The sequence below is a fragment of the Malania oleifera genome, chromosome 5 (assembly GCF_029873635.1).
Source record: "Malania oleifera isolate guangnan ecotype guangnan chromosome 5, ASM2987363v1, whole genome shotgun sequence".
NCBI lineage: Eukaryota > Viridiplantae > Streptophyta > Magnoliopsida > Santalales > Ximeniaceae > Malania > Malania oleifera.
This window is the reverse complement of record NC_080421.1, coordinates 89,559,502-89,631,590: the sequence shown is the minus strand read 5'-3', so window position 1 is coordinate 89,631,590 and position 72,089 is coordinate 89,559,502. Positions and strand designations below refer to the sequence as shown.

At 37.9% G+C, this 72,089-nt stretch overlaps 1 protein-coding gene across 16 annotated transcripts; it reads left to right on the top strand.

The window, feature by feature from the left end:
* The first annotated feature begins 13,468 nt into the window (after positions 1–13,468).
* Positions 13,469–54,276, top strand: LOC131156741 (protein HUA2-LIKE 3-like). Of its 16 annotated transcripts, none has more exons than XM_058110655.1 (13): positions 13,469–14,000; positions 14,783–14,859; positions 32,527–34,695; positions 34,875–35,020; positions 35,195–35,388; positions 37,870–37,978; positions 42,404–42,513; positions 42,623–42,810; positions 42,903–43,377; positions 43,496–43,961; positions 44,097–44,264; positions 52,648–52,700; positions 52,792–53,350. In XM_058110655.1, the coding sequence occupies exons 1-12, from the start codon at positions 13,872–13,874 to the stop codon at positions 52,671–52,673; spliced, it is 4,257 nt and encodes a 1,418-aa protein (XP_057966638.1). In that variant the 5' UTR covers positions 13,469–13,871; the 3' UTR covers positions 52,674–52,700; positions 52,792–53,350. The 16 variants fall into 16 exon arrangements, with proteins under 16 accessions (XP_057966638.1, XP_057966630.1, XP_057966632.1 ...); XM_058110654.1 differs by having other exon boundaries at positions 13,506–14,000; positions 44,091–44,264; XM_058110651.1 differs by having other exon boundaries at positions 13,506–14,000; positions 34,875–35,101.
* The last annotated feature ends 17,813 nt before the right edge of the window (positions 54,277–72,089 follow it).

Genomic DNA, 72,089 nt, shown 5'->3' with positions numbered 1-72,089 from the left:
TCACTAGTGTGTGCCTACTGAGATGTGGATCTATAAAAATTAATTCGAATTAAGAGTAGTACAAATAACTAAAACTGAAACTGCTGAAACTACATAACATATTATAAAACCTTTAGCTACATAATTCAACATGTCAAATTGTATGAAATTACTTTTCATAATAATAATACTATTTCGAAAAAAACTGATAATACCATAATATCTGAGAATATTTCCCTGGATGGCTGTATGTCATGATTTAACCCCTCATGATAGGGTTGTGCAGCCCGAAGGTTGGATCTATCCTGGCTGGCCAACTAGGGTAAACCACTCTACTCTTCGGTCAGATCGGCCCTCCTCAACCCATATCTGATGGGGAGCTTGTCCACAATTAGGCACGATCGACCTCATACCACTTACTATCTGAGTTAAGTGGTTGCACTCTGAACTGAATATTTGTATATCTGTAGCTACGGTACCGTACCCTGCTGTCTATTCCATCAGGGTCTAATACCATATAATACGTTTCTATATACACTATTTGTTTTACCATGATTATGTAACAACTGTATAAACCATGATGCTGTAATATTATGTAACTATATCAATTGTATTTCTCTGAGATAAACTGTAAATCTACCTATTATGGTGCTGTAAAACTGTAAAATCATGGTATTCTGAAAGATACTGTAAACGCATTTCACTGTCTGTATATTCTGTAAAATATATTCCTGAAAATACTAAAAAAACATGTTTCTATACTGTTTTCATACTCTCATGCCACAACATAATTTAAAATATTTTAAAGTCAATAATAAATTGCAAAAATTTCTGTTCTAAATAATAATCTGGTAAAACATAAACTTCATACTGAAATCATACTAGGTTTTCCTAACATAGCATGTTTCCCTTACCAAACTGTCGAAAAGCCCCTATCGTATACTGGACCTATACCCACTGGGCTTCCTATTCCACACCCTAAAAACCACATTTTCCATAACCAATTATTAATATTTCCTAACCTACATCATTTCCTACAACTTCCAGAAGGTCAAAAACAGAATAAAAGACCTTACCCTGATTCTGGGGAGAAATTTGACTCAATTCCCCCGACGATATGGCCCCGCAGATTTGAAGAGAACTCCTTCAGGAGCATCATGGTGGCTTCAGATCGTCGATCCGGCGACTGATGGGGCCAAAATCGAAGAGAGATAGAGGGGAGGCCATAGGAGAGAGAGAGAGGAGAAGGTTTTCCGTCGTTTATTCTGCGATTAACTAAGTTTAGGGCTATTTATACTGTGGGATTCGTTGACGAGCCACGTCACCTCGTCGACGAGTCCTATAGAAAGTTCGTCGATGAACCTACTCCCTCGTTAACAAATTTCAGACTTCCCAATAATCCTCTCTCGGTATATTCTCGTCGACGAAGCTCGCTCTCGTCAACGAGGTCCTATTATACCCTCGTCAACGAAGTCTGCTGCCTCCTTCTGTTCCTGTTTCCATTCCCCCTCCCCCTCTTTATTATTCGAATAACATTATTCTTTGGGTTATTACGTTCTCCCCTCCTTATAAAATTTCTTCCTCGAAATTCACTTATTCATATGATCCTTCCTTTTTAAAGATAAATGGTCTACTTATTTTATTACTTGCCCTCACTTATGGCGGAGGAATACTGTGGTTACATAGGTAGTCCTGGGAGATTACAACCATAATAGAAAATTTCTCCCAAAACCAAAATACTACCTAACCTATGCTCTACATAACAAATACACTAAACTCAACAAAATAAAATTACCATCCTAGCATATACATCAATACTATAATTCATCAAAAAAATGAGGGTATTTCCGTCTGATTTCATCTTCAAGCTCCCATGAGGCTTCCTCAATCGCGTGGTTTCTCCATAGAACTTTTTCTGACGGTATCTTCTTATTGCGCAGTTCTTGTTCTTTTCTATCTAAAATTTGTACTGGATCTTCTTCATATACTAAAGCCTCACTGACTTCCAGTTCTGCATGGCTGATGATATGGGAAGGATCTAAGACGTATTTCCTTAGCATAGAAACATGAAATACATCATGAACTCGAAATAAAGATGGCGGTAAAGCTAGCCGATAAGTTACTAACCCAATCTTCTCAAGTATCTCAAATGGCCCAATAAACCTAGGGCTCAACTTATCCTTATTCCCAAATCTCAAGATCCCCTTCAGTGGAGTTATTCTCAGAAATACATGATCACCTACTTCAAATTCTAGTTTTTGGCGGCGAGTATTCGCATAACTTTTCTGTCGACTCTGCGCTGCATTAATCCCGTCTTGAACAAGTCGGACTTTATCACACACTTGCTAAATTATCTTTGGACCCAAAATTCACCTTTCACGTACTTCATCCCAGAAAAGAGGAGATCGACATCTCCTACCATATAATGCCTCGTAGGGTGCCATGCCGATGCTATCCTGATAACTGTTATTATAAACAAATTCAACTAGTGGTAAAAACTGAATCTAGCTACCTCCAAAGTCTAGCACACAGGCACGAAGCATATCTTCTAATATCTGGATTGTCCTCTCAGTCTGACTATCGGTCTGAGGGTGAAAAGCAGTGTTGAATGCTAACTGAGTCCCCAAAGCCTCCTACAAACTATTCCAAAACCGTGATGTAAAACAAGGGTCACAGTCTGAGACTATGGATACCAGCACTCCATGGGGTCGAACAATCTCCTTTATATAAATCTCTACTAACCTATTCATAGGGTAGCTAACTTTAATGGGCAGAAAGTGTGCTGTCTTTGTCAACCTATCAACTGCTACCCAAATGGCATTCTCTGACCATGCGACGCTGGCGGCAGCACAATAACAAAATTCATGGATACGTGGTCCCACTTCCACTTAGGAATGAAAAGTGGCTTTAATTAACCAGCCGATCTCTAGTGCTCAACCTTAACCTGCTGGCACGTCAAATACTACTACACAAATTCTACTATTTCCCTCTTCATGCCACTCCACCAGAAATAATCTCGTAGATCCCTATACATTTTCATAATGCCATAATGAATAGTATATAGAGATCTATGTGCCTTTTCTAGAATCGTTCTTCTGATGCTGACACCCACAGGCACACACAATCTGGTGCGAAATCTGAGGGGCCCATCATCGGCAATACTGAATTCCTCTCCCTGACCATACTGTATTGTGGCAAGCACCTCCACTAACTCTAGATCATTTCTCTGAGCAGCTTTAATTCTCTTATACTGGCAACAAGCACCTGAGGATCATTCTTCACTAATTCCACACCGAGCCTTTCCAAGTCCATTTGAATCGGGTGTTGAATTGCTACTACTAACTGCGCTGTATCCTTTGACTTACGACTCAAAGCATCAGCCACCACATTTTCTTTACCTGGGTGGTAAATGATGGTGTAGTCGTAATCCTTAATGAGTTCCAACCAACTCCTCTACCGCATGTTCAACTCTTTTTGTGTGAAGAAATACTTTAGACTCTTGTGATTAGAAAATATCTCACACCTCTCACCATAAAGGTAATGCCTCCAGATCTTCAGTGTGTGTACAATCGCAGCCAATTCCAAATCGTGAGTAGGGTAATTCTTTTCATACTCTTTCAACTGCCTAGACGCATATGCTACCACCCTACCATGCTGCATCAGTACACAATCGAGCCCTTTCAAAGACGTGTCACTGTAGATAACATAATCATCACCTCCTGATGGAATCGTCAGTACTGGTGCAGTGACGAGCCGCTACTTTAATTCCTGGAAGCTCTGCTCACATTCTTCATCTCACGCAAATCTGGCATTTTTCCTAGTCAACCACATGAGTGGTCTTGACAAAGCCAAAAACCCCTCAACAAAATGACGGTAATAACCTGCCAGTCCTAAGAAACTCCTAACTTCCTGCACATTCCTCGGCTTGGCCCAACTTACCAGCACATCGATCTTGCTTGGATCCATTGATATATCGTCTCTTAAGATCACGTAGCCTAAAAATGCAACTTTCTCAAGCCAGAACTCACACTTGCTAAACTTGGCATAGAGCTTCTTTTCCCTGAGCGTCTGCAGTACCTGCCTCAAATGCACCTCATGATCCTCAAAAATCCTTGAGTACACGAGTATATCATCAATGAAAACTACTACAAACTGATCTAGATACTGGTGGAAAACTTTATTCATCAAGTCCATGAACACGGCTGGGGCATTCGTCAGACCAAAAGGCATAACGAGGAACTCGTAGTGCCTAAACCTGGTCTTGAAGGCTGTCTTCACGACGTCCTCTGCTTTTACTCTCACTTAATGATACCCAGATCTGAGGTCCATCTTGGAATATATCCGTGTACCCTGGAGCTGATCAAACAAATCGTCTATATGGGATAGAGGATATTTATTCTTAATAGTAACCTTGTTTATTTCTCTGTAATCGATGCACATCCTCATAGACCCGGCTTTCTTCTTTACGAACAACACTGGAGCTCCCCACGGTGATACACTGGGTCATATAAACCCTTTGTCCAGCAAGCTTTGCAACTATTCCTTTAATTCTCCCAATTCAGCTGGAGCCATTCGGTAAGAAACCTTAGAAATCGGCGCAGTCCCTAGAGGTAAATCTATAAGAAAACCCACCTCGCGCACAGGAGGCAACCTAGGTAATTCTTCTGGAAAAACATTTGGAAATTCTCGTGCCACTGGGGTGCTGTCAATCTTTAATTCATTTTCAGATACTTCTTTCACAACCGCTATAAACCCCTTACCTCCATCCAAGAGTAATCTGCTCGCCTACACAGCTGACACCAACTACGTTGGAGCACGTACCCGTGAACCAACGAATCTGAATTCTTGCGTACCAGGGGGTCCGAAAATTACCTCTTTCCGACGACAATCAATGCTAGCGTGATTGGCAGCCAACTAGTCCATATCCAGTATTATATCAAACTCACACATATCAAATACAATCAAATCAGCTGGTAACACTTTCCACTGAATTTCTATCAGATAGCCCCTAAGTACCCTCTGGCATCTGATCACTGACCTTGATGGTGTAGCTATTGACAACGCTATATCTAATGACTGGGTCTCACTCTCAGATAATTTAACATAAAATACAGAGATGAATGAATGAGTAGCACTTGAGTCAAAAAGAACAATGACTGGATATGATAAATAGTAAATGTACCTATCACCGCATTCGTAGCAGCCTCAGCATCACCTAGCGTCAGAGTGTAAACTCGCGCTGGGGCTACATTCCTCTGCTGGCCTCCATGAGGCACCTGATATCCTCCCTAAGCTGCTTGATATCCTCCCCAATAAGGCCTGGGAGCTGGAACCTAGTCCTGCAGTCCTAGGCATGCACATGCCATATGGCCGAGTCTCCCACAGCAGTAACATACACCTCTCCCAGCCAAGCACTCTCCCAGATGGCGTCTCCCACACGTCTGACATACAGGGAAAAACAACGTGCCCTGATTCTCATGGGGTCCTATCGTCTGCCTCTGATCTCCTCTATCACGGCCTCCTCTCCATGGACCCCTACTGAAACCAGCCTGGAAACCCTGAGGCGCAAGCCTCTTCCTCTGATTCTGAGCCGCTATACCCCTCTGTATACCACTTTCAATGATTGCAGCTCTGTCTACAACCTCAGTAAATGTCTGAGCTCTGAAACCAATCACTTGCTCAAACAAATTCTACCTCGGTCCCTCTTCAAACTTCCTGGCCTTTTTCTCTTCATCAGGTGCTAGATGTGGAGAAAAACGTGACAACTTGATAAATCGAGCTGCATACTAAGATATGATCATTTGCCCTTGTACCAGATGTAGAAACTCTGCTACCTTCATGCTCCGAATGACAGAAGGAAAATATCGCTCAAAGAATAGCTCCTTGAATCGACCCCAAGTCGCTGGCACTGGAACCGGCCTCTGCTCCTCTATCAGTCGTGCTGCTCTCCACCCGCGCTTCACCTCCCCTATCAGTTTAAATGCCGCAAATACCACTTTATGTTCATCTCTACAAGGAATCACAGCCAGCGTCTCTTCGATATCTTATACCCAATTCTCAGTTACAATCGAGTTATCTCCTCTAGAAAAGGATGGGGGCTTCATCCACATAAACTGCTCGATCGAACAACCATGCTCCCTAGAGCTCCTGGCCATTTCAGCCATCACCTACTGGGTGACGCTGTGCAAAATGACATCCGTATCGGCACCTCCCATACTGGAAGGTCTTGGCCTGTCTCCTCCAGCATTCGTGCTGCTGCTTCCTGGATCCATCCTGAAAATAAGAAACATATTTAAGAACTTTATCTCCTACATAGACCTACCTTATACCCATTCAGAATTAGCTATCTTCCCTGATCTTAATTCGATAACCAGTTTTGTCACCTAGACACACGACCTGACAATGATTTACTATGGTTTTCTTGAAATCGTCACCCCAGGAAAAACACAGAAACCACCACTATAAATCTTGTACCTAGACAACAGAACCAATCTCAAATCCTTTCCTATACTCTGGTACTGCTTCCGCTGCACTCTAAAGTCAACGGAACCTACCAACCTAGGCTCTGATACCAAATTGTAACGACCTATTATTCAACTGGGTTTTTTTTTTCTTTCCAATCATCAACCTAAGCAGCGAGAAGCGGAAGTCAAATAAATATAACCATATATAATTATACAATACCAGAGTGTCTAAATATTCCACAAATATTACATATTTCACTATACTCTTAAGAACTACTCTTACTACTACCAAGACTAACAAAATTGAATCCCAAAAACACTCACCCTCAAAAAGGGCAGACTAATAGCTCCTCTATCTGCGAGCCTGCTCAGCTTGCCCTACTAGCTCACCTGAAAAAATAATTCAACACTAGGAGGAGCCAAAACTCAGTAAGACGAAACATGTTATCACTAGTGTGTGGCTACTGAGATGTGGATCTGTAAAAATTAATCCGAGTTAAGAGTAGTACAAATAACTAAAATTGAAAATGCTGATACTACATAACATATTATAAAACCTTTAGTTACATAATTCAACATGTTTATGAAATTACTTTTCATAATAATAATACTATTTCGAAAAAATCTGATAATACCATAATATCTAAGAATATTTCCCTGGATGATTGTATGTCATGATTTAACCCCTTATGACAGGGTTGTGCGGCCCGAAGGTTGGATCTATCCTGGCTGGCCGACCAGGGTAAACCACTCTACTCCTTGGTCAAATCGGCCCTCCTCAACCCATATCTGATGGGGAGCTTGTCCACAACTAAACACGATCGACCTCATACCACTTACTATCTGAGTTAAGTGATTACACTCTGAACTGAATATCTGTATATCTGTAGCTACGGTACCGTGCTTTGCTGTCTGATCCATCAGGGTCTGATACCATATAATACGTTTCTATATACACTAACTTTTTTACCATGATTCTGTAATAACTATATAAACCATGAAGCTGTAATATTTTGTAACTATATCAATTGTATTTTTTTGAGATAAACTATAAATCTACCTGTTATGGTGCTGTAAAACTATAAAATCATGGTATTCTGAAAGATATTGTAAACGCATTTCACTATCTGTATATTCTGTAAAATATATTCCTAAAAATACTGTAAAAACATGTTTCTATATTGTTTTCATACTCTCATGCCACACCATAATTTAAAATATTTTAACGTCAATAATAAATTGCATAAATATCTGCTATGAATAATAATCTGGTAAAACATAAACTTCATACTGAAATCATACTAGGTTTTCCTAGCATAGCATGTTTTTCGTACCAAACTGTCGAAAGCCCCCCATTGTATACTGGTCCTACACCCACAAGGCTTCCTATTTCACACCCTGAAAACCATATTTTCTAGAAGCAATTATCAATATTTCCTGGCCTACATCATTTCCTACAACTACCAGAAGATAAAAAACTAAATAAAAGACCTTACCTTGATTCTGGGGAGAAATTTAACTCAATTCCACCGATGATTTGCCCTAGTAGATTTCAAGAGAACTCCACCAGGAACGTCGTGGTGGCCTTAGATCGTCGATCCGGGGACTGACGGGGCCGAAATCAAAGAGAGATGGAGGGGAGGCTATAGAAGAGAGAGAGAGAGAGGAGAAGGTTTTCCGTCGTTTATTCTGCGATTAACTGAGTTTAGGGCTATTTATACTGCGAGATTCGTCGACGAGTCACGTCACCTCGTTGACGAGTCCTGTAGAAAGTTCGTCGATGAACCTACTCCCTTGTCGACAAATTTTAGACTTCCCAATAATCCTCTCTCAGTATCTTTTCATTGACGAAGCTTGCTCTCGTCGATGAGGTTCTGCTATACCTTGGTCGACGAATCCCTTGTATTCGTCGACGAGGACCAAGGAAAAATTTCTGATTATTACCGCCAAAGTGCAATATTGTCGACGAACACGAAGCGTTCGTCGATGAAGTCTGCTGCCTCCTTCTGTTTCTGTTTCCATCCCCCCCTCTTTATTATTCAAATAACATTATTCTTCAGGTCGTTACACCTAACTATCTCAACCATCACCTGTTGGGTGATGCTGCGCAACACTGCATCTGTATCTCTACCTCCCATACTGGAGGGTCCTGCTCTATTACCTCTAGCATTCGTACCACTGTTCCCTGGGTCCATCCTGAAAAGATGAAGAGCATAGTATAAGGATCCTATCTTCCATATAGATCTAATTTATTTCATTCAACTAAAATATCAAATTCACTATTAACTATCTCCCTTGTTCCTAACTCAAAATCCAATCCTATAACCTAAACAGAAGACTCGTCAATAGTTTACTATGGCTTTCCTGAAATCGTCACCCCAGGAAAGACATAGAAACCACCATAAAAATCATGTACCCAGTCCGCAGAACAAAACCTCAAATCCTTTTCCTATATTCTGGTATTGTTTTCGCTGCACTTTAGGGTTTACAGAACCTAGCAACTTAGGCTTTGCTACCAAACTGTAACGACCTGTTGAAAACATCTCAAGTCCCAAGGGAGCACTGAGGAAACTCTGATCATATTACATTTCTAAGCAGCGGTAAACATAAAACTGTAAATTGTATTTACAATACCAGAAATCTAATAAGGTCCCAAAAAGTACATCATCAATTACCCAGTGACATCAATCAAAAACCCTAGGATCTACCCAAACATCCAACACCCAGGAAACACTCACCCTTCCAAAAAGGGTAGTGCAAGAACCTCTCTACCTGCGATTCTGATATGTTCGCCTAGTTGGATCACCTGAAAAATGTTAAGTCACTAGGATGAGACAACACTTAGTAAGAGGAAATATGCTATCACTAGTGTGTGGCAACTGAGTTACACATTTAATATACTGATATAATACTGAAACTGTAAAACTAATAGTCTAGTATACCGTACTGATTACATTTATTATAGTTTAAAATACAACTGTATATCTGAGTTTTCTAGTTTCACATAATTCTAATATTATAATAAATTTGCTACTGTACTATAAATATGTATTTATAGAGATAGCTATGATAATACCCTGGCAACTTAATGTCATGATTTAACCCTTCATCACAGGGTTGTACCGTCCGTAGGTGGGACTTAACTCTGGTTGGCCTACCAAGTAAGTCAATCTGAATTTCTACCAATCAATAATCTGGCCCACTGCAATCTCTCTGAGCATGATACTACTCTACCTCGTCAAACCGACTACCTCAACTCAGCTCTCTAGGAGACTGCAATCTCTCCTAACACGGTAGACAAAATCCACACACTGTCGAAGATATGTGGTTGCACTCTAATATGAAATAGCAACGATACCGTGCTCTACTGTCTGAATCTGACTGAATATTTCCTTAAGGTCTGATACTATTTACTACTGATATATATAATTATCTTACTATTTTTACCATAATATTGAAATTACCATAACATTTCAAAACTGATATGCATAATCTGAATATCTGATTGAATAAATGAATAACTGAATAACTGAGTGTTATGGTTCTGTAGTCATGATATTCTGGAAAATATTATAAATCATATTTTATGGAAACTACATATTGATATCTTCTGCTAGTATATTGTAAAACATGATATTTGTAAAACTGTATTAATATTTTACTAAATTGTTATGAACTCATGCCACACGATTAAGCAATTAGATTCTCATGCTTTAAAATCTGTAGCTCCTATTGTAATAATAATAATAATATTATAGAAAAACTGAATCATAAACTGATACATATATATATATATATATATATATATATATATATATATAATCTTCTAATGTACATTCTAAAATTCTTAGTATAGCATATTTCCCTTATTTGTCTAACTGGGAGGTTGGCCTCCACTTCACTCCACTCTTGCACCCTTGGTGTACCAACCTCAAAAACCTGCATTTACATATACAAATTCTCCAGTAAATCAATACACCCATAATTCCTGAAATTGCCTATTCATAAATTTCTTAAATTATAATTTACTTGAGTTCCCGAACAGATACTTGTTGGGGTCCTCAACCTATGACTATAGGGGCTTAAAACACCCTATTCCTGAAAATATGACACCCCAAATTTATTCCATAAAACACCAGTATATTCTTATGGTATACAAAATCTGGCCCCAAATAATACTAGTAATACTTAAAATACTTAAAAATCTACTTACCCTAATTTTAGGATGGTTTCAAAACTGCTTAAATTGAATTTTCATTCCAGTTAGGTTGTAGAGAATCTTCCTAAGATCACCATGGTAGCTTCTGATCATCGAACTGGTGAGAATCGGAGCCAGAAATTTATAGAGAAGTGAGAGGGTGCATATTCTAGAGAGAGAAAATGAGGGAGAGAAAAATTTTTCGTCAAAAAACCTGTTTTTGCATATTTATAGGTGGCTGGCCACGTGGACTTGTCGACGAGGCCCTACTGTGTCCCCCTTAAAAATTCTTTTTCCTTCTCTTTTCTTTATTATTTAATTGCAATAATTATCCGGGTTATTACAAAGACCCTTTTTCTTCTTCTTTTATTTAGGTGTCTGTGCCCTCCTCTCTTTCTCCCCCTTATTTTATTTTCTAAAACCCTCCTCTTTCATTTCTCTCCTCTCTCCCAAACCGCTATTCTAAATTATCTATCTTCATTCTTTCTCTTCGATTGGGTTGTCCTTCCCTTGCTCTCCCCCCCTTCTATTTATAGGCGAGGAGGAAAAGCTAGGGTTTCTTAAAAAATCAATGGATAAGAGTGTCCTTGTGGTTAAGGTTAATTATGACCTTGCCCCTTTGGGCTTAAGTAGATAGCTCTTGGGCCCCTTGTGGCCCAATTGGATCCCTTAAGACTACAAGAAGTCCTTTTAAATTTTAAAGAGACCCTTTGAGGCCCCAAAGAGACCCATTGCAAGAGGCCCTTGAGAGGCTCCCAATTGAAAAAGAGCCTCTTAGGCTTACCTGTCTAATGGGATGAAAACCATTAACCAAAGCAATCCCTTACCTACCTTTTCTTTGCATAAATGCACTCCCAAATACAACTTGGTAACACAGACCATTAACCATTAGTTTACTTGGACCTAGGTGTATTTTAGAGACTAATGAACTATATAGTGCATTAAATAGATGTTCTAACGTTACCGACGATAAAAAACAAAAAAAATAAAAAATAAAAAAATAAAACAAAAAAAAAAGAAACCAAAAAAAAAAAAGTTAGTGATTGTTGTCCCTAGAGTCGAGTATAGAGGAGGGGTGAATAGACTCTTTTACATATTTTTGCCTTTCTCTACGAAATAATAATCGTGGCAAAATACAAATGATTATATCACAATATATAGAACATAAACCATGCACAAGATATAAATTAAAGAGTACAGGGAAGAAAAGCTCGAGAAACAATTTTAACGTGGTTTAGCCCCTTGCCTACGTCCACGCATTGAGACACACTCAAGGATTCTCAATCCACTATCACGATCTCCTTCGTCGGCGGAGAAGTCTTTACACCACAAGGGAATAAATCCCTTTACACTCACACAGAGTTTTTCCAGGGGAACTAATTCCTTAACGCTCACCTAGAGCCTTTCAGCAAGGTTGACCTCTCCCTTGCAAGAGGTTCACCAAGTATCTTCACATGGGAACAAATCCCTTTTGGTCACATAGAGACTTTACAAGGGAACAAATCCCTTAACCCTTGGTTCACAAAGAACCCTTACAAAATGAAAATGATTACAAACAAAGTTTCTTGAATGGGCTGATATTTGATACAATAAAAATCTCACATAAATATTTTAAGTAATGAATCACCACAAGATTAGAGAGTAAGAGAGATAGTGAGCACTTGAGATGATGAACTAAATGCAAAGTGCTTGTGAATGATATTCAAATGATGTGAATCACTAAGATCAATTTGTAAACAAGCGATAAGAATAACCCTAAACTATAGGGATCTTAATAGAGTGAGCCCCAAAGATAACTTCCTACTACTTAACATCGACATGCTAGTTGATAACACATTGTGCCATGGTATATATGTGCTTGCGCATATTTAATATAAAATTATATTTTTGAATGTTGTATAATTATTATATTTTATTATTATATATTTTATAATTAATGATAATAATAAATATTTTATTTATTTTATTTTAATATTATAAATAATAATATGATAAATAAGTAGATCATAATATTTAACATTTAATTATGTTCTATTCACTTTTTGATGTTATAATGTTATTATACATAGTAAAAATATTAATAACTATGTTCAATATTTATATTAAAATATATAGTAATATTTTAAATATTAAAAATGATATCATAATATTAATATTATTTTTAAATTTATGTAATATCTATTATATTATATTATATGATATAAATTGTTATATTATAATAAATACTGTGTTTTCAGGAATCATGAATTGATTCCTAAGTAAGAGTCAAGAATAAAAAAACAGGTAAAAGAGGTTTCGAGTCATAATCAAAATGACTTTATCATAAAATAAATATTAGAATTGAAAACTAATCATTATAATTTTAATTTTTAGAACTAATATTCAATTACCAAACATCACCTTACATATTTACTAATAAAAAACAACATGTCGAAAAAACCCCAGGAAGGATAGGGTTCTTCTGACTTTGGTTTATGGCTTATGAGTTCAGGGGCGTAATGGGCTAAAATAGTTGGGCTGAGCAAACGGTTTCCTGAATGGGCCGAACGGCCCAATTCCAACCCCCATGCCTCTCCGGAATCCTCGTTAGCCTTCTTTAATCGGAGTTGAACCCACCAATCAGAGCTCAGCCCATGAGAGGCGTGTCCGGTTATGAATGATCAGTGGGTAGGTCACGTGTTCATCGTAGTATCTAAGACGTAGCCTAGATTCATGATTCATCCACACACAGCGCACGTTAGTCCACCCCACAGCAGCCTACGCATCCAGCGCACCTTAGCCCACAGCAGCCTACGCATCCAGCGCACCTTAGCCCACCGCATTCCTCGACGCCTATCTCTCATCATGCCATATGTGGAATGGTCTTCTTCCGCAAAACTCTTTCTACTCAAACTCATGTAGGCCTCTGTGTCTCCCCTTCCTAGAACTAGGGTTTGCAGAGTTCTCCATCCCTCCCTTCGTTGCTTCCTCTGTCTCGCCCTTTTCGAAGAATTAGGGTTACTGCTGGAGCCGTGATTGTCTCCCTATTGATCTTTGTGTTTCAATGCCTTCAAATCTCCCTATCGCAGCGACCTTGGGAAGTTCTTGCCTCTGCCAAACCGCTGCCTTCTCCACTGAGAGGCGAGCGATTTCGGCGAATACGCGAATTCATCTTGTTTCTCTTTGTTCGTCTTCTTATCTGAATCCATAGAAACGCGTGCGGTTGTTAGATCGGACTCTGTACGATTCTAATGGCGCCAAGTCGCAGAAAAGGTTCCAGCAAAGCCTCTGCCGCCGCTGCAGCCGCTGCCCGCCGGCAGTGGAAGGTCGGCGATCTCGTACTTGCGAAGGTCAAGGGGTTCCCAGCATGGCCTGCAACTGTATGTATAAGACTCTTGCAAGAACTTAAAGTTATGCTTTTGATTACATGATTGAATAATATGCCTAAGTTGGGATTTTCAATTGCATGATGTTCTTTGCTTTACTTTGTGGCCCAATCGTTTGGTTTATCAAAAGACTATTGCTCATAGATCTAACACAAATATTAATTCTTTCTTTAAATTTTCACTGCTTATTGCAGTTGCATGGTGTTAATGTAATTATGCTGGCGGTTGACAGTATTGGACTAAAAGTTTAATTTTCTATGCCTATTATGGTGATGCTTGTAATCTTTATACTTATGTCTGAATTTTCCCCTTTCCTTAAGTCCCCTTTCCACCTTTGGGTTTTCCCAGGTGTGGTGTAGAATTTAACTGCTTAAAAGCTGGCTGCTTAGAATACAGTAGAAAGTTTGATAAAAGAAGAGGAAGACCGTTGGGTGGTGGGTGGGCGGTTGGGGGATCAAGAAATAAGTAAAATATAGTGATTTTAAGCAAATTTCTGAAAATCAAGAGGGAAAAGTTGTTCTTTTTTTCTACCCTTACTCTTGTAACCAATTTAATCACGTTAACAAGGACATACAATTACATTTTCTTAGTAACATTCAATAATAGGAACCTTGAATTTCAAAATTGTGGTTTTTATCTTCTTCCTACATTTTCTGATCAGCCAAACAGAGGCTTATGAGTGCCATTGGTCTCCTCTTTTTTCACTTTTATCATACTATTATTTTTTTAGCATACTATTGGTTTTTAGGGCTTGTCATCTTCTTTTCTGATGGCAGGTGAGCGAGCCACAGAAGTGGGGATACTCCACAGATTGGAAGAAAGTACTTGTCTACTTTTTTGGAACTAAACAAATGTGAGTACTTAGCACACAAAAGCTTCTTTGCATTTTTTTATTATTAGTTTTTTTTGGTATGTACATGTATATTACTAAAGTGAATTTTAGGGAGATTCAAAAGTAGAATTTGTTTCTTTGTTTCCTTCATTATTATTTGAATGCATTGTTAATATAGTTATTGCTTGTGCTAATTGACAAGCTTTGATGAAACTATTGATTAGATGCCAAGTTAATGTTGAATCATGATCTCAATTGCATTAAAAATGTGAAAATTAATAAAAATTTTGGAATGCTATCAACTCTTTTGATTGGTTGAACAAACAACATTTAATTATTTCTAAATTTTTTTGTTGAGTTGAAGAGAGGATAGTTAATTCTTATTGTTAAGAGTTCAAGAGAGGGAGTTTTGTGTAGTAAAATAATTACTAAGCATTTGTCCTTGCATTTGTCCTTGCTTTGCACTCTTATTTCAAAAACATACATATAAATTCAACAAATATTTTTTAGTCATTTGGCGACAATTGAACTAATTTGCTTGGTTGTTATAACTTAAATAAGTTTTAGGTGGGAATTTTTTTTTTCGTGCTTTCAATTTTTTTAGTTTCAGGTTTTGAAATCTCTTTTCCTCGTCTATGGAGGAATAAAAGAAATTAGTTTGTGGATGTAGCCCGGAATGTATATGCATAATTGACACCTTCCAACCCTTCAATTTGCTAAAAATTAGGATTAGCTTATTAAAGGAGTGAATGTAGTTTTTTTAAGATCTTGAGACTATAGCTGCATAAGCTTTTGATAGGGGGAAATTTCAGTTTCTACCATTCAATTTATGAGTTTTGGACTATATACTTTTCAAGAAGGTGTAGCAATGGAGTGCCTTTATATGTGTTGCATTGCGATTTCTGTTATTGCTAAAACTGGAAACAATATATTCTTGATATTTCTTGGGGGACCATGAGAGATGAGTAGTTATTCGACTTAGAACTCTGTGTCCGATTTACATTTGATTTTTGGATTACATGCTAAACTCTTGTTAGGGTTGTTACCATTTTGATTTTAAATAGTTTAAACTTTGATGCTATTTCTCCATAGCCCAAGGTATGTTTTAAACTTCTGGCTTGGCAATGCTCATCTCTTATCTCTTCGTGGGAGCAATGCCCTTATCTTCTTCTCTTCTCTTCTCTTCTTTTTTTGGCTTTGCTTTAATGTATGTGATGAAGAATATGAGACATAGGGACAGGTGGAGGAAGTAAATACCAACATTATTGTTGATGTTTTTCATAGCTTTACCTGATATTTTACTCATGTGCCACTTTGGTAGCTTTGCCTAAGCTAGGGGACCTACTTGCTCCCACTTTTATTTATTAATTAAAATGATGGATTAGTTGACCAAGCTAATTATTTGGATGCTGGAGGAGGATTCTTAATCGATTTGTGTCGTAAAAGTTTGCATTTTAAAAAGAAGCATTATCATCATTGACATTTTTTGAGTGGTGTATAGTTAGTGGCTTAATTATTTGAAAGTTTTTCTTTTTTCTTTTTGTAATAATTAATTTGAAGAGCAATGGAAGCAATTTTTGGGTTCATCACTAAGTTTAAGTTAAGGTGAGGTGATGTTGGGCATGTTGATTGATGCGGAGGAATTTGTGAGAAGCTTAAGTGTTTTGGAATATTTTGAACTTGGGGGGCTTAGGCTAGGGGACTAACTTTCCTCCCACTTTACATTATTATTGTGGGATACTTGACCATGGTAGTTGCTCAGGTGCTGGAATAGGTTTGAGGAAGATTTTTGTTTAGGATTGTGTTTGTAAGGGATTTGTTAGTAATTCTTGTGTTTCATGCAATTGTTATTTTTTGGCTGGTAGACAATAAGTGGATTAATTATTTGAGAGTTCCCCTCCCCTCGCCATCTTTTATTTTTTTCCCCAAAATAATGGAAGGTTTTGTATGCTATATTTTGCATTTATTTGAACTTTGGTCACCTTTTTCTCAGCTAAATCATTTTGTGATAATGGATGATTAATAAGGTAGATGCGGTTGTATGTTTTAGGAGGAGAGAGATAATGCTTAAGTCTTTGTTTCAATTATTTCTTGCCCTTTTACCTTTTCATAATTTAAAAAAAGAAAACCGAGAATTTTTTCTTATTGGGATCTTTTTATGTGTGGTGTTTTTGCCAATTGTTGCAACTTTAGTTCAAAACATATTGTTTCAAGTTTTATCTTCCAAGAATTTCAGCCTTCTCACATAACAAAAGCCCTCCCAATATTCCAGATGATGCTAATTTTATGGTTTGGACACTTCATGCCTTGTGTGGCATTAGGTAGGTGTGAATACTGAATTGCATTGTTTTACAGTTTACCATTTGACTCTTTTTTGCTTTCATGTTCGCTTGTTGCTTCCGCTTCATTTGCAATCAATGATTGTGAATTTATTCATTTGGTGAAACTAGTGAGCCCTTCAAATCATAACCAAACCAAAATTTTAGTTTCGCAAAAAAAATGTGAACTGTAACTGAACCATTTTTGATGGATAACCAAAATTTAGTTAACTGGTTTTTATGCCAATATCCAATGGTTAACCGAATCGTTCGATTCAAGTCACTACAAATTGACATGTTTCTTCCATTATAATCAACTTGTAAATTTTAAAATTCAAACATTCAAATTCAATCATCAATAAGAAGTCTTAAATTTATAAATTTTAAATTAGCACCCTGCATAAGCTTAAAAACATCCACCATTTTGAATATAAAGAAAATCCATAATCCAAGGCCTAATTCTAAAAAAATAGCATAAAAGTAACCAACCCAAGTTTAAAATTGTTACTAAAAAAGAAAAAAAATATTTAATTTATAATAATTATTAAAATAACATATTATATATAATGACATAATATATATTTTTATAAATAATATGTATTTTTATACATTTATAATATATCGGTTCAGTTCAGGTTAATTGTGGTTACTGCATGTGCCAAATTGAATCCGAGCTGTAAATCAAAAAAATTGAAAATTTTGAACTAAAACTGAATTGAAAAAATGGCTGACCAATTTTTTGGTTTGGTTTGGTTTGATTTACGGTTTTTCATGCCCACCCCTAGGTGTAACTGCAATATACTTTCGGTTGACTAGTTAAGCTAGTGTGTTAACCAGTGACGCATTGCCCTTCACAAGGTGTGAAGTGTTTGGCCTGTGACACCTAGCCAATCTCCAAAGATTGTGATGTATTAGCCACATATTTTCAAAATGGAATAGAGTTGGACCCTCCTTCATAGGGTTAGATTCAAGCACGAAGGAGTAGTGATGTAGGACGGGAAGTAAGACCTTGGGAAGATCCTTGTTGGAGAATAATCAAGAAGAATTGGGGTCAAGGGATTATTGGGTTTAGTTAGTAGCTAATTTTGGGTTTAGTTTATTTAGTATAGGATTATGTGTATTTGGGGCAATGCTTGTGTGTGTATTTTAGGGGGGCATGTTCGTAATTTAATGTTGTCTTAGGGGTATATGTGTAGTATCCTGTGTTAAAGGCCTTCTTATTTTATTGTGCGAAAGCCATGTTGTAGACTTTTAGGTAGTTGTTGTTGGATTTGAAGTGAATGTGAGATTTCTCCCTTGCATCTCCTCTCTCCTCTCTGCCCTCTTCCTTCTTCCCCTTTCCTCCCTTCGATTTCTCATGGCTGTGGACCATTGATGCTGTCCCGCATCATTTGATTTCAGAGACCAAAATCGAACTCCATTCTTCCATTTCAATTCCTTCATATTCCCCTTTCACTCTTCTTCTGCCCTTTTTTTTCTCTTCTTCCAATTCTCCACCGTAATTCTCTCAATTCTCTCTCTATTTCTGGTTTATTTTCTTTTCTTCCTCCTCCTCTTTTCCTTCTGTTCTATTCTGTTCTGTTCTGTCCCTAATCCTCTGCTGCCCAGCAGCTTTCTTTCCTCTTTATTCTTCTCTGTTCTGTTCCCTTTCTAGTTTCTGTCCTACACTCTTGTAATCCCTTAACTTCTACTTTAATCTTTCCTCTTCTTCTCTTAATTCTCTGAGTTTCAACTTCTCTTAATTTCTTTTCTCCCTTCTATCTTCTTTTTCTCCCCTCTCTGTTTGTCTCCCTCAATTCTCTCTCTAATCTCTTTTATCTCTCTCATAATCTTCCATCTTGAAACCATCCAGGAATCAAAATCCCAATCCCAGATTTCATCTTTTTCAACCATCTTCTCTGCCTTGAAATTTCAGTGAAAAAAACTGAGAAACGGTCCAAACTTTTTCTGAAAATTCCAGTCACATCCCCAATTCTTTGAGCACCCCATTCCTTGAAGATCTTCGTGACACCTCCCACACCATCATATTCAGAATCGCACTGAAACCCTCCCTCCTAAAATTTCATCTTCTGGTCACTGGTGAAGCCCCACATGCTGGCTGTAATTTTCCAGCCGCTGATCCCTTAGAAATCCATGGTTGACAGAGTTGTTTTGACACACCACCACAACCATTCAACTCACCGTCCTTTGATCTACCACCTTCTAGAAAATCATCACTGGAGGACCCTCACCGGCGGCACGTGCACCCCATGCGCTGGTGACCTGTGAGTGTGAATCTTATAGAGTCCTCTCCTGCTTCCAGATTCATGAGAAATTGCTCCAGCTGCAATATTTTGGGTTTTCTCCATGTTCTTTTGACCTGCAATGAGATATTTTGTAGGTAATTGTTGATTTTGAATTTGAAGTGAATGTGAGATTTCCCACTTGTATCTCCTCTCTCCTCTCTTCCCTTTCTCCGTTTTCCCTCTTCTCTCTCTCTCATGTCTGCCAGATTAATGATGCTGTTCCGCATGAGGTTGTGATCAGAAATCACTTTCAGGAGCACTTCTTGAGTGAGGTTAGGCAAGGTGTCCTCTATATTGTGGTGGATTAAAATCTATTAATCCTAGTAGCTATTGGCCTATTATCAACAACAAACCAACTAAATTAAGTTTTAGAAGAGAAAAAATATCCCTTAAATTACGCTACCTAATGCAAGAATCAAAACCTCTAATGCTAGAATGATCCTCAAGCCTCCTAAATTTTCATTCGTAGCTCTGGTAACATTGAAGTCAGCTCTCATACGCCAATATTAGGAATGCACAAATTGAAATGCATGGTAGAACATAATGTGCAATGACGTTTGGGTGAAAAAGCTTTTTGTGCAGCAAGAACTTGATGCATCTTTGATAAAATTCTTCCTCACCTTTGACCATCTGATACCTTTTTCCTTAACTTTCAATCATTTCCATTGAGTTTACCTATTTTCTTAATCGAGCGTCCCTAACCTCTTAAGCCTTTATTTGAGTTTATTTACTTAATTTGATTTTTTTTAGCCATCGCCATTATCTTTTGCTTTTCTTGAAAACCTATTTTTGGAGGTTCGATCGACTCATGGGGGTTAGGCCTTAGGAGGGAGAACCTTGTTCAACTGCTTAACTTTGAAGAGAAGGGAAGGCCCTGATGCTTTATAAGAAGGATCATTCAATGTCTCTTCATCTTTTTTACAGTGGACGAAAGATGATGGCTGTTGACCCAATTGTGGTCATTTCTCTTCTCAAAAATGTTGCCCTTGGGTGAAGACTTTTAGGGCACTCAATCACCTTGTTTCACTTGGATTGAGAGCTAATGCTTGTGGGTTTTTCATATCAATGGAGAGGATTTTGGTTAAAAAGAGGAGGTGCCAGCTTGTCAGAGTGGAAGAATTTTAGTTAGCTATAAAGGGGAAGATAGTAGAGTAACACAACAACTGTTTCTATGATGCCTTGATTGCGGCTCTTCAAACATGGCCACAATGTTAGAAACATTCGTATTTTCAAGGATCAAAGCTTCCTCTCATTGTCAATGGAGGAATTCCATCTATGTAGGTCAAGAAAGTAGAAGCTTCATAAATGGAGATGTGATAGACAACAACTACGTGTTGCGGGTGTTACAATGACTATACAATGCACTGTTTTAAAAGGCGAAGGCGTGAGGCGAGGCAATTTACCCTTGACGAGGCATAAGCCTTGAGTCGTTGAGGCTTATGATTTTGGGGAATTTAGTTTTTATTTTAAATATATAAAAATAAATTATATATTTAATATTAATATGAAATTTATTAAAATAGGTTATAAATTTTACTGTCTGAATTTTAAAACTGAAAAATGGTACAAGAAAAAAAAACTTAAGTCTAAAATACATTAACAAGCCACATGCCCATGGCATGGGTTATAATCAAAGAGCCATGTGGTATTCACACCTAGTAGAAATAAAACAAGGACACAAAAGGGTGGGGAACATGTCATTTGTACTCTGTAGACTACTATATTTGAGGGTTTGAAGGGAGATCACTTGATGAGAGACAAAGACTTGAGTTTACGTGTTTGAGAGACTTAAAGACACCAATTGACTTGTCAGAGAGAGAGAGAAGATTGGGAATTGTGGTTGGCGAGGGAGATGACAGTGTTGGAGTAGTCTTGTGGGAGAAAGATTGATATAGCTTCATTGAGAGGGATGCTTAGTTGGGGAAGATGCTTCGTCGAGGGGCTTCCATCGTCAAGGAGGTCCAGGAGGGACTATATCTTGCAAATCGATTTTTTCAAATATTTTTATATTTCAGAAAATAGGTTGATGGGGATCAATATGTGTACGCCTTGAACTTTGAGACGTGAAAGGCTCAACTTTTTGGATGGGGCGTACGCCTAGCTGCAGAAGGCGTATGCATTTGGGGACTTGCACATTTTAAAATACGCCTTGGGACATTTTTGCTTGAAAACGCATTGAGGTGCGCCTTGAGAACACCTTTTAAAACACTGATATAATGTATCGACATGGATAATCAAGTGGCATTATAGTAAATAAGGGGTGTATAACTCCTTAACTCATGCTAGAGTGAGAATGATATAAAAAGCTCATTATAAGGGGGGAAAAATCTTGGTGACATTTTGACCACGTAAATAAGATCTTCTACTGCACCATTGTGGTGATTGTGGTTGAAGAGATACTTTAAGGTACCTTGTGGCTAGTCTCATCCAGGACATGTTTCTGGAAATTATGGGGTACTTGAAGATCTAATTTTTGAACGGTTGGGTCTTAGGGGTGTCTGTGGTTTTGTTACTTGGGTGATAGGGAAGCAAAAGGTGTTTGGGGTAGATACACAATGGACCAGATCGTTGAAATCACAACTTCAAAGAAGAAGAAAAAGAAGCTCATTTGTCCCTGATTGTCATATTGGGTACTAAGTGAGTACTACAAAGAGAGGTTGGGGGCGAGCTCTTGGCATCCATGAGGGGTGTCTTGGGATTTTGTGTGGGATTGGAGCCCCATGGATGACACCATAGGTTATGTTGTTGCATGGTAGGGGGGGGGGGGGGAGGTTGAGATGTGCACCCACTCTCTCCCTTGGATTCCCTAGGTGGCACCAACTTGTATTGATGGTCCTTTTTATTTCGGATATGATATATTTAATAATCTTTCAATGGGGGACATGTGAGGGAGAACAATATTTCTCCAAAGATCAAAATAGACAAAAAGGAGAGAAAACAAACATAATATTACAATAATGTTGCCTTCTGTCACAAGATCAAGCAGTGACGCACCCCCCAAAAAACCATAAGAATGGCTAGAGGCCAAGAACATTGCTTTGTCCCAACAAACAAAGAGATGTTGTGCTGTCCTTGAGAAGTTCTCACATTCTTCTCAATTCAAAAGGTCCACAAAAAAATAAATACTGCACTTGGGCAATGGAACTTCGTCATTCCTACTCTTGTTGAACCCTAGTAATTCACCAACCACTCGATGTGGCACCCTAGCTTTGCCAAAACAAGAATGCATTTTAAAGCTAGGTTGCCACCTTACTATGATGGAAGAGGGGGAGCATTTGTCCTGTTGGATTCACGACACATCACATGTTTGGATTGAGGTGTATGGCCTTCTAATCTAAAGCAAGTATTGATTAGGCTATTGAAAGATATGAACCGTTGTATGTCTATCTCAAGCAATGTATGATGCTGCTTTATGGATAGTGTTGAAGATTTGGGTAAAATGGAAGACTTGACAACAATTATAGGTCTCTCCCTCTATTTATAATATATGTTTAGTACAATACCAATGACTATAATACCTTCACTGACTCATGCGCTAATACAACTCCTAACACATACTCATAATTTTAAATGACCGAATGACCATTAACACCCCCTTCAAGATGGAGAACGTATATGCTCCTAGCTTGTTACAAATGAATATCACATGAGCACCTCCCAAGGATTTAGTAAACAAATCAACAAGCTGAAAATCAGACTTCACATGAGTGGTTTTAATGAACTTCTGTACTAGTTTCTCTTGAACAAAGTGACAATCAACTTCAATGTGCTTTGTCCACTCATGGAAGATTGTGTTGGAAGCAATATGAATAGCAGTTTCATTATCAAACATCAACTCCGTAGGCTGAGAATATAGAAAACCTAGTTCTTTCAACATATTCTTCAACCAAACAAGTTCACATGTAGTGTGCGTCATTGCCCTATACTCTAACTTGCCACTCGAGTTGGCCACAACATTTTTTTTTCCTCTTTCAGGACACTGAATTACCACCAAAAAAGATATAGTACCCGATTGTGGATCATGGTCGGAAGGGGATTTGGCCCAATTAACATCTGTATATCCCTGTATAAGAGTGTAACCTTGATCCTGATGTAAGAGACCTCTCCCTGGTGCACCTTTGAAATATCTCAAAATGTGAATTACTGCATCCCAATTACTTGTTCTTGGGGAATCGAGAGGCTAACTCACAACTCCTGCTGTGAAGAATATATTTAGTCATTATTGTGAGATAATTCAACTTTTCAAGAAGTCTTCTATATTGTCCGGGGTTAGGCAACAAACCAACATATACTTTGCACTCACTATTGGGATCCATGGGTGTATCAATAGGGTTGAATCCTAACGAACCAGTCTCATCTAAAAGATTAAGAACATGCTTCCTCTGTTGACAAGACAGTTTCGGTACGAGATCTTGATACTTCTATACCCGAGCTTTAGGTCCTAGATGCCTTGATTATTATGACCAGTGATCACAATGCCATTGACATATACAATAAGCCAAATCCTGTCAGGTGGAGTATGATGACAAAATACATAGGGATTTATTGCACTTCGTCAGAGGCCAAACTCAAGTACTTCAACTCTAAATGGGCCATACCATGCTTTGAGAGATTGTTTTTTAATCCATATAATGATCTATTAAGTTGATACATCAAGCTTGACTCCCCCTAAGCAACAAACCTAGGTGGTTGCTCCATATAGACCTCCTAAAGATCATGTAGGAAAGCATTCTTCTCATCTAACTAATGCAGAGACCAATGACAAGCAGTGACTAAGGAGATGAACAAATGTATTGAGGCAAGTTAGCGGCTAGAGAGAATGTGTCTGAATAGTCCAAATCGTACACTTGTGTATGTCCCTTAGCAACAAAGTGAGCCTTCAAGCAAGCCATAGAACCATTAGGATTGACTCTCACATTGTACACCTTGTATCAACCAACCATAGGCTTATTAGGAGGAAGAGGTACCAAGTCTCAAGTATCATTATGATGTAGTGCATGCATATTCATCCGTTGCAGTCCTCCACCTAGAATGGGATAGGACTTAAGAGATAGATTTTGGAAGAGCAACATTAGATAGATTACTAACAAAATAGTAATATGAGGGTGATAAGAAATCATTAAAAACAAAATTAGAGATTGGATGTTAGGTACAAGTGTGTTTTCCTTTCCGGACAGTTATAAGATGATCAACATCACGGAAAATAAGATCATCCAACAAGGGAACGAGAGGTGCGGTAGTAAAAGTTGGAGGAGGCTCTCCTCCTTTGAGTTGATGTGTGTATACTTGAAAATTGGGATGATCCAAGTGGTGAGAAGGAGTTGAATTGGATGAAGGTGTAGGACGATTGTCATAGATAATAGGTTGGGATTTGGAAGGTAATGTAGAGGAATGGACTCATCAAGTCAATAGAACTCGAGGAATCAGAGTAGTATGGTGTGTACTCAAAAAAGGTGACATCAACAGAGACTAAGAATCACTGTAAAGTAGTGTTTTAACATCAATATCCCTTTTGAGTATATGAATAGTCTAGAAAAATATATTTGATAGCATGAGGATCCAGCTTATCTATTCTTGGAGCTAGCTGATGGACAAAGGACATACAACTGAATATATAAGGAGGAAGGGAGAACGAAGGAGTCTTAGGGAAAATAATTAAAGATAGGATTTTACCACCAAGAACAAAGGATGAAATTTTATTGATGAGGGGGCAAACTATGAGCACAACATCACTCCAATAACTTTCGGGGGCATTCATATGATACAATAGGGTATGAGTGATTTCAAGAATGTTTGTTTTTCCGTTTTGCAACTCCATTTTGTTGTGGGGCGTGGACACCATGGTTATAAAAATTGTGATCTGGATCATAGAATCATACGATTCTTGGCCCAAAGGCCCTGAAAGATTTATGCTTGATCCAAAGTCTTCAAAAATTGGGGCAAAATAGCTCTCAGCTTCCCATATTCAGTAATTTGCACCTGCCTTCCCTGGGTTTGACACCTCACTCCTATACTCCTTATTGAAGTTTGGCAACCCATCACCTAAATTTATCTTTTGTTTGACAACCAGAGAGCCCTCTATCTGGTGACTGGAGTTTGATCAGCAGCAGCCTGCACTCTTGCTGTTTGATCAGCAGTTCTTTGGTGTTTGGCAACTAGAATTCTTGGTGTTCGACAAGAACTCAGTCTTACGCCCTCTTCTTTTTTTGGTGTTTGACAAGAATACCTTAGTCCTCTTTAACACAGTTTTTTGTTCAATCAGCAGCAGCCAAGAAAAAGCCAAGCCAGCAGGCCCAGCAGAGCTGCAGGAGTATGCTCCGAAACAGATCTGCCTCTTGAAAAGACTCAGCTCCCATTCGGGAGCACTTAAAAAAAAAGTGCTTGCAACACTTATCACTTGAATAAGCACTTTTACAGAAAAGTGGTATTTGGCTTGTACTACAACAGACGCTGCAAAAAGTTCTTTTCCAAAATCACTCTTTTGAGAACTATTTAAGTGAATTTTAAGAAGCAATAATAGCTTTTTGGCTACTTATAAGTGGCACTGTTCATAGGTGGTGTCAATTTTGTAAATATGAAAAAAATTAGTGGCTATTTTATAATTTAAAAATACATTAGATGATAATCATGTATTATAATATATTAATTATTAATGAAATATAATTCGATTATATGGAATGATGAATGAAGAAGAAGAACCATCTATTAATTTTTAAATTAATGTTAAAAATTTAAAACTTTAATTTAATTAATAATATTATTTTAACATAAATTAATATGATGATTATCATATGTTATAAATATAAATTAAGAACAAGATTATTGTTAATCAAAAAATAATATTATATTATTTTTACTTAATAAAATATTTAAATGTTAATTGAAAATAACAATACAAATGATTATTAATTAAATTGTTATTAAAAATTAATAATATATTATTTTATTATGCATTAGAACCTGTTCATTATTTATAAAATGTAATTAAATTTTGGAATGAATAAAAACCATCTATAAATTTAAATTAACATTAAATAAACTAAAAATTTTAATTTAGTTATTAATACTATTTTTTGTATAAATTGATGTGATAATCATAGGTTAAAAATATACATTAATAACAAGATTATTGTTAATTGATAAATAATATTATATTATTTAATAGAAAATATTTAAATTTTAATTGGAAAATTATTATAATAATTATTTAAATTTTAATTACAAAAAATATTAATATTTTTATTTAGAATATATTTAAAAATACATATTAGTTATTGTAATTCAATTCTGGGCTGAACAAGAACTATTTATTAATTTAAATTAACATTAAATAAATTAAAATTTTAAATTTAATAAAAAATATCATTTTTTTTATTATAAGTTAATATGATTGTAATATGTTATAAATATATATTAATAATTATTAAAAATAATAATCTTGTATTATTTTTTAATTGAAAATATTGAAATTTTAATTATAAATATTTGAGGTAATTTTGAATGAAATTTGCTAATTAAAAAATATTAATATTTGTAATTTAAAATATTTTAAAAGTAATCATATAGGGCCCTGTAATAAAAATAGTATCCAAATACCACTCATTTTAAACACAACCAAACATCACTTATAAGTTTCAGCACTCTTCCAGCTCAGTACTTATTATTAGCACTTATTAAATTCAGCATTTTTTTGAAAAGCACTTCTGCATAAGTGGCTTCAAACAATCCCTTAATAGTGGGCACGATTTTTCCAATACTTCTGTTCCTTATTTTCTTCTTTTTATTCTATTTTCAACTTCTTATACTCACTAAGTTATTAAGTTTTCAATATTAAGACTTGTCATAAAGTTCCACATGTATTATTTTTGAATATTTATTTTACATTGAAAGTAGAATCTTATGATTCTTGATCTTGATTTTATGATTCGATCCTGCAGACCTCTCCAATGATCCCACTTAGAATCCCGATTGTAACAACCTTGGTGGACACAAGAGGATTGATGGATCATACCATAATTAGTCATATAGCCATATAGGTAGTGAATTGGGTATTGAAGTACATTGAGCATTATCACTATGAAGTAACCTAACTGGTATATGAAACTTGAGTCTTTATTTGAGAAAAAAAGTTACAAAAAGTATTAAACTTAGAACAATCTCTCATTAAATACAACCAACTCATCTTAGTGTAGTCATCAACAACTGTAACAAAGTGCCGAAACCCAACTTCGACATGACATCACTAGGCGCCAAGCGTCAAAATGGACTAGCATGAAAGGACTAGTCGCCCATTTGTTGACCCAGGGAGCAAAGGGAACACGATGATGTTTTCCCAATTGATAGGACTCTTACTCAAGATTAGACACAACACTCAATGTAGAAACTAGCTATTTCAACTTGCCCAAGGACAGATGAGCAAGGCGACAGTGGGTTTGAAGTGGTGTAGCAGCGGTTCTTTAGGCAATGGGAGGAGAGAGCGTCTCAAAGTCGTAAAATTTACGAGCATCACATCCTGCGCCAATTGTCTTGCTCGTTTTTAGATCTTAAATAACCACAAAATTAGGAAAGAAGGTTACAAAACAGTTTAGTGACTTTGTAAGATTACTAACTGACATGAGATTGAAAGGGGATTTAGGATTGTGTAAAATAGAAGAAAGAGAGATGGAGGAGGATTTACTGTTCCTCTCCCCTTAATCACGGTAGTGGACCCTTCAACAAGGATAACTTGAGGTAAATTTTTTTAGGATACTGGAGGGTAGAAAAGTTGGTTGGTTGCACTTGTCATATGGTCAGTGGAAGCAAAGTTGGTGAACGAAGGACTAGTGGGAAAGATATCAGACGAGATGCAGGCTGTAGGATTACATTTATGGGTAAAAGATGCAATGTGATAAAATGCTTGTTGAGGCGATTGATTTTGTGGAAACTTTGAATACTTCTCTAATGTAGTCATAGGACGCTGCTCACTTAAGCAAATGACTATTGATGGAACCACACTTTTTTGATTTGCAAATTTGCAAATTCCATCTCAACACAAACTTAGACCAATGACAACAAGATTAATTTCTGGAACAATCGGAACAACCATGAATAAGGTGACCCACCATGAACTAGTCACAAATGAATCAGCACAAAGCTGCCATGGAACTAAGGAACTTAGACACAGCCCCAAGAAACCAACACATAGCACCGGAACAATTGGAGCAACCACGAACAAGGTGACCCACCAAAAATGAGCCACAAATAAATCAGCACAATGCTGCCACAGCTCCAAGAAACCAAAACACAGCATTGGAACAGTTGGAGCAACCACGAACAAGGTGATCGACCATGTATGAGTCACATCTAAACCAGCATAAAGCTCCCACAGCCTCAAACGAAAAAAAGGGAAAAAATTATACACCGAGAAAACCATGAACAAGGTGAACCACCAAAACTACCACAGACAAGTCATTGACCTCATAACTCTTAACAAATTGATATAAATCTATTGACACACATGATTCTAGCTTATTGCGCCTTAATAGATCCAGTTGGTTTAAAACCTTTTTTTGGTTGCTCCTTTTTTACACGATTACCTTCATCCCTTGTCTATGTCAGTTTTATGCTAAAAATGAAAATAAAATTGAACTCTAGGACTTCTGTTGCCTTCTCAAAACCATTCTTCACTCTTGGGGCATAGTGTTCTGCAACTGGGAAGATGGGGCAGAACACTCATTGGCCAAGGTAGCAATCATGTTTGACTGGGTTGTTAAGATTCAATAGTAGGTTTTGTAAGTAGTTTGTTCAATTATCATCATTTTTTAAAGTTAATAAATTTTTTTATTTCCAATTTGAAAAATAATGTGTGAGAAACATTATTTATTTTAACTGTTGATAAACAGAAAAAGTTCAGCTCTCTATTATTTTTCCTTGACTCCTTCCCTTAAACAGCTTAAAGTTCATTTTTTTACTAATATTTCTTGACTCATTCGCTTACTCTTCATTTTGTTTAGGGAAAGCATACACATGGAATATGATCTTATTATCAAAATTTAAATGTATTGTACTATTTTGCTTCTTGTTCATGTATCAATATGTGCGTGTAATTTAGAATTGATTTTAGAAATTTGTATTGAATTGTATGATTTAATTTGGTTCTTGATTCTCGTTTCTTGATTCCCAAAATTGGATTTGTGATTCACCATTTGAATCTCGATTTGACAACTATGACACTGCCAGTCTCACAAAAAGAGCTTATGAACACTGCCACTGCTCCCAGAGACTCATCAATGGCCTTCACTAACACCGGTCAACAACTAATGGATTACCATGAAGGCATGGTTGAAAAAGATTGGATCTTTGAGCAAAACACATGCCCAACAGCTTGATGTTATGGTCTATGGAAGGAGCCGGAACATTTCGGAGGGGAAAAAGGCAGAACAAATAGGCCAGAAACCAATGCAAACCCCAAGCAAACGATGTACAAATAAAAAAAACACAGCAAATGCCACAGTGTCAGGGCCTATAAACTCAAAAACCATTGACAAACAGCTTTGGGAAGCATCAAACAACCATTACTGGGGTGCTTCACATGAGAAATTAAATGAATTCAGGCCAAAAAACATGTGTGAAATTGGCTTCATGTGCCGGCGAGTGGGGTCAGACTTGGAAGCCTTAGACCAGTGCGTTGGGCACTGGCTGGAGATGAGATTTCAGTGGAGAGCAGATTGGCAGTGTCTGGGGGCGACTATGATGTTTTTTTTTTTTTTGCAAAATCTATGTTAGATTTTGTGTCCCTGAACAGGCAGCGTTGTCCAGGAAATTTCCAGCAACTGGTCTGAATTCCAGCAGCTGCTGGTTGTTATCTAGGGCTATAATGTTGCTAGAAATTGTTCTATGATGGTGGATATGCAGCGGGTTAGAGTTTTAGGTCTCAAAATCATGCTCCAACACCATGTTGAATAACTTGGTAACAAATGGAAGACTCAACATTAATAATAGATCTCTCCCTATAATATATGTCAAGTACAATGCCAATGACCAAAATACCCTTACTAACTCACAGTTACTAACATAACCTCTTAACACATAAATGACCAAATAACCATTAATAGGTAGCTCCAACTTATTTTGTATGCTTACATGAGGATTGTGTTGTGATGGGAGCAACCCTTGGTGCTTTCTGATGATTGTGTTGTGGGATATGAGCATGACAACCTTATCATTGGAGATATGTGTCCCATGGTTTTAAAGATCGGTGTGTAACGGCCATGATGGATGTTACGTAACATTATTATCGATGGCTTCCAAAACCATTGGGCAATATCTCAGAGGTACTTCGGTCCACAATTGTTATGACCGTTATGGTTCGTTATGGTATCGTAATGGCCCTTACAGACTGTTACAGTGCCACACTAGCTGTGAATGACAAAATTAGGTTTTTTGAATCCTTTTTTTTGCTTTCCCTTCTCTTTTCCCTTTATTGAAGCTTTAGTCAGTGATTTTTAATTAAAAAAATTCATGTTTTGATTTATTTTCCTTAGAATTTAGTATGCATTTTTTTTAATGACTACCATTCAAATAAACCAACTTTTTCTCATTAAATTAGATATGCTTGTTTTTTGCTTTATTTTCCTTGGCATTTATTTATGTATTTTTTGCTTTTCTTAAACCTAGTTTGGAGACTAAAATACTTCCTCTGGTTTGATTTTTTGTTTTTACTTAACATATGAACATCCTATATTTTCTTTTTTGGATAACAAAAATTCCATTAAAGATGGAGTACAAAAATGGCACTCTATATTTTATATTTTTTTAGATTTATGATTTCTTAGTTTGAATTTCACTTATAATCAATAAAGTAGTGAAACGTAGAAAATGCATTCTCTTCTCACCAAAAGCAACTAAAGCGACCAAGATGACATCCAACACTTGTAGTATGTGTTATATTTGAATTGATTAACATTTACTAAAAATGATTAGAGCATTAGTATATAGGATTTTGGAGTAACACTACATCATAGTGTTGCATAGTCAACATTCCTTTTATATGAACATGGAGTTAATATTTTCTAGAAAAATCTTACTTGAGAACCACACACCCAAAATGCATAAGCCTCAAGTAAAAAGGTACAAAAGGCGTGCCTTTTGTCTAAATGCGTAATGCTCAGTATGTAATGCGTTAGCCTTTTTGGGATTTGGTATTTAAATTAATCCTTAAGGTGTTTTAGCCATGCCTTGCCTTGAATCGATTTGGTGTGGAATTGATACAAATCATATGAATTGAATCGTGAATTGTAAAATTCTAATCACTATGCTGAAAGTTATAAAATCTGATTTTCTGTTTTTTTGGCAAACAATTAAAAACTGTCAACAGAAACAGAAAATTGGCAACATAAACAAATGCGTTTTCATAATCTGTTTAGTCACTCTACAGAAACAAAAATAGAAAACTGAAATCAGAAATGATACCAAACAAGCCCTAATCTAACGTTTTTGGTTTTCTTTCATTCCTAAACTAGACATTTCACCGAGCAGAAATAGTGATGACTTTGAGGAAGGACAAAGTTGTCATTAAAAATTTTGTTTTGCAGGCATTACTGGTGGTTTGAGGATATGCCCCCTCTCCCTCTCTTTTTACATGTGCGCGCGTGTGCATGTGTGTTTTTATAGCACATCATGGCGAAAACTTCCAGTCTCTGATCATCAAGAAAGCTTTTACTGTTGCATTAATTTTCTAATGCAGAAAATTTTCACAGATCTGCAATTTTTTCTGTGGCAGATTCATTTAGTTATGCAATCCATCAATGGTTCACCCTAGCTTAACTTGCTGTTTTTTAATATGCATATGTAGCTAAGTAGCTTGGAGTTTTGTCTTTCTGTCATGTCTCAGCAAGTTCATTACTTTTGAAACCGAGGGCAACTTATGTGCTTGTTGGTACGTTCTTGAATAATTGGCTTCTTTTGGATGATGCTGAGATGGTTCATATGCTTACAGGATGTTTTTATTTTGTATTTCATTTCTTGGTTTGGAAATATATTGACCTTATCCATTTTGTTGTGTACATATTTTGAATGCTAATGCTGAAGGCTTTTCTTCCATGCAGAGCCTTCTGCAATCCTGCCGATGTTGAAGCATTTACAGAAGAGAAAAAGGAGACTCTTTTAGTTAAGTGTCAAGGTAAGGGAGCTGATTTTGTTCGTGCAGTACAGGAGATCATTGATAGTTATGAGAAGACAAAGAAACTGAACCAACTTGACGACGCCAGTTCTGGAGGCGAAGTTACTGTAACAAATGCTGCTGGGGATTCAGTGGACACAATGGGTAATCTTGAATTGAAGGATCAGACTGAAGTTCCCTTGGCTTCAGTCAATATACGACTAAAAGCTTCTAGTTGTGCTAAAGATAGAAGTGAGCCAAGCCTCCCCGTTGAAGATGCTGCAGTTGCAGCCCAATTAGATGCTTTGCATGATAGGGAGAGAGTGTCTGATGAACCCACTGAAAATGTGTTGGGTCCAGAAACAACACTATCACCAACTTACTCATCGAGAAAACGATTTAGGGGTACACAGCCAAAGAATTGCGTCACACTCAAAAAGACACCATCAGTGAGAAAATCTAGAAGTTTATCAAGGGGTGAATTTTGTAGATTTCAGAGCTTCATGATGCTGTCGAATGATGGCAGTAAAAGTTCGGAGGACATAGCAGTCAATTTAACACGGGATGGATCCTTGAGAAATAACAAAGGATCCAGAAAGTCTCCAGTTGCTTCTGTTTCTCATTATGTAGATTCACCATCTTTTCCTGCAAATGGTAGCATTGAGGACAATGGTTCTGAAATTGTTACAGTTGAATCTGACACCCATAGTTTAAATGAGGGCAGCACTATAGAGTCAGGTTGTAAATATGAGCAGCCCGACAAGGTAGTTGAATGCTTGGAGGAAGATATTAGGCTGAGCAAAAAGCTTGATCTTCAAATGAGGTCAGTTGTTACTAAGAAGAAAAGGAGACCAAACAGAAAACGTGCAGCTAATGATGTGGCTGCTTGTTCCGCTAGATTAGATGGAGAAACAGGTCTGGAGGCAGGGGGGCAAAAAACTGGAGAAAGTTCACCCAGTGGATGTGAAAGGTCAAATGGAAGGTGTTCTAAGGAAGATGGTGATGAGCATCTACCATTAGTAAAGCGAGCGAGGGTTCGAATGGGTAAACCATCATCTGTGGAGGGGAAGCTCAATGACTACATACAGACGGAAGATAACTCAGAGAAATGCACAATAGAAGCGACAGCTAATCTGTTGGGGCAGGTCTGTTCATCTTTAGCTTGCAGTGCTGATGTCCCTGCGGATAAAAATGTAATTGTGGTAGAGAGGGCTGTTAGCACTTCATCGCCTGCTGATAATTGCAATCAAATTACAGAAGATATGCCTCCTTTGTCATATGTCAAGAAGAATAAATCTTATGGTTGTTTAGTTGATGGTGAAGCTGCTTTGCCGCCTTCTAAACGCCTTCATCGTGCCTTGGAAGCTATGTCAGCTAATGCTGCTGAAGATGGTCAAGCATATAGTGAAGCACCTTCCACTGTGAAAGCAGTGATTAATGAGTGTCGCTTTTCTTCCGTGGGGAGATGCCCTGACATGGCCATGGAAAGCAAAGCTGGGAATACCTCAGGAGTGCAGGAGGATGCAGAGGTTCTTGCTCATGATGATTCTCAGGTCGGCATTTCTGGATCTTCACCCAGTTTAAACCTACATGTATCTGAGGAAACAGCAAAATTTTCCATAGAAGTGGAATTTGGCAATCAGCCTGCTTTAAGTTCCGAAGGTTCAAACCATCAGTTCTGCAAAGATGTGGTTATGGAGGCTGCAGACTGTATTGATGGTATAGATCCTAATGGTTCATCTTTTGGTATTCATGCTATTAATACACTGGGTGAAGTCCGAAGTCCACAGCCTTTGCCAGATACTCTAGATAGAAGACCAGGCAGTCTGAGATCCAATGAAAATTCATTGAATGAATTGTTGCCTTCAAATGATGAAGGCAATGGGACTTCTGAGTTAAACAACAGTAGAGCAGAAAAACCAGAAAAGCCTGTTGAATTTGACAGTTTAGAATGCGCTAAGATGAGTCTGCATCCTGACTCAGGGGCTGAAGAAACGGGTAAAGTTTCACCTCAGAATGGGACTAATTTGCTTCTGTATGGTGCTGAGGGTAATTGTTGTGAATGTATCATGCTTTTGAAGCCTCAAATAGATGACAGCATCCAAGTTAATGATACGTAAGCTTTTTTGCCTGTGTCTTCTGCTAGTTTATTCGAAAGAATGATTGGTTTTTTAAGTGGTGTCATTTATTATCTCTGTTGTCCCTTTTCCATTAGTCTCTTTTTGATGCACTTTTATTTTTTTTAATTTTTTTTTTGCATTCTAAATCTCTATGGCTGTTACAATGTTGTCTTAGGCGTGAGGTTGTGAATTTAGACCATAAATCAAGACAGAAGGATGTAAATGCTTCTCCATCTCCAACTTCAATGAAGGTTACAACATCAGCTGTGCGAGGGGGACATCATATATCTTGTTCACCTGAAGTTTCTGTCAACCATTCAGGTGAGAAGAAGGTCTCTTGTATCCCATCAAGTCCATCTTCGATGAATGGAGTGGATTGTCCCGCACAAGGCGTGATATGTGGTTTGTCTTCAGCTAGTAGCACCTTTTTTCTTCAAAAAAATAGCTATTGTAGTCCTGTTCATTTACACAAGGAGAAAACTGTGCGTGCTTCAGATGATGAAAGAAAGTTTGAAGCTGCAGCAACTCATAGACCGAAATCTGTGGGCAAATGGGGCAGTAATGCAGATGCAAGTACTCTTCTAAAATTCTTTGAAAGCATGCTTGGAACATTAACTAGGACAAAGGAGAGCATTGGTCGAGCAACACGTATTGCAATTGATTGTGCAAAGTTCGGTAATGCTACTGAGGTGGGATAATATTCTTTTACTTTTGAATATTAACAATTTTGATGTTACCTTTCTTTAATATTCCAATTGCAGATTATACAAGAGTTTTATAAAATGGCAAGGTTGTGCCCTCTTAGAATATAAGGGTGGTCTCCCCCCTCCCCCCCCCTCCCGCCCCTCCATGTTAGAAGTGGCGGCTGGCCTCTGAGCACTCCATGTTTGCTTTAGCCTAGCTGTCTTCTTCAGCCAGCCCCACCTGCTGCTGCAGCAGCAGCTGTGTCTTCTTTGGCTACTTTCTCTTGCTTTTTATGTTTTCAGATGAATAAGATCTGATGGAGGCCTACCCACTGCAGTGCCACCATCACCAGCTCAGTTGGTGGCATCCTTGTGCAGCAACCTGACAAATGGTGGCAGCGTGGTGGTCCGGCAGCAATATGTATACATGATCTCAGATCTGCTCCCCTCTAAGCCATGGTTTCAGATCTGGCCAAGATTTCAGATCTGGTATCATGAATGGATATTTTGGTCTTTTGAATGATTTGCCTGTTGCAATCCAAATATGGGGTAGGATGTAGTCGTATTCAGATCTGACCAATCCAGTCCAGTGAGTTGAATTCTGTCCCATAAACTTTAGCCACTGAAGCGAATGCATTCTAATTGGGGCGGGACTTGGATCAATAGTAAGGTTGCTCCTTTGTGACAAGTTGGTCATTGGTTCGAGTCCAAGTAAACAGCTTCTTCACATGGTATGGGTAAGGCTGCAAACTCTGTGACGTCCCAACCCCTACCCTTGCAAAGCAGGGAGCCTTGTGGCCCAGGAATAGCCCTTTTATATTATGTGTGTAAGAAACCTCTACTTCTAGTACCTGCATGTTTTTAGTCTCATTTGAAGATTTATTGTTATATTTAATTTTTGGAAAAATGACACCTCCCCTGAGGTTTGGTAAAAAGAAGGATACCTCCCTTGAGGTTTCAAAAATGCCACAGACCTCTCCCGAGGTTTAAAAAATGCCACAAGCCTCTCCTGAGGTTTTCCAAAAAGACAGACATCCCCTAAAAAAACTTGTCTTTTTGCAAGATATAAAAGGGGGGGGGGGGGAGTTTGTGTCGTTTTTGCAAACCTCAAGGGAGGTCCTTAGAACTCTTGAAACCACAGGGGGAGGTCTCTGAAATTTTTGAACCTTAGGGGAGGTCAATGTCTTTTGCCCTTTATTTTTTTTTGTCACTCATAAAATTGGTAAATATTTTCTCTCTAGACAAGGGTTCCTATGTTTGTAAATGTCTATTAAAAGGGGAGCTGAAGAGGTTCTTAGAGATATGGAAGCAGCTTGTTTTTGAACTGAATTTGACGGTGAAATGAGGTCCAAAGTGTAGCAAAAAGCATGCATGAAAAACTACATTATAGCTGAATTTAATGGCAATGATGATATACATACCGAGTTAGGTAAAAAGATGGGTGAGAAATGTATGTTACCAACCTGCAAAACCAAAGAAACAGGGGTAGAGACCTGGGGAACACTAACCAGAGAAACAGGGGTAGAGACCTGGGGAACACTAACCAGAGAAACAGTGGGTAGAGACCTGGGGAACACTGTGTCAGGAAAGAGGACCATAGATTTAATTGTGGCAAGTTGAATTGAGCCTATGTGACCCAACCAGTGGATGTGAGCACATTTAGCTTGCTTGGTGTTTGAAGAAGTAACATCCTTCCCAATTTCCCATAACATATCTTTCCTGACCGCCACATGTTCCCCCCTCCCTTTCTACCCTTATTTACCATCCCTCCCCCTTGTGAATCCAATAGTCCCCCCCTCATCAATTTTACCCCCATCTTCATGAGCAGTGCTATCTTGACCCCAATTACGATCTTCATCATCCATAACTCAGCCTACAACCTCACTGCGCTGTGGTGTTCCCAATGTGCACCAAATAAAACTCAAAACAGGGTATGCTAGCTGTATACCTGTACTCCCAACTGGGAAGACTGAGGAGTGTATGGTGGCATGGTTTTCCTTTAGTTGGAGCTTAGGTTTATTGGCTTAAGTTTCTGGATTTACATTTTGGAGTATGTGAAAATTAAGCATGGACTTGATTTTTCCTGTTGTTTACTATGTAAATTTGTAAGTTCGTAAATCCCTACCCCATGTTTGGGGAGCTTGGAATTTAGACCTTGGATTTGGATTCGCAGGAATTTGGACAAAATGAAAATTATATTGCATTTTGTATTGTGTTTTGTTCAGATCCACACAAATCCAAATCCAAACCCAAGACCCGAAATCTGTGCTCCCAAACACAACCTAAAGTCAAAATTGTGGAAACTTTGAATAATAATTTTGGGTCTGAACTCCAGTATTCCTTTATAATATTAAGGGGAGACAACGCTGCTACCCTGAACCTCATGCATTTGTTTCTTTTATCTTGTAATGACAATGAAATTGCATCAGGAGTTCTTATATGCTGATTAAATCTTTTTTGTTGATTTATATGAAATTCTCTACTTAGGTGTTGGAAATTCTTGCCCGTAATTTGGAAACTGAATCAAGGTTACACAGACGAGTGGACCTCTTCTTCCTTGTGGATTCTATAACTCAGTGCTCTCGAGGATTGAAAGGTAAATTCATTTGTTGTATTTTTGTGCGACAACTGCATTTTGAAGATTACAAGGAATACAGATGTATTTTGGGTGCATTTGTAAATACTGCGAACGTGTGCATGTGTGTATGTGTGCTTTTTATTATTTTAATATTTTTATTTTAAACCCAAACTAAAATGATAATTTTTTCCCTAACAGATGGAAGATTTATTTATTTATTTGTTTCCAAATTTTGCCCATTTTACTTGCATGCTCTTTAGGAAAGAAAGGAGGGAGGTGATTTCATTAAAGAAGAAAGAATGAGAATAGAACTTTGTTCTAAAGAAAAAAAGAAGCCAAAAAACATTGTCCTAAAGGAAAAAAGAAGAGACTACAATCAAAATAAAACTGTCTTCCCATCTTGTAGAAGATTCACTTGCTGCAAAAGACCAGAGAGAAGCCCAGTAATTCCCAATGCAAAGAACAAGTATCTTTCGAGAAAAAAATGTATAAGCATTCCTTTCCATCCAAACTCTGCACAAGACTGCAAATTCCACAATACCACAAAATTGAACTGTTGCCACTCTTCCCAAAACCTATAAAAGAAAATATGCAACGAGTCCACCAAGACCGGGCAAACCCAATTCTCCCTGAGAACTTAAAGTAACTTATTCCAAATCTCCAAAGGGAAAGGGCAATGCAGAAATAAATGCGATGCAGATTCTGAGCTATTGAAACACAAGAAACAAACAGATAATGCCTTCAAATGCCTCGTACTTTGAAATAGATCGTCCGTGTTAAGTCTATTAAGAACAGCCAGCTAAATGAAAGCCTTTTATCTTGGAGGATACTTTTATCTTTCCAGATGGAATGATGAAGAGGAAAGAGCTTAAAAATTCTAATCAAAAGATTTCCTCCAGCTCCTTTCATTTTCACAAAAATGATGTCCCAAGAAGTAAAAAATCCATTCAAGTAAGAAAAGAAGCAATGGTGACATTACGTGCTAAGGAGAGAATATAAATGAGGAAATGACATGAATAGCGCATAATTCCCCACCCAAGTGTTCTCCTAAGAATGGATTTGGGATCCATTGCCAACAACACATTTGACATAAGGGGTAAACAAAGAATAGATTTGTGCAATAAGCTTCCAAGGACTTGCTGAAGTACTTCTTAAACCTAATTAAGCATTCCACCAGTAACAGGTAGGCCAAATTTTCTTTTTATAACTTTATGCTGAAGGGAGTTATCCTCAAGGGAAAACCAGCACAACCATTTGCTCGTTAAGGCAGTATTCTTAGACACCAATTTTCCCAAGACCTAAACCCCCTTCATCCTCGGATCTACATACAATCTCCCTACTAAAAAGGTGACCCCTTTTCTCTCCAAGCATCCAACCAAAGAAAATCTCTTTATTTTCTCAATTTTACTAGCTACCTCTACCTCTTTCCGAATTCTAAACATGGACAGATAAATAAAGATGATAATAGAAAGATAAGCCTGAGGGTGGTATGACCACCTTTGGAAAACAAAGCATCTTTCTAACCCTCAAAGCGCTGACACTCTCCACCACTAGATCCCAAAACCCAGTAGACCTATGGTTACCCCTCAAAAGAACCTCTAAAAACAGGCCACTCTAGGATACCACACCTTGCTAAGGAGGTTGTTTTAAATACCTGCAATACTTAGATTAATAGTAGTAATCTCACTCAGTCCCTAAATATATTTTTAAAGCAGAGACGACCTCAAAAAGTTGGAGAATTGCAAGTACATTTGAGAGAGATAGAGAGAATGATCACCTCAATAAAGTATATTGTCATCATTAAACTCAATATGAGGCACAATTACTGCCTTCCTGCCCACCCTAATTCCTCACATAATCTCCTATCCAATGCCCTACTCAATGTATCAACAAGAAGAACAAATAAAAAAGGAGGTAAAGGGTCCCCCTTGTCTAACACTTCTTGAGCTGAAAACACTACTTTGGTTCCCCATTGATGATGGCCGATTGGAAAGTATTTGATAAACACCTCTTTGTCCAACCATCCCATCTCTCCCCAAAATCCTTCCTAATGAAAATCTTGTCCAGGAAATTATCAGTAACCTGATCATAAGCCTTTTCAAAAATATATATTTGAAAATTAACTCCCCATATTTTTCCTATGAACATTCCTCGACCACTTCATTAGCCCAACAAAATAGCATCTAATATTTGTATTCCCCCCAATAAAAGCACTTTGAACTTGAAATTTATTACCCCTATTCCTTACTCATCCTATTTGCTAGCACTTCTGCAATAGGGCGAAAATTATCACTTCAGTGGCCTATCCTTCTAAGGCACTGGAGTGATGAAAGTTGAAAAATTATTGTTTTTGTCCAAGCCCTCATTAAAGTATGACTCGTTAGAAACCTTCATCAAGTAAAACCCTAACCACATCCTTACAATCTTGAAAGAAAGCTGTAGTAAAACCATGCAGGCCTGGAACCTTATCCCCTTCCATCCTGAACACTACATTTCCAACTTCAGTCTCCTCAAAATGCCTCTTGCCAACTCACCTGGTCATCAGCAATGAGACTCCACTCCAATGCCTCTATCATAGATCTACTCTCATCCTCGATAAATAAATTGGAAAAAAGTATTCTGTAATCTCATTTGCAATCAACCGAGGATCTGAAGATACTACTCTCAACTCCCATTCCTTACCATCAGCTAGCCTATGAAAGAATTTAGTATTACAGTCACCCCATCTAACCTGTTTAAATTTTGTATTTTGTTGCCAGCTGCCCATTTCTTGAAAGATCACGTCCACTGACATATTCAATGAGACCCTCTTTGCTACCTTCAACTCCCCTAATCTTCCACCCTCTTTCTATCCAATAGGTCAATCTCACCTGAATGCTAGCCTTCTTAACCCTATTTTTTTTCATAACAACTTCAACATTCCATTTTTTCAAGACACCTGTTAAATGTTTTAGTTTTTTCATGAACTTTTTTTTTTTGTTTTTTTATACAGAAGAAGATATATGATATAGAAAGAAGGGAAGATACAACGTGTATGACAAGGAGTTCACCAAATAAAAACAAGAAAACCCCCTACGAATAAGAAAAAATGAAAAAAAGGAAACCAAAAGAAAAGAACACTAGTCAACCCCTTGACAAATAACACTACACAATGTTAACCAAGGAAACCCCTTTTCAACTCCTTTCCATCATAATTTACTTAGCTCTTCAATTTCCTAGTTCGTTTTCTCCCTTCAACTTTTGACTTTTGCCACCACCATGCACACTCATTTCCTCCAAAATCAGTCAACTTCAAGCCCATTTTATCCAAAATATCTTGTCCTTCTAAGTCTTCCTCAGGACCCGCCTCCACAGGTGTAATTTTTTTTTTTCTTGAACTTAAAACCCTCCCAACCTCTTTGTAGACCATGAACTCTTAACCAAAAGTATGAAAAAACTTATGATCCGGCCACATGTTTTCAAATGATCTTACAATTGATCTTATACTAGCCTAGACAGGGAAACTTGAGAGAGACCAGGAAATCATCCTCCCACTACAAAACAAGAATTTATCTAGGCAACTACCAACTGATCTCTTTTTGCACACAAACTAAGAAAAGACAGCTTTACTGAAAGTATATCCACAATCCCTAATAAGCCTATCAAAACTCTGCATACTCAAAGCAACCTTTTCTTGCCCCAGGAAATCTCACTACATCAATCTCCTCCCTCATTCCGGAGGACAAAAACTAATCACGGCATATAGCTTGTCTCAAGAAACAGACCGAAGTGCAGGCCTTGAAGGACCATAAACTGAATAGAACCACCTCTGATCCCTACCTTTAATTTCCAACGACATTAATAAAGAAAACAGACCTATAAGACTATCAATTCTATTGAAAGAACATCTCACAAAATAAGAACACCCCCAGCTGACTTCCAATCTTCAAACTGTCCCAAAGACATATAACCACCCTCATCCACATTTCAAGTTTTGTCTCTTGTAAGAAAACAGTATCTGGAGAATTTTCAAACAAAACTTCGTTAATCAGCCTCCTCTTCCTAACATCCTCTAAACCCTTCAGTTCCAACTAATAGTTTCGTACCTTAACTAAACCCCCTCCCCCCTCCACCAAAAAACAGTAAAAAAAAATCTTGACCTATATTCCTCCACAACTCATCTAATTTTTTAAAAATATCTTCTTCCTTTAAAAGAACCTGCAGGTCATGGTTGTCGCTCACCTCTCAATGGAGTAATGGCTAAAATCCCTCCCTCATTAGATTCCTCCCTTTGGCATGCAGAAATAGCAGTAAAAAAGCTGAAAATGGTAGAACAAATAACAAAGGGACAGTAGCAACAAGATTTCTAAATTTGCCCTCAGTTAATTTAATTTATTTATTTTTGGGTTGTGTGTGTTGAGGATGAGTAACCCTGTGATGCTGAGATTCTATTTAAATTTTCAGGTGATGGTGGTATATACCCTTCAATCATCCAAGCAGTGCTGCCCCGTTTGCTGTCAGCTGCTGCTCCTCCAGGAAATACAGCACAGGAAAATCGTAGGCAATGCCTAAAGGCAAGTGAAAGAAGATTTATGGTGTTTTATTTTTCTTTATTAATTATTTTCATCTCTCTTTATTTTTTTTTAGTCTTGCTTACTGTAGTTTTGACTACTCCTTGAGTAGGTTTTGAGGCTATGGTTAGAAAGAAGGATCCTTCCGGATTCTCTCATCCGGCACCATATACGAGAACTTGATTCCCTTAATGTTTCATCTTCCATTGGTTCCTTTTCTCGGCGCTCATCAAGAACTGAGAGAGCTTTGAATGATCCTCTTAGAGAGATGGAGGGTATGCTCGTTGACGAATATGGAAGGTTTGAATTTACTTGATTGAATTAACTCTTGATTAGATATTGATAGATTTTAATAGATTATCATTTATTAATTGTTTATCTTCTTGCCTCAGCAATTCAAGTTTTCAGCTTCCGGGATTCTGTATGCCACGTATGCTTAAAGATGAAGATGAAGGAAGTGATTCTGATGGAGGAAATTTTGAGGCCGTTACTCCTGAACACAATTCCAAAACCCCTGAAGAACAGGAAGCAATCCCCACATCAGCTATTGAAAAGCATAGGCATATTCTGGAGGATGTTGATGGTGAGCTTGAAATGGAGGATGTAGCGCCCTCTAATGAAGTTGAAATGAATGCAACTAATAAAGTTGCTGAAGTATATATTGTACAGGCTTCTCATCATCGATCTGAACAGCTTTTTCCATTGTCATTTGCCCCTCCACTACCCTGTGACATGCCGCCATCATCTCCTCCTCTGCCAACGTCCCCTCCTCCAGCTGCTCCTCCTCCACCCCCTCCACTGCCCCCTCCAGCAATATCCCATCCTTTCACTAATGGTGTTGATTCAAAGCTTTACATGGATACAAATGTGCGCCCTGACAATTTTTTGTTAATTATTTTCTTTCTTTTTCTCCGTGTGGCATATTCTTCTAAACTGTAGGGTTTATTTTATGCTCATTGCAATTTTGGTTGGCCTGCAATTGCAGAGTATGCCAGACAGCTTACAACAATCAATCTCAAAGCAGTCAATTAAGCCAAAAATCAACCCAACAATCTCAGATGCCGTACATTATCATGCACCTGAGCATAGAGATTTTCAGATGCAGATGCAGATGTCTGAACCCTCTATTTCTTCCTCTTTCAGCAGTTTTCCAATCTCCCCATCACCTATGCATTCAGTGAATAATGTTCAGCCAACAGACTCTGCTGCTTTGCGTAACAAGGCTTACCAGCTACGCCCACCTCATCCTGCACCATCAAACCAGTTTTCATATGTTCAGGCAGATCAGCGAATGCCACCACGAAGGGAAGCCCAACCCCCATTATACTCTAATCGGTACCATTTTGCACAGAACATGGATGGTGGAAACTTCTACAGTGACCAGGATGGAATGAAATCAGGCTCACATGAGCCCAGTGAAAGGTGGAGATTTTCTGCACCCTCGTTTCACGGTAAAGTTAACTTGGTTGGACTTGATGATCTTTATTTCATTGAACGAACTTGTAGCATAGCTTTGCAGCCATATTTTTTACTTGTTGGCTTCTGTTGACAGTTGTATTATTCCGCCCTTTGTGCCTTAGGTTCAGTTAATCTTGATAGAGTTTCTTATGCAACTGGTCAATATGGTGGCCCACTGCATGAACCAGCGAGAATATCAGACCAAGGCTGGGCTTTTCCTCACCATGGGATGAATCATAGAAGCTTTGTGCCTGTTGGACCACCTTCTGAAAATGGATTTCCAGTGGCAGTTAGAGGTATGTTTTTGCTCTGTCCCTATTCATTACTGCATTCATTTTGAAAAAATTGAACAAAAATAAAAATAATGTTATGCACCTTTAAAATATTTGGACAGTCTTCCCAAGCTGTTATGGATTCTTATTTTTCCTGAAGACATTTTAAAAATTTAGTTCACAGAATTTTTAGAAGCGAATCAATATAGAACTGTTATAAGGTCTAACTTTTGGTGTATTCATTTAGAATTATGGCTGCTCCAACCATGACATCATCACTACGTAATAAATTTTGATAGATTGAAGATATTGTGAAATGTGCAGATAAATGTTGTGTTGTGGAAGATTATTAACACAAATTATAGAGACTATATGCAAATAATTTAAGCATGAAGCTGAGCAAAATGAAGTCATCTATAAGTATTAAGACTTGATTGTGAATTTAGTTTTCTTTTTGCTGATGTTAGGAGAGTTGGTAACAGATGTAGGATTGCGAAACAAAATGAATTTTTCACCAGTCAGGGATGGCAATAGGGAGCATGGTTTTAAATCCCAGTAGCGGGTAGCGTAACCTAATGGTAATAGGTGTAACGGGAAGTGGGAGTAGTGGATGTTACATAATGGGAAGCAGGTGTAACGACCCTGAATTTTTTTGAAGCACACACAACCTTGTGCATATTAGCGTACTTGCATGTTTTAAGCTTTTAACCCTTCTTAGAAAGAGTTTTAGTGTATTTTGAACCCTTTAGTTTGACTAACTAAGTTATTTGGTAAGGGCAACAGGTTTACATTTGTTTTTTAAACCACAATTAATAGAAAAATTATGTGTGTGTGCTTATTTATACTTCTCATTGTTCTTATCTATGATAAATTCTTATGTGTGCTAAATTAATTAATAAAACAAAATATATTATACGCTCTATTAATCTATTAGATACATAAACTATGCAAATAATAAAAATATAAAATAACTAGAAAAGAAAGAAGGTTGAAGTTGAAAAATTTAGAGCATAAGTATCACATTACTAATATTATCGAAATAAAATATTTCCCTAACAATTTAGTATTTTCAAATTGTTAATTAATGCATCTCTTGTGAGTATTTAAAGAAATATAAAATTATGTATCATTGCCATCCTCATTATAATCTTTTCGCCCTCTTGACACATGGTATATATTGAGAATTATTTATGAATGAGGGAAAAAGTGAGAAGAAAAAGTAATAAATAAAATAAATTTTTTGGCTTAACAGTCTTGTATGGTTATGTAACGGCCATAGCAGCCTTTACGTAACGGTCATGGTCTGTAACGGCCGCTAGAGCCTTGATTTTTCTTGTCACTGATTTCACAGTGTGTAATGTTAGCGGTAACCCAAAAAGCCGCTACCGTTATTTAAAACCATGATAGGGAGTGACATCTGGTGAGACCTGGGGAGCTCCGGTGAACTGTGGTATCTGAGGATTCTGTTTTCACCATTCAGTTGAAGCCGACAAAAAGATGTTCAATTTGGTTTGTTTGGAATATGTTTCATTGTGCTTGTCAGAATTTGTGGGAAGTCTTCCTTTGTGGTTTTAGATTATGAGGAATTGCAGTGGATTTTGAATATAGATGATTTTGTTCTGATCTGATCTTTTGTGTTTTAGAAAATGGTTCTATGGGGGGTTGTTATTGAAGGTTGCTGGCGGATTTTGCCCTTCCGAGGTTGATGGCCAACAAAGGGGGGAGGGTCTTATGCCTCAAAAAGTTAGGGAAAAAAAGGTCAAAATCGTTCCATTCGAGTTCCAGAAGATGCAAAGGTGTTAGGGTCATGGAAGTTATGTATAGTGTTGAAGATGATAACTACCTATAGGGATGATGATCGGAAGAGGGGATAAGGGGATGTGTTGTATTGTCACAATTGTGGATGGACGGCTATCTGTGGGAGTCAGGTGTGGAGGCGGTACAACATTCTTTGTCAACCTCCAGCTATGGGTATGAATTGCACCAATGAGGGATTTCTTCATAACAGTGGGGATCCTGTTGCCATAAAACAAGAAAAGGGTCCATAGTTGAGGGTAGAAGATCTGATTTTGGAGACCCCTTAGCTACTTCAAATTTTAAAATTGATGGGCCTTACATATATGGGTCCGATTTGGTTGGGTTTAAGGGCAGTGGGCCTAATATCTTGCAGAATGTAATGGACTGGCCTTTTTCTAAGTTGAAGGATTCTGACTTTGAGACACTGAATAATGGCCAGCCTCTCTCTTGGAGTTGTGGGAGCAGATTGAGTTGGGGTTTTCCCCTTAGGGTTAATGAGCTAGATGGAATGGATTGGAGGTTGTGCAAGTGGACATGTCAGCTAGAAGAAATAATTCAGATTGTACCCAAATTTACAATTCGGTTTTGAATGGCTTTAGCAGATTCTGCTCTAATTGGTCAAATGGATTCTAAAGATGCAGAGCCTATCATCCCTGTGCAGTGAGCTTTTTCTTATTTGTTATCTGCTTTGAGAGGGACGACGCGGCTTGCTGAGGAGCCAAATCTTGGGGAGAATTGAATCTAGAGTACTGTGAGTCGGACAATGATATGGGGAGTCTGTGAGTCTGACAAGGGATTATTACTGAATCAGTTGATGGCAGAAAATGTGGAGAATGAGTTTGATTTTCTCTCACCTTGATGTCCTAATTTTGAGGGGACCGTAGATTGTTCAGTGGAATTGGACGAGTGCAGTTTGGGCAGCATGAGAGGGAGATGATGGTCCTAGGAGTTCCCATGAAGAAGCGGAAATTGGTGTTTGCCATTTAAAGATCACAGATGACTGAGTAGGAAACTTAATTGAGGGGTCTTTGGCTATTGTCCCTTCCATCGAGTGTTATTCTAGTGATGTCATGACTGAGAGCTCCAGATAAAGAGGTGGGTACTGCTGTGCATGAGGCAATGAGCCTATCTTGCATGTCAGGGGGGCCACGATGGAGCCCAAAAAGATGTCTTACTCCTAATTGTTTCAAATTAATGATAATCCATTGTGCCAAGGGATGAATCTAATGTGGGAGGAGTTATAGCCATTAATCTATTCATGCGGGGTGGCAAGGAGGGGGTTAATGAGTGACAACTAGGATCCACTAAAAATCCTGCAGGATTTTGGAATTAAGTTTATGAGTCCTTAAGGGCAGGAGACGAAAGTCATTGTTACTCTTAAAATGGTTGAGAAAGGAATATAAAAAAAAGGTGCAAAAGAATTGAATAATTTAGCTAATTTTTTGCATTATAATTATTTTTATGGGTACCTCTCTTCTGACTCAGGTGGACTGTCCGAATGAGCAAGAGATGTTTTTTGTTGGGCAGTCGGATGGGAGATGGGATTTATTGAATAGATGAGTTTACCAGAGGGGTTTCTATGGAGGATGGTTGTTAGAGGGTACTTATGGAGGATTATGGTATGACTAGTCGAATGATGAATCAAGGGGTGCAAGCTTCAGTAAGGGAAAAAGAGACAACTCAATTGAGAAGCATCTCAGAGCAGATGGGAGACCATTTATGTTCCTCAAAAAATACAGTGGTGGTAATATTTTTATTGAGGATTCAAATGGGTTGAAACAGATTTAAAGGAAAGTTAAGTGGGGAAATTCCGTTGGAGAAGAAGTGGTATGACGTATCAGATGAGGAGGGTGATGTGATTTGTGATTTTGATTGCTCATAGATGAGGTTCGTGTACAAGTTGGTTATGGATAAGACAATTTTGATTTTATAGGGGCTCATTCCTTGCAGTCAAGGTCTTAAATTTTGATTTCGACTCAAATTTCGAAGCTCCAAAAGTACGGAAATTTCGACGAAAATTTCGATTTTGATGTCAATTTCGATTTCGATTTGAAAAAATAACGGAAATTGGTAGTAAAACATAGAATTCTTTGTGAAATTTTAGAAATGGTTAACAAACATAATAATGTAACTTTTAGGATTAATATATTACAAATTAAATACATCTATGTTTTGTATGAGGTGGAAAAGTTGTAAAATAGTATATGTATCAAACATATGTGTAAGATAATATACATTAAACATATTCAGTTAATACAAATGGAATTCATAATCATTTAAATATTATTTATTATATTAATAATGATAATTTAGACATGAATGGTTAAATAAAATATTACTCTGAGTTTATTTTTTGATATAATTTCAAAAGTGCTTGTAATAATCTTTTGTTTTGATAAAATAAATAAAAGAAATTAAGATAGAAATTTCACTTCACTCCTAAATTTCTCATTTGAATTTTGACGAAATTTTATCGTATAGTTAAAATTTTGACAAGTTTTGTTAAAATTTCGAGATTTCAATAAATTTTGGATGATTTGTTGATATTTCGACGGAAATTATGCAAAGATGGAAATCGACTGCCATTTCGATTTCGAGGGTGACGAAAATTAGAAATTTTAACAATTTCGTGGAAATTTAAGACCATGCTTGCAGTCTTCACCTCCAATGAAGGGTGTAGAAGGAGTTCGTGGTTCGAGGAATGTTGAAGTAGAAGAGGTAGAAGACAAGATTGAGTAGAATTTAGACAAGTACTGATTTCCTGTCTTGTATTCAACATATGCTGGATAAAAAGGGTATGCGATTAGCTGAGTCAAAAGGAAAGGTAGTCTGCTTGGATGGTGGCATAATTAAGGCTAGGAAGGGGCAAGGGGAATTGGCTAACTTGCACTGTTCCATCAATTATGATGGGAAAGGACTGAAAGGAGGTTTCCTTATTTGGGTGGTGGGCAATAGTGGTATGGATTGTGTACAGTTTTGGTTTGGGTGGTCTTTAGTCTTTGTTTTTATTTTCTTTGAGGATTCATTATCCTCTCTTGCTTGTATTAGAATTGTCTATTTGCTCCCTGTTAGAGGTATTCAAGAAATGTTTGCAATCGAATAGATAGCTCTACGAACAAATGGATCAGTACAAATTGAAAATGGGAAGATTTGTACCGGCTATATGTTTTGTCACCACTTTGTGGTAATACCTTCTTTTATTATCTAAAAAAGTGGTTAAGTTATGAGAATGTGAAAGGTTTAAGGAATATGTGAGAAAGAGGTGGCTGATCAAGGAAGTTTTTCAAAGGAGTTACCCTGATGTTGTTTTTCTTCATGAAACTAAAATTGAAAAGGCTTTCACCTGGACTCTTTATCTCGTGACAGGACTAGGCAAATGACTTGTCACAGGTACGGAGGCTCTATAGGCTATAAGGTTCTCAACCTAGATATATGTATCTTGTGCTGCAAGTCCAATGAGATTGATGCACACCTTTTTCTTAATTGTTGGGTGGCAAGTAATATTTGGTATCATGGTTTTAAATCGCGGATGCGGGTAGCGTAACATAATAGTAACGGGTAGCGGGAGTAGAGGATGTTACATAACGGGAAGCGGGTGTAACGACCGTGAATTTTTTTGAAGCACGCACAACCTTGTGCATATGTACTTGCATGTTTTAAGCTTTTAGCCCTTCTTAGAAAGAGTTTTAGTGTATTTTGGATCATTTAGTTCGAGTAACTAAGTTCTTTGGTAAGGGCAACGAGTTTACATTTGTTTTAAACCACCATTGATAGAAAAATTACGTGTGTGCGCATTTATACTTCTCATTGTTCTTATTTGTGATAAATTCTTATGTGTGCTAAATTAATTAATAGGACAAAATACATTATACACTTCATTAATCTATTAGACACATAAGACATACAAATAATACAAAATATAAAATAGCTAGAAAAGAAAGATGGTTGAAGTTGAAAAATATAGAACGTAAATTTCACTTTACTAATATTATCAAAATAAAATATTTTCCTAACGATTATTTAAAGAAATAGAAAATTTTGTATCATTGTCATCCTCATTATAATCTTTTCCTCCTCTTGCCACATGGTATATTGAGAATGATTTATGAAAGAGAGGGAAAAGTGGGAAGAAAAAGTAAAAAATAAAATAAATTTTTTGGTGTAATAGTCCTGTAGCGGTTATGTAACGGCCGTAGCGGCCTTTACGTAACGGTTGCGGTTTGTAACGGCCACTACGGTTGTGATTTTTCTTCACACCGATTTTGCGGGGTGTAACGGCATCGGCAACCCAAAAAACCGTTACGTAACGGTCACGGCCTTTATTTAAAGCCATGTTTGATATGCTCTTTGCTCATGTTCTGTAGAAATGTGGGCGGCTCCACGAGATATAGTGGTTTTGGGAAGAGTGAAAGAGGGAGGCTCTGTGGTTTTGTGCAATGGATGCATTTTTTTGGATGTTGTGGCTTGAGAAAAACACAGAGATACGTAAAGCTCAGTTGGCTTCTCATGCCTAGCTAATTTGTTTGCTCTTTTTGGGAGCATTTTTTTGGAATTTTTTTTGGGGATGTTGTCTGATCTCACTCGGATTGGAGGGCAGCACAATTATTGTTAGCTATTTCGTGGAGTATGCCTTATTTTCCATCTTTTGTAATTATGGTTGGCAACTAATGGATTTTTGTTTTATATATTTTACATATAATATTAGAAAATATTATTCATGTATTAATATGATATATAAGATAAGATAATGCAATATAATATTTTATTATAATTTGATATTATAATGTGACTATATACTGATCAACATTTTATAAGGCTATAAGCATCTCCCATGCTCCCAGCTACTCAAATAAGACATCTTACAGATTTTTTATAAGTTTCCTGCAATGATCCAAACACAACTTATTTACTATAAGCACTTTCATTAGTGATGGGAGAAATAAGTACTTATTTATATGTGGCATCAAGGGGCGTAGTCTCATCAATTAAGGTGGAAGTGAACATCCAATAACCCTTGGTTGAGACTCAAATTGGTACCGGCGGAATCAATCTTTTTGCTTGGAATCCTGAAATCTTGTAGGAAATTTTTTAATTCTCACAGAGAATTTAAATTTTACTTATTGCTCTTCAGCTGGGCATGGACATAATTAGATGTTAGCTTAGTTTCATCTTGGATTAGATTGCATAACAGAAATAAACCTGAGCGGATATGGTTAGGTCAGGCTAGGCTGAAGATAACTTTGTTGGGTAAGGGTGGTTACAAGTCTTGGTTTAAGGATTCATGATCAGGTTCATATATTTTTGAGAAAACAGGTTGCAATCCATCGGACTTGTGGTTGGACATTGCACAATTCTCACTCTCCAGTGAGGGAAACTTTGACAGTTATCTCCAATGACGACAAGGGATGCATCCTTCTGGCGACAGAGATCTGGTGATGAATCTGTGTTTATCTTCCTCTCAGACCAGGGACTGCAGCTATGGAGTTTTAGTGTTGCTCACATCTCTTTGAGAACTAGGTGGTTATTCTCTGGAGAGTGGGGATCCTGACGACAGCAGTGGCAGCGGAGTTTTCTTTAAATATTGATTTCTGCTTTTTTATTTTGGCGACTACCTCTCTTTTGTTTTGTTTTGGATTTGTTTTTGTGTTGGTTTTTTTTTTTTTGGTTTTTTGTTTTCTTGCTTCTTCTCTGTGTGCGTGTTTGATTGGACTCTGGTGGTGAACTTGAATGGATACTGTGTGGTTGTGGGGAGTTAATTAGAAAGGAGGGCTAGGGTTTGCATACTGTGGTTTGGAGACTGCTAGGCTTTGGCTGGTGGGAGACTGAGTTGATGGCTTTTTTTGGGGGGGGGGGGGGGGGGGGGGTTGTGTGTGACGAGCAGTGAAGAAGTGAAAGTGTATTGGAGTGGAGCTTTGATATCAATTGACTTAGAGGTCTGACTGGAAAGAGGGGATGTGGCGGAAAATTATGCAGAATAAAAGGTGAACAAGGTAAAGTTAAATGGAAAAGAATATAAAACCCAAAGGAAGACGAGGAGAAAATAAAAGTATAAAAACAAACTTCAATAGGACACTCAATATTTGGTCATGCAAAGCTCCTTCAAAATGCACACATGGAAGCCTTTATGTAGGCTGAAACTCAAATATAAATAAGGGAACAAATAAAATATAAATAATAGTATAAACCCTAATGTTTCAAAAAAGAATAAAAATAGTCTAATCTCAATTCTTATTTTCTTGTCATCAGTTGATCTGTTGGATCACTATGAATATTTTAAGATCTTGGAAGCTGTAGGAGTGGGCGTGGGAGACAGCGTAGAAAGAAAGTGAGGAGCGTAGCATTGCTTTCTTAGTGTGAACTCCTGGCCTAATTTTTTAAGCCATTTAGCTGTGTGTCCACTTTTTTAATTACCCAAAAACCTGTATGAATAAGTTGCTTGGAAGAAGGCAAGTCTCTAGACTTAGAAATTCTGTGAGGATTGATTTGAAACTCTGGATGCATGCTTCAACTGTCTAGTGTGGTCTTTTTAAAATGCATAAGAATGTTGCTTCTGTCTTTAGTACCAAGTGTTCCTAAATTAGGACCTTAGAATTTCTGTTTGGTGTTCCAGGGCCAAACTCTTGGGGACCGAGATGAGAATTATCAAAGGAGCATCAATTGCTGGTACATTCTTGCAATTATTTCTTTCCCTGTTGAGTGACACATCCAATTAATGTTTTCCCAACCTAACATTATACTGGTCCATAATTTTTAGGTATGGCCCATTTTTTACCTGGGTTTTGCGGCTTGTCTAAATACTTGGGAGTGATTTTTTTTTCTGGGTTATGGTTTTCAACATTGGAAGATCCAGATATTCAGAAGATTGGGAATTGAAGAACGGCATTCTAGCATCCCTGATTGTACATATGTATTTTATCATGTTGTCTGACATTGCATAGAGCAAGAAGAAAGTCTTGGAGTTTCAGGCTGTCATGTATCATTTTTTGGGTGGGTTTATTTTCATTAGGTTTTTAGTATTAATTTATTTCTTTAAAGCCCTTCATAGGAATTCAAGTAATGTTTCATGGGCTATTTGTTAGAACTTTTTCTTTTTGCCAAGTTATTACGTTTTCGAGCTTCTTATGTGTTGTATAAATACAGCTTTTGTTCATTTTTTTGGGAAACATCTGTTTTAGTGCGGCCTGCATTAGAATTGAGTACAGCACTCGTGCAAGGTAAAATTCTCGTCAAGTTATCTGATGATTCAAATGACTTGGGATAAACAAGTTGTCATAAATATCGAATAAATTAAACTGAATGATATTTGATTAGTAGAATGATGATCAATCACAAGTTTTATCAGTTTTTCCTTTTTCTGTACTCCACTGAGGGGTTATTGGATTTTGGTTAACACAACACGATGGCTCATTGTCTATTCGAACCATTTAGAGTTTGAGCATGAGGCCTCCAATATTAGATATTCATTGCAAACCATTTAGAGTTTGAGCATGATGCCTCCAATATTAGATATTCATTGCAAACCATTTCTCATTTTATGATTGAACATGGGAATCCAATTCTGGATGTCTTATTTTCAAACCATTGATTTTATCCTCTAATGAAATGCTTGTTTCATTAAGTTTGTGTGAGAATTATTCTTTGATTGTCTCAAAATATCAGGCATCAAAACAGAAGCATAAAGCATGCTTATTTGTTTCATCTTCGTTTGTAACACTGTCAGCAGGGCAATTGGTTGCCGTTGTATTATTCTATCAAATGGGAATAGATTTCAGTCGACAATTTTGCGCAATTAACACTTTTTGCAATTACTGATGCTAACATTCGCTCAATTATTTATAATTAGATAATGGTCTCTTATGTCTTTATATATATATATATATATGCTTTGAAACATGTAGCCGCAAGAGCTTACAAGGATGTCAGACATGAATACTATCTCAAAGCATGATCAGAGACATCCTCTTGCCTGTTGAAAAATTGAGCACTCGGCCCCAACAAGATCCCTCCCTCGTCACCAAGACGACGGCGCATCTTTACTCCTCTCTCCACCTATTCTCGACAGTCCTCTCTCAACGATTATTCCACACTGTCGAGAAAAGAAACAATGAAGGAACATAGTTTTTAATATCTCAAAACATAGAGAACATATGTAAGGTCCTGAAAGGCCTGTTACTCTGTAGTGTATTGTTAGTGTTAATAATATTTAGAACGGCTAATCAAATAGAAGCATTATTCTCAAGAGTAGACTTTACTCGTCCAAATAGGTCTGTGAAGTGGGGAAGACAAAGTTATAGATTTATAAGAATACTCACTAAAGAATCATCCATTAATGAGTGTCTCCTTTCAAAAGGAAGCCTAACCGCCTACAAACTTGATAAGAGTGTGAGCTCCAAAACCTCCCTATCATGATCCCTATGAAGATGGAATTGCCATTAGGAGCCAATCTCATGAGAAATAAATGAGGAATGGGGTAGATTCATTGTGCGAAAGAGGACATAAGATTAGCAAAGTAAAGAACCCCTTAAATGTCTTCACAAAACCTTTCCTATCACAAACTTTGTATTAGGAAAAAAAGAGCCTTTAGGTCTATTAAGGTATCCACTCGGGCTCGTTGAATGCACTTGCTATATGGTGCAATCAAACTCAATAGTCCTTGAGGTGCTTTTTTAACTCAGGGTGGAGGTTTAGAGGTTCTTTAGTTTCGTTCGTGCCTCTCACCCAAGAGGCACTTCACTAAAGAGTGCCCCGTAGATGGGCTTTTGCAGTGCACAAAAGCCCTTAAAAATTGCTCTTCAAGCTCCATACTAACCAGGCAATGAAGCAGAGTAAAGGCCCGATATAACATGCCTCTCACCCAAGAGGCACTTCACTAAAGAGTGCCCCGTAGATGGGCTTTTGCAGTGCACAAAAGCCCTTAAAAATTGCTCTTCAAGCTCCATACTAACCAGGCAATGAAGCAGAGTAAAGGCCCGGTATAACATTGAAATATCCGTCCATGACTTTTAACATCTAAACCTAAATGAGTATCATCCCCATTATCTTGCAAGCTAGATTTACTTCTAATAATTTTGCGCCAAAGGGAATACTCCTATAAGGGAGAACACCACTACCATTTATCCATTAAAGCAATGTTCTCTAACACCAATTTACCAAAAACAAACACCCTTGCCCGTTGTAGACCAACAAACCTCCTCCTCCCGACTAACCAAATGATTTTTATTCCTCCTCACTTCAAATCAAAGAATGTCTCATTATTTTTTTCTATATTATTGGCTACTCTTATAAATATTTTAAATATATACAATAACTAAAAAGAAATAGTAGCAAGACACACCTGAATGAGAAGAATATGCACGCTTAAAAAGAATAAAAGCACTCTTCCTTCATACATCCTCTTAGAAACCCAACCATTCTAGGATTTCCACCTAGAGGCATACCTAGATAAATCAAAGGTCAATCATGAATACCACCTGCAAAGTAATTTGTTTCATTTATAAGAGCATATCTAGCGTAGGAAGCCAAAAGTGATGTTTTTACATATATATATATATATATATTGTTTTTTTATTCATACTTGATTGCCCCTTTGGAGTATCTCTATCAAATGAGAATGTCTCATGTTCAAATAATGTATTTGCTCTTTATCATTTCCAATATTTGTACCATATTGTGAAGTAACAATTCAAGAAGGCCAAACAGCAACGATATTGCATTTATAAGGAAAATTAGGGAGGATTATCAAGCCCAAGCTCCTACTGTTTTTATATGCAGTTAACACACAAAGAATATCAAACATTAGAAGAAAAAAATAAATCCATCCCAATTTTTTATGTGACTTTTTTTAGTGTAAGGCCTTGGAGAAACAAAGAAAAAGAAAAAGAAATACACCTCAATCTCTATGAGAGTGGTTAGGTAATGAGTAAAATACACCCTATTTTTATATCCTATTTTAGGGGAGTGGTTAGGTAATGAGTGAAAGAAGCCAATGAACAGTGGCTTTGCAGTGTTAATTTTATTCATATGCAGAGCTCTTTATATACACTTACAGAGGGAATCAAGAATGGAATAAAAAATGGTTACAAAACAGAAAGTTGCAAAACAGAAAAAGGAAAATTTAGCTGGGTTTGTTATAACTGTTGATATGTCCCCTCAAGTCCAAAGGGGTGTCAACCACTTTGAGATTCGTTGTAAAGTGAAAGAATTTTTCTGAAACCAGGGGCTTGCTAAGAATGTCTGCAAGTTGATCGTTGGTGCTGCAAAAAGAAATTCTGAGGCTGTTGGCAGCAACACGATCCTGAACAAAATGGTAGTCAATGTCCATATGCTTCATTTTTGAGTGAAAAATAGGATTTGCACAGAGGTAAGTAGCACCAAGATTGTCACACCAGAGTGTAGGTGCTCGGGGTAAAAATATGCCAAGTTCCTTGAGAAGAGATTGGAGCCAAATTAGCTCAGCGGCAGAGGATGCCAAGGATTTGTATTCAGCCTCAGTAGATGATCTAGCAATGGATTTTTGTTTCTTAGAGCTCCATGAGATGAGATGGTTGCCAAGAAAAATGCAAAAGTCACTTGTTGATCGACGATCATCTGGACAGCCACCCCAATCGACATCAGAATAAGCTTGAAGAACAGGGCCTGAGTGAGAGGTAAAAAATAGTCCATGATTGATGGTGCCCTTGAGATATCGTAAGACACGCTTGAGTGCACTCCAATGAGTAAGTTTGGGAGAATGCATGAACTGACAAAGTTTGTTCACTGCAAAGGAGATATCTGGCCGAGTGAAGTTGAGGTATTGGAGACCTCCAATGAGACTTCTATAGAGGACTGGATCATCAAAGTCAGGTGAATCAAATTTGGAGAGCTTGAGTGAAGCAGCCATAGGTGAGGACATGGGTTTGCATTTGAGCAAGTTGCTGTGGGTGAGGAGGTTGTTGATGTATTTTCGTTGGGAGATGAACAGTCCAGCCGTAGTGTGATCAATATCAAGGCCCAAAAAGAAAGATAAATTTCCAAGATCTCGAACAGGAATGGCTTTGCTCACGGCATCAATTAGTGTGTTAATAGCTAAGGAATTTGATGCAGTAATGACAAGATCATCAATATAGACAAGCAAAAAAATTGTAGCAGCCGGGGTGTTGAGGATGAAAAAGGAGGGATCAACTTTGGAAACTTGAAAACCATACTCACTTAACCAAGAACTGAGCTGATCAAACCAAGCCCTTGGACCCTGCTTCAATCCATAAAGAGCTTTGTGAAGCTTACAGACATAGGTAGGATGAGCAGGATCCACAAAGCCCTGAGGTTGTTGCATGTAAACATCATCTGTGAGATTTCCATGTAAGAATGCATTTTCAATGTCAAGTTGGCGTAATGGCCAATGCTGAGACACAGCAATAGAAAGAATGAGACGAATTGTGGAACGTTTGACAACGGGACTAAATGTTTCATGATAATCAAGGCCAGGCTGCTGATGGAAGCCTTTGGCAACAAGTCTGGCCTTCCGACGCTGAAAAGAACCGCCAGCATTGGTCTTGGTTCGATAAACCCAGCGACAACTAAGGATGTTGAAAGACGGATCTGGTGGGACAAGTGACTAAGTACAAGTGCGGGTTAGAACATCAAATTCGTGAGCCATTGCTATACGCCATTGGGAAAATTTTGAGGCGACTGTGTAGCTCGAGGGGTCGTCCGGAATAGGAACTGCGGTGAGGAGGCATTGACGAGCTGGGTAGGGTACAGTGCCATTAGAGAATACTTTTGGGCGGGAGGAATTAGTCTGAGACCGAGTGATTATGGGAGATTGAGGAGGGATGAGGATGGGTGGAGCAGTAGGGGGGTTGAAGGGTGAGGGGGAAACATGAGTTGAAGAGTTGAGGGAAGATGAATTAGGGCTTGAGGTGGGAGCTGGGCCAAGTATAGATGGAGACGAGGCGGAAGATGGGCTGATAGGTTGTAATAGCGGGCTGGGTCGAGAAGAGAGGGAGAAAGAATGGGTAAAGGGGCTGGAGGGGTTGAGGTGGGCTGGGTAGGGATTGTGGGTTGAGAGTGAGTGAGAGGAAAAGATGATTCGTCCAAGGTGACATCACGGGAAATGTAGAGTCTATTATTTGAAAAATTGAGACATTTGTAACCCTTGTGAGAGGAGCTGTAGCCAAGAAATAAACAAGGAGTGGACCTAAAATTAAATTTGTTAGGGAGATATGGGCCAAGATTGGGCCAGCAGAGACAACCAAAGACCTTCAAAAAAATTGTAATCAGGGTTATGATTAAACACCATTGAAAAAAGGGAGCGATGGTTTAGGGTGGGGGTGGGAAGACAGTTAATCAAGTAAACGGCGGTCTCGAAGGCATCAGCCCAATAAGTGAAGGGAAGTGACGCTTGGGCCAAAAGAGCAAGCCCAGTGTCAACAATGTGGCGATGTTTTCACTCAACGAGTCCATTTTGTTGATGAGTGTGAGGACAAGAGAGACGATGTTGAATGCCCAATTTTTGACACATAGAGGATACATGTTTAAATTCACCACCACCATCAGTTTGGAGTGTAATTAATTTCATGTTAAACAGTCGCTCAACAAAGGGTAAGAATTTGGAAAATATTTGAATGACATCAGATTTTTGTTTAATAGGAAATAGCCATGTAAAACGAGAATAGTGGTCAACAAAAGAAACATAATACTTGTAACCCAAACGAGATACAAAGGGGGATGGGCCCCAAAGATCAGAACAAACTAATGCAAGGGGTCGCTGATAGACAGTCTGACTGGGGGGAAAGGGGAGTTGGTGGGACTTTACAAGGGGACAAACTGGACATAAGAGGGAGCCTTCAGAGGTGCAATACTTCAAGCAGTTGGTGTGTAGAACGTGGAGGACGAGAGCTAAGGAGGGATGACCAAATCGGCGATGCCATTGCTGGAGGGAGGTGTGCTGACTGACATGAGTGGAAGGAGAGGATGGCGGAATGGGAGGAAAAACATAGAGTCCGTCACAAGTTGGCTTGGTGAGGAGGATTTGCTTCGTCTATGAGTCCTTGACAGAAAAATGAGAAGAATGGAATTCAAAAAAGCAGTTATTATCAGTGCAGAATCGAAGAACTGAAATGAGATTCTTGGTGATAGATGGAACATGAAGGAGATTTTTGAGAATAAAGGGAGAAGAAGGAGAAAGAGAGAAGTCACCGAAATTTTGAATTGGAAGTCCCGAGCCATTTCCAACCTTGATGGTGTCAGCACCATGGTATTGTTTTGCAGAGAGGTTCAGATTCGATAAATCATGGGTAATATGGTGAGTGGCAGCAAAGTCAGGATACCATATATTGTCTGAAGATAAATCTGAGGCAGTGAAATTTGCTGAGAAGTTGCCGTGAGGTGAGTCATATTGAAAGGCATGATTGAATCTGTTTCGGCACTAAAGTGCCATATGCCCAAGCTTGTTGCAGATCTGGCATGTTGGGCGAGCGGTGGAGAATTGTTGGGATGAGTGGCTAATAGTATTGCAAGCTCCATGATTGTGAGAGAAGTGTCTCCCACGGCCACGACCATGTCTACCAGTACGATGAAAGAGGCGACCTCGTGAACTAGCAGCAGAGGTGAAATTTGCAGAGAGTTCTAAAGACTAAGGTGTGACTGTGGAGACATGGGAAAGACGATTTTCATGGATGAGAAGTAGTTGATATAGTTCATGAGTGGACACGGGATCAGCTCTAGTGGTAATGGAAGTGACGAAGGATTCGTAGGAGGGACCAAGACCATTTAAAATGTATGAAACCAGCTCTGTCAGACAATGGATTTTCGATTGCAGCAATGGAATCAGCAAGACAACAGACTTTGCCAAAAATATCTGAGATGGATAGGTCCCCGCGAGAAAGATTGGTGAGTTGAAATCTGACCTGAAACTCTCTGGCTTGTGAGTGAGAGGAGAACATGGTAGAGAGAGAGCACCAGAGATCTCGAGAGGTTGAGGAAGAGAGTACATGGCCAAGAATAGAGTCGAAGAGTGAGGAGAACAGAACACTGAGAACCAGCTGGTCAGTGCGTTGCCAGGCCAAGTATGCAGGATTAGATCTAGGTGGTTGTCCGGCAGAGTCAGGGAGAAATTCCGACGAAGAGGAGGTTGATCCATCAACATAGGAGAAGAGATCTTGGCCCCATAGATATGCTGTAATCTGAGCTTTACAGAGAAGATAGTTTTCTGTGGTGAGTTTGGTTGTGATGATGTGAGAGGGAGAAGAAGCCGAGGGAGATGCAGGGATAGAAGAAGAAGAGGATAGCTCCATGGATCTCGACTGCTCTAATACCATGAAAGAAGCCAATAAACAGTGGCTGTGCAGTGTTAAATTTTTTCATATGCGGAGCTCTTTATATACACTTATAGAGGGAATCAAAAAGGGAATAAAAAATGGTAACAAAACAGAAAGTTGCAAAACAGAAAAAGGAAAATTTAGTTGGGTTTGTTATAACTGTTGATAATGAGTAGAATTTAAATTAAAAAAAATGTACTTTTATTTAGAAAGTGTTAATATCCATTTTTGTTTGAATTGATTCCAGACCCTAATTTTCAAATTTTAAGGAGTTTATATATATATATATATATATATTTATTTATGAGTTTCTAAAACTATATTTGAACTAATTTGGACTTAATTTCTTTAAATTTAGGTGAATGGAAACATGAGCAAATGTTCTATTTATTATTGTGCCAATTTGGTGAGAAGAAAACATTTTGAGGGCATTTTGGATTAGCGTAGGGACCGTACATGTTAACGAGAGAGAGAGAGAGAGAGAGTAGAAAAAAGAAAAAAACTAACCCATTACATGAAAAATAAAAAAGGCAGTCATACCTTCAAGAATTTATGTATAAATTCTTTGCTCTGCAAGGAGGAGCATAAAGCTGAGATATTGAGTATTTATGTTGAGTCCTTCCTTGGTGGCGGCGAGGAGGACACTAGAAATCAGAGAGGGGAAGCACATGCGGGTGGAGTCTGTGAATTCTTGAAGGTATGACTGCCTTTTTCATTTTTCATGTAATGGGTTAGTTTTTTTCTTTTTTCTAATTAAAATATTTTTTAGGAATAACCATCCAAACACAACTATTATCATGCAGACACAGACACCACTCTCGCTCGAGAAGTTCACATGCATACATAGAGTGGTTAAGCCTGTTGGGGTGTGGATCTAGGAGCAACAATCACACACGAGTAAAAATAAATAACAAAAATAAAACACCAGATTTACGTGGTTCGGCCGAATCGATCTACATCCAAGGAGCACACACCAATTTACTATAACCGGGAGAATAATACAAGGAGGAGGCTACTACTTTCAACTCAACTCTCTCTCTCTCTCACAACACACATAGCACATAGCTCTTTGCTCTACACACAGAACTCTACACACTCTACACACAGCTCTACTCACAACATCTTGCACACACAAAGACATCTCATTTATAGTCATGGATTGGGGGGGGGGGGGTTGCAAATCAACCAAGGTGGGCAATGTAGGTGAAGGTGGCTGCTAGTTTCCACCTATTGCAGCTCAAAATTCAACATAAGCAGCTGGTTGGTGCGGCTGTCGACGACTCTACCAGCTGCAATCTTAACAATCTCCCACTTGGAGATGGAGGCAGCATTTCAACCAGTGTCTAGGCAAATGATGTGCTCGTATCTGTCTTTAAAAATAAAGACCAATTGAAATTGAGCACAACTTCAGCTTCTCAGTAGTCACCACCTTCCTGTCTGCTGAATTCCTACGGACTAATCTAATGGTTGTCAATTTCACAACTGGTGCAAAGATGTCAGTGTAGTCAATCTCTTCCTTCTGCTTGAAGCCTTTGACTACCAATCGAGGCTTGTATCTTCTGGAGCAATCCTGCTCCACTTTGATCACGTACACTCACTTGTTGTGAAGGGTCTTCTTACCTTTGGGCAACACAGCTAGTTCCCATGTTCTATTGGAGATAAGGGACTTCATCTCGTCCTTCATCACAAGCTCCCACCACTTGCTCGTATCTGCCACCTGACATGCTTCATCATAACATTCGGGCTCTCCTCCATCTGTAAGAAGTAAGTAATCCATATACCTTCTGTTTGGTACATGAGGCCGAGAAGATCTCCTAAACTCCAAAAATAGAGTAGGAGGCGATGGTACGACGATCTGCTCCACTTGTTTCTTCGCCTAAGGATTCTCGGCATTTGGTTGTTGCATCCCAACACCTTCTAGGACATCATCCATATCTACATAGGTTGACTCTCTCTGAACTAGTTCGGTGGAATCTGCTGTGTGCCTATCTTTGTACATCACCTTTTCGTTGAAAATCATGTCTTTGCTTCTAATCAACTTCTTGTTTTCATCATCCCAAATGCGATTCCCATATTCATCTTCATTGTAACCGACGAAGGTGCATTTTCGGGACTTAGAATCAAGTTTGTTTCTGACATGATCACTGATATGTACATATGCAACACAACCAAAGACTTTCAAATGTGAAAGTCTCACCTCTTTTCCGCTCCATACCTCTTCTAGTATACGATGGTCCAATGGTACTGATGGACCCTTGTTAATCAAGTATGCTGTTGTGCCGACTACTTCTGCCCAGAACTGCAATGGTAAGCCTGACTGTATATGCATGCTTCTAGCTCTTTTAGTTAACGTTTGGTTCATCCGTTCGGCTATGTCGTTGTGTTGAGGCGTACCTGGCACAGTTCTTTCCATCCTGATATTGTGCTCATAGCAGAATTTCTTGAACCCGGTGTCTTCATACTCACCACTATTGTCTATTCTTAGCTTCTTGATTCTCAAACCAGTTTCGTTTTCAACCATAACTTTCCATACCTTGAAAGCATCGAAGACTTCCAACTTATACTTTAGAAAGTAAACTCATACCTTCCGAGAATGATCGTCAATGAATGTGACGAAGTAATTCCTTCCACGTATAGATGATACGGGTATCGGTCCCCATACATCTGAGTGGACTAGTTCTAGTCTCTCCTTCTTTGGGACATGGGTGTTTGTTTGGAAATTGACTCTATTCTGTTTCTTGAATATGTAATCCTCGCACATGTCAATCTCTACCGACCGTAGACTACTTAATTTTCCTTTTGAGTGTATTACCCTGAGTCATTTCTAACTCATGTGACCAAGTCATTAGTGCCAGATGTTGCTGTCGTCATTTCCTACAACAACTGAAATAGACGTGGATGCATTGGAGGTTAGATATAAAGTGTTCCGCTTTTCTTACCACGCACAATCGTTAGTACACCCTTTGAAATCTTCCATTAATTGCCAATGAATGTCGTCGTGTATCTCTCATCTGCTAGTTGACCAAATGAGATCAAATTCTTTCTCAGGTATGTAATTGACATCCTTCAGCTTCCATACTAACCCTTTTATCTTGATCTTCACAACTCTCTTGCCGACTATGTCGTAAGGTTGATCATTGCCAAGATATACCTTATCGAAATTACCTGGTGTGTACTTCTCTAGGAAATCTCTGTTGTAAGTGGCATAAAATGAGGCTTCAGAGTCTAAGACTCAAGACTCCTGCTTGCTCTCCAAAGAGCATATTAGTGCATCTTTTTCTCTTGAGGAGGAGGCAAGATTTGCTTCTGTCTTTGCCTCAGATTCCTTTTTCGGACCTTTGTACTGGTTTCTAAAATGCCCTGCCTTTCCACAATTTTAGCACTCAATGTTCTTTGTGCCTTGGGAACCTCTGATATTTCTGAATCTAGACCGCGTGGTCCTAGATCTTCCGCGATTGTTTGATCGTCTATGTCTACTTCCTTTTCCTCGGCTTTCCACGTTCAAGGCTGAACTTGAAGTGAAGGCATTGTTCGACTGCATTCTGATCTCTTCCATCAAAATCATGCTGATGACCTCGTCGCACTTCAGTTTTGATTTTCCTGCGAAGCTACTAATCGTAGTAACAGTACCTTTCCAACTCTCAGGAAGCTGACTAAGAATCAATAGGACACGGATCTCACTGTCAAATGTAATTCCAACCAAGGTGAATTGATCCGACAGCTCGTTGAAATTATTCAGGTGTCTATTAAAACTTTCACCTGCAGACATGCTCATAGTAAACAATCTTTTCATTAAGTGTACCTTATTCGCGGCTGATGGCTGCTCGTACATATTAGATAGCGCATCCATAAGGGACTTAGTGGTTGTTAAGTGCTTGATGTTGAAGGAAACAAACTTTGCCAACGTCATTCTTATAGCTCCGAGCGCTTTTCGGTCAAGCAACACCCACTCGCTCTCCTTCATGGATTTTGGCTTCTCCTTCAATGGTAAGTGCAACTCCTTACCAAACAAGTAGTCCTCAATTTGCATTTTTTAGAAACCGAAGTTGGTGTCGTCAAACATCTCGATCTATGAGCTCTTTTCATTTGACATCTCGATTCGCTGATCTAGAGATGGAATTAGTTCAAACGGACAGCACAGTTGGATCTAGAATGGCCAAAAACCTTAGAAATGGTTCAAGTCGTTCGAAAAATGGACCCGAAATGGCTCTGAAAATCCCTGTCAAAGTTTCTAGTCAAACCGATCAAATCTGGTCAAACTTAACGGAATATTCCTCTAACTGACGAAATATTCCTGACGCTGTTAACAGCCACTGAAGTCATTGATGACATGGCACTACGGGGCCCACCTGCCACGTGGTAGTGTATGGCCCACCTGCTGACGTGGCACTGGGGTCCTCGTCTGCTGATGTGTTGCGGGGCTCGGCTGACATGGCGGCTGACTGGGTGCTGACGCGACATGCTGACGGGGCGCTGATGTGGCGATGGCATGGCCGTCTTCAACCTTCAGACGCTCACCGGTAGATCATCGATGTGTGGGAGCACGTGAGGCCACCTACCGATCACTTGCCAGCACGTGAGGGCATGTGGGGGCGTGTGGGAATGTCGCCTAGCCGTTGGTGGTGTGTGCAAGCGCGTGCGACTTCGTCTAAGCTCTGTTCGAGCTCTAGTTACCACCGTTGGCTTCGTTTTGATGAGAGGAATACAATGGTGACCTCAAAACTGAGTTTTGAGCTACTGGACAAAGGCTTCAATCGGGTGATTTTGCTTTAGATTTGCGATTTTGCTCCAACCTCATTCTAATACCAATTGTTGGGGTGTGGATCTAGGAGCAACAATCACACACGAGTAAAAATAAATAACAAAAATGGAACACCAAATTTACATGATTTGGCCGAATCGACCTACGTCCACAGAGTATACACCAATTCACTATAATCGGGAGAATAATACAAGGAGGAGGAGGCTACTGCCTTCAACTCAACTCTCTCTCTCTCTCTCTCTCTCTCTCTCACACACACACACACACACACAAAACGCACACAACTCTCAACTCTACACACACAGCTCTGCACACTTTGCACACGCAGCTCTACCCACAACATCTTGCACACACACAGACATCTCACACACACAACACCTATTGCAATTCAAAATTTAGCATAAGTAGCTGGTTGGTGCAGCTGCTGACGACTCCACCCGCTGCAATCTCAACAAATTCTCTAACAGGAGTGAGTGGATTGGCACAACACTAGTGTTAGTTGTTGATTAAGTAGATTTTAGGTTCCTTTATTTTTATTTTTATTTTTCAATCATGGAGAGAGAAGCAGAGAGAGCAGTTGAGTTTGGTCGCAGTGTTTTCTGTTGGCTAATTTTGGTTTGTGAGATTTCTTTCCCAAGTTATGGATGGCATATGCAGGCAATGCCCTAGGCCCCTGTTTCCATTTTAGCTTTCTTCCTTGGTACGTACATGGCCACGCCAAGATGTGCATGGCTCCATTTTTTTTTGTCAATCTTATTTATGTGGTTAAACTGAAAATGAAAAAATAAGAAATGTAAAAAAAAAAAAAAAGTTTCTTTTAAATGCCTTGTCATTATTTTCTAATTTTACTACTATTTTTCTATTTTAAAAAATATATAAAATTTTATTATTATTATTATTATTATTATTATTATTATTATTATTATTATTATTATATAAAAATAATTCTTAAAGTTGTAGGAAAATTTTTAAATAATTATAGGTTACTTTTCTAGGGCTTTCTTTTCTTCAGTTAGGGTTTTAAATTTTATAAAAACAAAAAAAAAGGAAAAAATTGAAAAAAGAGAGAGTCAATTTCCTTGTACATAAAGTTTTGACCTTATTTAATTTCTTAGTTTAGAATATTAGAATCCTTCAATTTAGGAAAGTTTCATTTTTTAGGTTATTTTCTAAATTTTAAAGAAATCTGAGGCTTTCTTTTCTTAGATTAGAGTTTTAAACTTTCCAAAAATTTAAAAAGAAAAAAAAAATTGAAAAAAAAAAGTCATTTTCTTTGTACATAAAGCTTTGACCTTTATTTGATTTCTTAGTTTAGAAGATTAGAATCCTCTATTTAGGAAAGTTTCATTTTATTTTCTTTATATAGTCTCTTTTATTTTAGAAAGTCAAAACTTGTCTTGTCCATCTTAGAGTAATATTTGGCTTGCCATTTTACTGTTGCTGTCTTTGAATCTCCTTTTTATTTGTTAAGGTAAGTTGTTATTCTCGATTCATGTGAGATATTTTACGAGAGTTGTATGTTTTTTTTTTCTCTAAATTTATTCTTGCATGGTTGTACTTTGGATTTGAAAAAATATTCCTTTTAGAAGTCACATGATAATGTTCTCCTAGGATTCTGGAGGTGAGAGAAACCTTACAATTCTAATGGGATGCCTGATGATCATAAGGTGGAACGATGTTCAAAGGGAGGTAATCTAAAATGAATGAAGAATCAAAATCCTTGCTTGTCTGATGTGTAAAAATTTCAAAGTTATCATTGTACCTTCGAAAGGATGGGTGTGTAAGGGGTGTTAGGTTAAGATAGAGAAAAAATAATTGGTAGTAATTAGGTTAACCATTTTTTTTTTTAGTAAAATAGGACGGCACCTCCATTTATTTATTAATATACTCTCACTTTTGGTGGAGGAATACCATGGTTACAAGATAAAATAAAAGGGAGAGTACAGAAAATCTTCCAAAAAAAAAAAAAAAAAACAAACACCAGCAAACCAACCAAACTAGGACAATAAAACTAAAACATAACTAATTAGATTAACTTAACCATACCGAAGTAAAAAAATAAATAAATAATTAGTGGTGACTCCATAGAAGCCGTAACATGTTTAAACCCCACCAAAATTCATTTTGGGTTGTCATCCCCATTAGGCTTCAGACCCTGATCCAAATGTGTTGCCAAGTTGGTGACTTCAGTGGAGACTTTAAAGATAACTTTAGATATGTTCAAACATCAAATCAAGCATGGTTTTTTATTCTTCCATTGTAATTTTTTGGTTTTTTTCTGTTGATTAATTGCATTTGTTAGGGTTTATGGGATACGATTCATACAAACACACACAAACCTATTCCCGAGGTCCTCCTTTTGGGATTAGATAGGAACTGAATAATGTTTGCTCTCAAGAGAAAAGAATCTCCACATGGGCCCTCAAAATATCCTACTAAATAATTTGTATCCTTTCCAAGCGCTTGAAGGGTGAGGATTGGACACTCCACTAGCCTATGTGAGTGACAATGGAAACAATTTGGGAACCTTTATCATTATAGTTTAAACTCGACACTATGTACACAGTTAACCTTAGGAAATGGCATCCTAGGATGACATTCCTAGTTTAGAGATTTCCTTGGGGACTTTCATTTCTAGCAATGTTTTCAATATCTTTCCAAAATTTGATTCCTATATATTTTGACATCTTACATCAATTCTAGTTTCTACGTTAGGACCATTGCATATCATTCATAGATTTAGATAGTCCCATATCAACTTTATTTGCATATGTTTAGCCAATTAACATCCACAATAGTCTTCATGCATAGAGGAGCCCTAAGAGAGTTTTCCTACTAGTATTAACATTCATCATACTGTAGTCAACACTTAGGGGCTCATTGAGTTTGCATCTAATCCCACCATTCATCAATTCATCAATGGTGGACAATCTTTAGCATGCCACCTCCTATCAAGGGCTTGGAATCTCTTAATAGAGCTGGCATTACTACAAGAGTTGATCTAGGGTTGTCGTTGATCATTATATGCATATAGGGCTAGACATATGTAACTTTCCCTTGTGATACACATTTTCATGATTATATAGTTGAAATTGGGGGCTCTCTAGTTCTTGGTTTAGGTTTTTCACAGTCAGTCTCATCCATCATTTAATTTGCTAAAGATTTGGAAGTTCATAACATGCCAATCTTCTCTCTTGTTCATAGGGTAGATCCTCACCCACTTAGGGGCTTCCTTTTGAATCATTCCTATTCAAACTTGTATACATTCATCACATCACAAATTGGTTCCTCATACCTTTAGGTGTAGGATTTCATGTTCATAGCCCACATCATTTCATGTGCATCATTGCTAGAACAAAGGCATTAAGCTTTAGTTTCATACATTCATAAACATGTTTTGAAAAATTGATTCCTGTTTTCTTAAAATAAAACCCCCTATTTCAAAATTTTCTCTTTTAGGGAAAGTTTTCCAATATAAATTGTGCTAAGGTAAAAGCATACTACTAAGGTCTTCATTTCTAGTCCAATCCAAACTTGCTTGAAAACAATTGCTAAGTCTACAATAGTTGAACACACAAATTATTAATATAATTCTAGTACCTTGGAGCAGAGGTTGGATGCTATAGAGGGAAATGTCCACCTTATCCTAAAAATGTTGTGAAATATCCACTATAAAAATTGGAGGTTGGGGCCACTCTAGTATTAGCTCTAAGATTTGGCATCTTCCTTACATAATGATCAACATCCATCCAAGATGTGTTCATTTGCAATGACACCTCAGATAGGCTACTATGCACCCTTTAGTGTTGGAATTTCAAAGGATGAGATATTTGCTCCAAAAAAGAAACAACCTATTATTGATGAAGAACAAAACCAAGTGGTTTGTAAAGTTGAAATTTTGGTGAATAATATCAAGGTCATCCAATTAGGCGTTGATGTAATGACCTGCTATTAACTGGGTTTTTATTTTATTTTATTTTTTATACTATAACATTTATAATGTTCTGATACCAAACTGAATTAAACTCAACTATCAACCTAAGCAGCGAGAAGCGGAAATCAAATGAACATAACCATATATAATTATATATAATACCAGAGTATCTAAATATTCCACAAATATTACATACTTCACTGTACTTTCAAAAACTACTCTTACTAATACTAGAGCTAACAAAATTGAATCCCGAAAAACTCACCCTCAAAAAGGGCAGACTAACAGCTCCTCTATCTGCAAGCTTGCTCCGCTCAGTCAACTGGCTCACCTGAAAACTAATTCAACACTGGGATGAGTCAAAGTTCAGTAAGAAGAAATATGCTATTGCTAGTGTGTGACAAATGAGTTACAATACTATGAAAATCTGTTGCTATATAATCATGTATAATTGAACCTATAAATACAATACAAATAATAGAAACCACCCCTATTTCCATGTTGCTTAACATATTTGTATTTTGGGTTTCTACTCAAAATACTTCTAATATAAATAAGTATTCTTTCTATCTCTGTAAATCTGTATATACATAATAATAACTGAAAACTTCCCTGTGGATAACTGTGTGTCATGATTTAATCCCTCATAATAGGGTTGTACGGCCCGTAGGCAGGATCTATCCTGCCTAGCCGACTAGGATAAATCACTATAACCCCTTAGTCAGATCGGCCACTCCTCAACCCATATCTGATGGGGAGCCTGTCCACGTCTGAGCACGATCGACCTACTACCACGTATTATCTAAATAGGTAGTTGCACTCTGAACTGAATAACTGTAGCTACGGCACTGTGCTCTGTAAACTGTAATGGTTCAATAGGGTCTGATACTATATAATATATTTCTATATACAACTATCTGAATTACTTAGCTCAGAATGCGATACGTGTCACCATGCAGTGGTGACAAGTGTTGCACTACCCTGAATATAAAAACCTAATTTTTTATTTTTTATTCATTTTTCACTCCTCTTCTCTCACTTTTCAATTCTTCTTCTTCTTCCTCCTCCATCTCTCTCATTTTCTTCCTCATTTCTTCTGTTTTCTTCTCCATCTCTTTTTGTCCTTTCTGGTTCTTATCCGTTCTCTCTTCCTATTTATTTTTCTTTCTTCACTTAGATAGATCCTCTCACTCTTCTCTGCTCCCTTTGTTCTTCTCTCAGTCTTTCATCGTTTACCCTCGCGGATCAACTCTTTACACTCCCTCTTTTTCTTTCTATTTTAATTTTTTTTTCTTTTCCTTCAAATTTTCATTTTTGTTTTCTATTTTCATTTTGTAGGCCAAATCTAAATGAAAGGAGAAAAACAAAAAGACATTTGAGCCTTCAGAATCGACCTCAAACCAGGATTTACGTTTGAGTTTTAGTCTGTTTTAATTTTCTTGCGAAACAAACAAAAATTTTTTTTTTTTCTTGATCTGTATTGTTCTGAATTAAATTTTGTTTTCTCTATTTGGGCTTTTAAGTTAGCTTAGGTGAGTTTTTTCCCATTTTATTATTAATTTAAAATAAAATACTAAATAATACTCTGTTTGGGAAAAATTTTCCCAAACAGCTTGATGCTGCGAGATTTAAAGAGTTTTGCACAGGGTCAGTTGACGCGTGGTAGAAAATCTCGCAGGATGGTTGTAATAACCTAGAAATTAAAACTATTTAAATAATTAGGAAGTATAATAAATGAATTGGATTAATGGATAATAAAGAAAAAGGAAAGATTTTTAAGGGAAGAATTGCGGGCCTCGTTGACGAATGTTTTGTCTTCGTCAACCAGCGTCCTTCTAAAGATCGTGGATGAACTCCAGTCCCTCGTCGACAAAGAAATCTTGTGAGAGTAATTTTAAATCCTGAATTTTGTCGACGAATGTATTTTCTCGTTGACAAAGTCTCTTCAGTAGTTCGTCGACGAACCCTGCCTTCTCGTCGACGAATCCATGTGACAGCAGCATCTATAAAAGGATCCAAGGTTGCTTCCACGCGAAGAAAAAATTTTTTCTTCGTTTCTCTCTCTAGGAAGTCATTTTCTCTCTTTTCTTTCTTCAAATTCGACCCGGATTCAGCCCGAATCGCTAAATGGAAGTCGCTATGGTGTTCTAGGGAAAATTCTCTATACATCTAGCGGATCAGTTTTTAAACTAGGCTTTTTGGAAAATGCTCCAAAGTTGAGGTAAGGGTCTGGATTCTCAATTTTGGGTTTTTATAAGTTTATTTAAGGTTATTAAGTTGAGAAAATGTAGAAATAGTAGGTTATTTGGGGCTTATCTCATCAAACTAGGGTTTTGATTTAGGGTCCAAGTGAACGTCGCAGGTATCGGTTCGGGGATCCTGCCGGTGTAATTCAGAAGTCAGTGTTGACCTTATAGGTCACACTTGATTTTGATAATCACAAATACCTATTGTATTTGATGGGCATTTGAGGTTATGTGCAGGTATACTGATTGGCAGAACCATATGATGGCACAAGGGATTGAAGTTGAAGACCCAATTTATGTTGTATTTAATTTCATTATTATTTAAAGGGTCTGTAATAGTAAATAAGACTTTGATTGTAATAATTGCATGCATCACCTGCATGGTATGTGAGGTAAGCTCAAAATGAAAAATACCTAGAAATGTCTCTAGGACACTCACACATGCACATATATGAATGATCATTTGAATAGAGTGATTGCATGCTTAAACAGGGTTGAAATGCACTAAATGTGCACATTCGGTCGATCGTACTCCTAAGTACAAAATCCTCCTGGTCGAAAGAACCAGTGTCTGGTCAACAGATTGACCATAGTCCGATCGACTAAACTTGTCCAATTCATTCATACCCGGTTGACGGAACTCCCTAGGAGTCAACATAATTGACCATCTGGTTAACCGAGACCTAAATACATAAAAACGCCCTAGTCGACCGAGTTCCCACGTATGAGAAGTTAACGGTCTGGTCGACCAATCTGGTTAGTTCAAAAAGTTCTTGGTCAATTAAACTATGTTAAAAGGGAAAAATCGCCTTG

Coding starts and splice junctions, on each gene's coding strand:
- LOC131156741 (XM_058110638.1), top strand. CDS start 13,872: ATGGCGCCAAGTCGCAGAAAAGGTTCCAGCAAAGCCTCTGCCGCCGCT. Junction 14,860..32,526: donor TTTTTTGGAACTAAACAAAT/GTGAGTACTTAG, acceptor TCTTCCATGCAG/AGCCTTCTGCAATCCTGCCG. Junction 34,696..34,874: donor AGCATCCAAGTTAATGATAC/GTAAGCTTTTTT, acceptor ATGTTGTCTTAG/GCGTGAGGTTGTGAATTTAG.